The 72,089-nt window shown below is 38.7% G+C and overlaps 1 protein-coding gene across 4 annotated transcripts; it reads left to right on the forward strand.

Moving 5' to 3' along the window:
- The first annotated feature begins 3,768 nt into the window (after nucleotides 1-3,768).
- LOC149800480 (pancreatic secretory granule membrane major glycoprotein GP2-like) lies at nucleotides 3,769-41,842 on the forward strand. 4 transcript variants are annotated; one of them, XR_016421390.1, is made up of 8 exons: nucleotides 3,769-3,895; nucleotides 7,207-7,233; nucleotides 7,762-7,965; nucleotides 13,954-14,124; nucleotides 32,357-32,526; nucleotides 35,938-36,108; nucleotides 37,297-37,387; nucleotides 40,626-41,842. XR_016421390.1 is itself a non-coding variant. In XM_089960107.1 (6 exons), the coding sequence occupies exons 1-6, from the start codon at nucleotides 3,859-3,861 to the stop codon at nucleotides 40,635-40,637; spliced, it is 621 nt and encodes a 206-aa protein (XP_089816233.1). In that variant the 5' UTR covers nucleotides 3,769-3,858; the 3' UTR covers nucleotides 40,638-41,842. The 4 variants fall into 4 exon arrangements, 2 of the variants coding, with proteins under 2 accessions (XP_089816233.1, XP_089816234.1); XR_016421391.1 differs by lacking the exon at nucleotides 37,297-37,387; XM_089960107.1 differs by lacking the exons at nucleotides 35,938-36,108; nucleotides 37,297-37,387.
- Nucleotides 41,843-72,089: the final 30,247 nt, after the last annotated feature.

Consider the following 72,089-nt stretch of genomic DNA (forward strand, 5'->3'; position numbering starts at 1 on the left):
GAGAAGATACAAAGAAGAGGAGGAGGAGAGAAGAAACAAAGAAGAGGAGGAAAAGGAGAGAAGAAGAAGAAATTTCAGAATCCCAGAAACCGAAAATTGGGATTCTGAAGCCACATATCCTGCCTCTGCTCTCTCCCCAAAAAAAGTAAAAAATCAACTGGGGAACAAGATGTGTATGTGGCGCCAGGCCTGGAAGGTGCCACCATTAGCCAGGTGTCCATGAAGTTCCAAACAAAAAAAAAACAGCCCTTTTCAGGGCTACCTAATACTCAAGAAAAGAAATAACTATCCATTTGCCAATGTGTGTGTGTAGGTAGAGTAGTGTGAATATAAACACTAACTCTTTTTTAAATAATGCAAGTGTATGTGTTTGTGTGTTAGTGATTGTGTTTGTAACCGTTCACGTAAGTTAGTGTGAATAGTAGATTATGGGTTTCTTGATTGTTTCTTAGCCTATGTGGAGAGTATAGTTTGGGTTTTGTAAATGCTGACGTACGATTGTATGGATAGTATATTATGGATTTAGTTTTAATGATTTGGGTGTGTAAATAGTAGATTTGGGGTTTGTTTATTGATGGTTCACGTATGTGAATAGTAAATCATATGAAATGAGAAAAGTAGGGGGATGTTTTCCTTCACGTCCGCGCGTTGTTTGGTCATGATCTAGGTAAGATCAATTTTATGTTTTAGGGGGATGTTTTCAATCACGTCCGCGCTTTCACTATAAGAACCCACAAAGTTTGATGTTGGAACCATTCTACGGAATAATAAAAACGAAGATGGTGGTTGCAAGTGAGTTGTTCAACAATTTGGTACATATATACAATTGGATAATGGATGGTATCTATGTAGTGGAGAGACTAGAAAAAGAATGGAAGATAGCAGAGTATCTGGACTACGCTAAATGCCTAAACGTAGCAAAAGAAGTGATAGCAGAAATGATAGAAGAGGAGGAAAAGAGATTGAGAGGTATGATAAATCCCACCCATGTCAGAGTGGGAAGCCTAAAGGAAGCACTTGACAATGCAAGCAAAGTCAGGTGCTTTCTTGAAAAAATGTCACATGGGACAGAGTGCTCTTTTGTGGAGAGAGGTCAGGACAGACTGAGGAAAGGAGATGAGTTGATGAGAAAAGTGATGGAGGTAGAGGTAAAAAAGATTAAAGAGAGATGGAATAAAGAAAGGAAAGATAAGGAAAACAAAAAGAAACAGGCTGATTTTGAAAGGCTAAATCAGAATTGGATCAAAGTCCAGGAAAAGTTTAGAGCCTTGGGCCATCCAGATTGGATGCCAGAGGAGAAAAAGAAGAAAGGAATAATGGAAAAAGTTAGGACTTGGTGGAAGAAGTTGAGGTGTTAGAAGAAGAAGAAGAAGAAGAAGAAACCCAAAGGCCCTTTTCAGGGCCACCCATATTTCTCGAAAAGAAAATGACTTTCAATTGCCTACCCCATTTTTTTTTTTTAATTTTTTTTTTTTTTTTTTTAAATCCCATGTTCAATTCCCCTTGTCCCTAAATAGACCCACACTTTATTCCCCATGTTCAATTCCCCTTGAGGCTAGAGTGGCCTAAGACTTTTTCTCCATGTTCAATTCCCCTTGAGGCTAGAGTGGCCCACGATTTTTTCCCCATGTTAAATTCCCCTTGAGGCTATAGTGGCCCACGATTTTTTCCCATGTTAAATTCCCCTTGAGGCTATAGTGGCCCGGGGGGGGGGGGTCTGTAATGCTAATTCCCATTGAGGCTATAGTGGCCCCATTCACTACTTATATATGTATATATATGTGTGTGTGTGTGTGTGTGTGTGTTCAGCTTTTCCGAGCTTTGACATGTAAAAGAGAGACATTTCTCAACGAGTTTCAGAAATTTATTATTAGATCATTACCCATGTGAGATCCTTTTAATCGCAGTTGAAATTTAATGGAGATTCTTTAGAGAGAAAGAAGAAGAAAAAATTTCCTTCATTTTGTCACAGACGAAGCATCATTTGTTTGTTGCTCCTAAAAGTAGTCCCAGAAGCAGTTCTACAACCATTACCATTAAAAGTAGATTTTGTTAACAAATTATAAATCACATCACAAGTATTCGGTTGCATAAGATTAACATTTTACTGGGTCAAACTCATAACTCAACACAGAATCTCCGACGCGTGCAATGTCCTATAGTTTGATACCAGTTACGGTAGACAATCCATGTTAACACTGAAGTGTGTCAGTTTGTCTACTAAAGATTCCATTGGTGGTATATTCATGTGAAAAAATGATTGCTAGATGCATAAATTAAAATATTTACTGTAATGTTATTATAATAGGATATTTGCAATGGTTCATATGGAATATTTGACTAAGGAAGACACAAACAAATTTTATTTAGAGTCGGAATTGCGTCACACAAGAAACATTACTCTGTAGTTTGTTTGAGCCATTTTACCGAGTAAAAATGCTGCCATTTGATAAAGTTGTGTCAGTTGGGAAACCGGTTTATATATATATTCTTCTGCGAACAGATGTGAGTTTATTTACGTCTATAAGTTATATTTTAAATATCGCGTGTATGTAGGGCGGATTCAGGTATATATCCCATCCCACACCGCAATCCAGCTATCAACTTACCAATAGTTTAATACTGTGCTATTTTGCTTCTACTGGGGTTTTCAGAGCAAGATATGGTATGCTCTTCCACTGTGGTGCTCAGATTCAACGCTCATATGAATTTGCTTCATTGTACCTGGATATTAATTTTTTTTTTAAACATGCAAGAAGCATGTATATGCTTACGTAAACAAACAACTTCACTACACATGTTTGTACAAATTTGTATTGATATGTAGTATGATGCAGTGAAACCAATTGACCTTTTCTCTGTCTAAAAATCAAGTTATTTACTTTGATTTTGTTTAGCGAAAATTGACATCAACTAGTACATAAATATTTTAAAAGATATTGTGAAGTTTTCAAGCTGATTGAACCCTAGACATTCTCAAACTACTCCCATGCCAAGAAATACACTTTGAACTACGACTATTTTCATACTATAACTACAGCTACTATTTCCCGCTGTTGCTACACCTATTACTATTACTGCAACTACTGCTACTACACTGACTATAACTGCTATTGACACTGCTATTGATGCTGTATCTGTTGAAACCAACAAAAAGCAACTAGAATTGGGAATAAAATACTTTAATGACGATAAAAATCACTTTATAAAATCTTGCATAGCAATCCATAACAAAAGCATAGCAATCAAGGTTGTGTGTCGTTCAATGTTACGGCGCAGTCCTCCATAGCAATCCAGGTTGTGTGTCGTTCAATGTTACGGCGCAGTCCTCCACAGCAATCCAGGTTTCGTTTCATTCAAGATACAAAAAGTTTAAATATTATTTTAATAAAGTAGTCATACCTGCCAACGAAAAGTCAAGCGAAGAATGTCGATCTGAAATCATGAACGAGTTGTTAGGCCAAGTATTTACATATGTTACCTTTTGAGATATGAATCGCCTGCTTGGTCGCAATACAATACATATAAATATACTTGCAACGCGATATAATACATAGAAAGATATGCATCATACAGTTAATAGCCAAAACAATAAAAAACAAAATACACGATGTATGCGATATAGATTCATACATTGTCTTTATGTATTTGCGTGTGATGTTGGCGTTATAGGTTATAGTAATACCTGAATATACTACTACGGTTTTGTGTATTCTGCCAATGGTTTTGTTGCCTATTGTATAGTACCTTTGTAATGAATTAAGCCCCGAAACATTAATAAGGTTGAGCGTTTAATTACAGGTGTAAACGACTGGTGGTTGTGTAAGCTCAAGGATCGAGAGATGCAGTTATAAAGCGATGATCATCCTCTGCATTGCATCAGTTCTCTTGTGGACAGTTAAGTCTATCTCTCTCATCAGCAATCTCTCTCCCTTTCTCGTTTGTGATAGAGGTCTGTTACATTTATGAACATGTAATTAAGAAAATGGCGGATATTTGGATATCAAGTCTACAATGTGTGTTAACGCTACATCTAATATTATAGCAATCTTTGAGTGAACATTTTCAAAATCCTTTAGAGTAATATCAAATTTGAATATGACTTTGACTGCGCCTGAGGAAGATATATTAAGAAGGGCAGAGAGTGTAAAGAAGATCCGGTTAAGTGTCTTAAATTGTTGAAGTCTCACATGATACATCCCATGGTACAGATAGCACCAGCATAAAGCAAAATATGATTTCTAACTAATATTATTCACTGGAAGGTAAAGTGCAATTAATGAAAATAATGGTACTAAATACGAAATGCTTAGAATACTTCCTTAGACAACGTCCATCTGGTAACAGGTGAAAGTGGTCCCTTTAGATAAGTCTAGTCCAAGTTGTCATAGTCCATGCTACAATATTAAAATAACACACTAATATAAAACTTACTTCTCAATTATGTTTGTTATGTGCAAAGTTGAATGTTCATCAACTATAATTATCCCAAGGAATCAAGCTGCACTCACGCTAACGTCAATTTCATACTGAAGCTTGATTTTTAAAATATTTTGATACGTTCCCATTCCATTATAAAGAGGATGATGGCGGATGTGATGGAGATCCCCACATAGATCCACGTCACTCAGGATTGAGATCACGGCATAGATCCACGTCACTCAGGCCTAAATCTGAAGTATCAAGACTGATCTCAGTTATAACACATTGTCATCTATATATAATACAACACATTGTCATTCATACATGTTACAACACATTGTGTCTATACATGGTACAGCACATTGTCTCCTATATAATACAATACATTGTCATTCATACATGATACAACACATTGTATATATGCATGACAGAGTACATTGTCATCTATACATGAAACGACACATTGTCATATATACCTGATACAACACATTGTGCCTATACATGATACAACACATTGAATCTGTATGCGATACAACACATTGTGTCTTTACATGATACAACGCATTGTGTATATACGTGATACAACACATTGTGTCTTTACATGATACAACACATTGAGCATGTATGTGATACAACACATTGCCTTTACATGATACAACACATTGTGTATATACGAGATACAACACATTGTGGCTTTACATGATACAACACATTGTCTATATACGTGATACAAAACATAGTGTCTATACGTGATACAACACATGGTCTCTATACATGATAAAACACATTTTCTATATATTTGATACAACACATTGTATATATACCTGATACAACATATTATGTCTATACTTAATATAACACATCTTCTCTATACGTGATACAACACATTGTGTCTATACCTAATACAACATATTATGTCTATACTTAATGCAACGCATCTTCTCTATATGCGATACAACACATTGTGTATATACATGATACAAAACATTGTGTCTATACGTGATACAACACATTGTGTCTATACCTGATACAACATATCATATCTATACTTAATACAACACATCTCTATGCGTGATACAACACTGTTCTTATACCTAATACAACATATTATGTCTATACTTAATACAACAAATCTTCTCTATACTTGATACAACACATTGTGTCTATACTTGATACAACACATTGACATCTATACGCGATACAAAACATTGTCTATATATTTGATACAACATAGTGTGTCTCTACGTGATACAACACATTGTGTATATACGTGATACAACAATGTGTGTCTATACGTTATACAACACATTGGGTCTATACTTAATACAACTTATTGTGTCTATACTTGATACAACACATTGTGTCTATACGGGATACAACAAATTGTGTATATACGTGATGCAACAATCTGTGTATATACGTGATACAACAATTTGTTTCTATACGTGATACAACCATTTGTTTCTATTCGGGATACAACACATTGTGTCTATACGGGATACAACACATTGTGTATATACGTGATAGAACAATTTGTTTATATAATTGATACAACACATTGTGTCTATACTTGATACAACACATTGTGTCCATACGGGATACAACACAATGTGTATATACGTGATAACACATTGTGTATATACATAATATAAGACCTTGTCTATATACGTGATAACATATTGTGTCTATACGTGATACAACAATTTGTGTCTATACGTGATGCAACACATTGGGTCTATACTTAATACAACTTATTGTGTCTATACTTGATACAACACATTGTGTATATACGTGATACAACAATCTGTCTATACGTGATACAACAATTTGTGTATATAAGGGATACAGCACATTGTGTTTATATGGGATACAACATATTGTGTATATACGTTATACAACACATTGTGTCTATACATGATACATCAAGTTGTTTCTATACGGGATACAATACATCGTGTCTATACGTGATACAACAATTTGTTTTTATACTTGATACAACACATTGTGTCTATACGGGATACAATACATTGTGTCTATACGTGATACAACAATCTGTGTCTATACGTGATAAAACACATTGTGCCTATACGTGATACAACAATTTGTTTCTATAGTTGATACAACACATTGTGTCTATACTTGATACAACATATTGTGTCTATACGGGATACAACACATTGTGTCTATACGTGATACAACAATTTGTGTATATACGTGATACAACAAGTTGTGTATTTACGTGATACATCAATTTGTGTCTATACTTGATACAACACATGGTCCTGATAAATAATACAACACATTGTAATCTACACAAGATACAACACAATGCCTTAATGGTCAAAGTAGTAAATCACGGTATGAATAAAACTTACTATTGATATTCAGCAATACATGACAGATTGAATTAAAATAAAATTTGAAATCGATTATGAAACCTTTATACAGGAATGTACTAATTCATTCATTACTATTCTCCTTCCATAATCTTTGTAATTACTAGCCATTAGAATACACTAGCTGTATAACTACTAGTACATAGCATTGTGCGACTACGATATATTCCCTCTCGTTGACTGGTAATCGTGGTACTGCATTCCCTAAAATGATTGACAAATGTCACTATTATTAGCATGAATGTCTATTTTATATTACATTGAAACAAATAATATGTTCAATTTATAATATAAGTAATACAAATAAACTCTCTCTCTCTCTCTCTCTCTCTCTCCATAACAAAAAAGGGATTACGATGTTTCATTTGAATTTTACCATAATCTCTTGCAGTTTGTCAGAGCTGTCAGTTTTCTGGTATGTATTGAAGGATGTCTACGTATGTGTGGCCTTATATTCAATTTCCATTTGTGTCAATTGTACAGTTTTCATAGATATTAGAGCTAAAACACAGTGTACATGAGAGGAGAGAGAGAGAGAAAGAAAGAAATAGAGAGAGAGAGAGAGAGAGAATGAGAGAGAGACTATTGTTTTTATTATTAAACCATTAGCTAGGATTGAGATTGGAGTAAATGAGGTAATACGAAAACGCAACATCAAGACAAGGAAAATGAAACCGGAAATTCATTGTTTCGCCTGTCTGAGATAATTGATATATTGATCTGCTTATCTTTCTATCTCGTGCTTCTATTAGTTAAAAATTCTTTACAAAGTCTGATGACTCAGTATTTAAATATTCCAAATCAGAAATATTATCTAAAGATAACGGACAAGGAGCGATGGTGGACAAAGCATATCCCACTGCAATATTTAGACAAGCACAAACATAGACATATTAGAGTTTGTAGCAATATATCAAATCAATACTTTTTGTATTTGTTTCAGATACATTTGACCCCTGTTCCAGTGAAAACCATAAACCATTTCCGTACATGTCAGACCGATGCCCGGAGTGCGATTACCCTTCTAACGACCGGAGCGACCTCTATGACTTGGACCATGATATCTGGTACATTAGTGCGTTCAACATAACAACCAGATATGTGTCGCCTTATGGATGTGGCACCCAACTTCCAATCTGGATGAATGGTTTGAATTTACTACTCTTTGTAACGTAGTCGAGCTGACCCGTTGAGACCGGGCAGGGTTTTAAAGAAACAATAAACACGTTCGTGGATGACAAATGACAATATATTAAACACTGGTACTAATGATATGAAAATAACACAGAAAAGCATATACAATGAATATAAAACACATATGAAATATACTTTGACTACTATGTCATATTCAAGTAGACAAAAAGTTCTAGAAACTCCATGCAAACTTCATGTATACAAATATCTCTAGCAAACTTTCATATAAACAAATGCTTGTTGCAAACCCATATAATCAACTACTGGTTGCAAACATGTATGTAGTCAGACACTACTGTCATAATTCACATGTAGTCAAACCACTACTTGTTATTGTTCTTTTACTTGTAGTCAATACACTACTTGTTATTGTCCTTTACTTGTAGTCAATACACTACTTGATTGGAAAATACACGTTGACACGGCCTTCTCTCGGGCACGGTCACTTTCCCCTCCGCACTTGTACCCGTACGCTGGCACTGAATTGGTGGGTTATACTAGTAATGGTACACCAGACGTCATGGCATTCACAAGCCCATCCGGCTGCTCATAACCGGCGAGCTGAATATGGAAAATAAACACCTTTCCAATAGTCTAATTTAATTGGAATGGGTTTTGTTGCAACTACTTTAAGAATATACGATAGGTACGAAGTATGACATAGGAATGCTATGCAATAAAAACAAATATACGTAATGCTATGACATTAATACATACATAATATGTTTTCGAAATTAGTCGTGATAGCGTCTAGATGAAATTAACTCGCTACCACATTGCCTAAGTTATGTCTTAATAAATTGAATTGCAAATACGATAAACGATGTGACCACATAATACAACAATGAACCTGCTTTTACGAAACTGAATAATTATTGTAAATAATAAAAAGAGTTGACTAAAAAACATTCGACCTCCCCAACTGTTTGGCTCTAACTAAATTACAATGGCACCTGCCCGACAGCTGAATATGTTTAAAAGCTTCCCTCTATATTGGCTGTGCCCTTCAATATCTCTACCCGATATATATAGTAGTGCGCAATAATACATTATTTCGCACGTGCCGCGCGAGCAATAAAAGCGTCACGCGATACGACGAAAAATTACATTTACAGAAATATTACGGCGCGTGAAACAAGACAACCTGATTTAAATGAAAAGTATGGAAGGCTAAATGAGCCATATCGAGCATTTCGTAACACACCCCTCCCCCCTTGAGAAAAGTATGCCTACTTTCTAAGACGACGAAATCACACGATATGGTCAACAGAATGGTTCAATTTCTACTGAGATAATCTGCACCTACATTTTCCGTGCGTTTGATGGCTTCAATCCGGAACCTGTAAGGTTGTAGAGACAAGGCCCATCGCATCAACCGTGAATTATTAATTTTGGCCTTATTGAGGTAATGTAGAGGCTGATGGTCTGTTTCCAAAATGAATTCTCGGCCATGGAGGTAGGTTTGGAATTGATCTATTCCCCAGACTACTGCTAAGCGCTCTTTTTCTATTACCGAGAAATTCCTTTCTCTCGGAAGCAATTTCCTGCTGCCGTAGGCGACTGGGAGTTTGATTCCATCCTGTTCCTGTAATAATACCGCCCCTAGTCCTAACTCTGAAGCATCGGTTCTCAGAATGAACACTCTGTTCAGTTCTGGCAACTTTAGTATGGGGGCTTCTGTGAGCAGATTCTTTAAAGTATTAAAAGCTCTGTCCTGATTCTCCCCCCCCCCCCCTGAAATTTATTCGGCTGTCCCTTTCTGGTCAGGTCTATTAAAGGACTGGCAATGGTCGCGAAATTAGGGATGAATTTACGATGATATCCTGCCAGGCCAATAAATGACCTAACTTGCTTCTTTGACACAGGTGGCACTGAATCCCTGATTGCTGCAAGTTTCTTGGGGTCGGGTTTCAACTCGTTTACCCTCCCAACTACGTGTCCCAAACATTCTAAACTTCCATACCCCACGTTGCATTTGGTAGGTTTTACAGTTAACTTAGCTTTACGTAATCGATCTAGAACCCTGGCAACATCGCACAGATGCTCTTCCCATGTATCGCTGTATATAAAGATATCGTCAATATAGGTTTCCACATGCGTCAGCCCTTGCATCACTTTCCGCATTAGCCTTACACAGCTAGCCCCAGCTTTTACCAACCCGAATGGTAAAACTCGAAACTGGTATAATCCACTCTCGGTGGCGAACGCAGTCATTTCTTTCGTTTCCACCGACAGTGGTATCTGCCAATATCCCATTGTCAGATCCAGCTTCGTAATATATTTGTGCCCTGTCATACGTACGAAGATGCTCTCTACGTCCGGTATGGGTTCGGCATCAAATACCGTTCGCGTATTCAATTGGCGAAAATCAATGCAGAACCTGTTCGTGCCATCTTTCTTTTTAGCTAGGACGACAGGAGATGCATAAGGTGAGCCTGACTTCTCTATGAATCCTAACTTAAGCATTTCTTCAACTTCCTTTTCGATGATATCTCTGGATGCATGAGGCATAGGGTAACCCTTGACCCGAAATGGTTCATGTGACGCAAGTTTAACTCTATGCTCTAGAACATCTGTCTGACCGGGTTTGTCAGAAAATACGTCTGGGTATTTGTCAACAAGATCCTGAGCCTCCTTTCTTTGATATTCCGTCAAATCGGGACTCATATTGACTCCAGTCTTACCCATCTCGTAAATCAGTAATCCATTCAAATTAAGTCCTAGAACGGACTCTTGTTCCTCATCATCCTCGATGATGGCTACACCGACTACGTTTAAAATTCTCTGTTCTGTATTTGCATTCGCTCGATAGTAATAGCGTTTTAATAAGTTAGCGTGGAACATGCGGGACTTCCCACCTACATCAATAGTATAATCCATACCTCCCTTTTCATCTACGACGGTATATGGACCTTTCTACTGTAACAATAACTCGTTTCTATCAGTCGGAAGTAAAACCAAAACTCTGTCCCCATTTTTGAATTTTCTATCGCGCGCTTTTGAATTATAATAGCGAGCCGCACGACTGCTAGCTTGCCTTAACGTTTCATGGGCTATTGCACAAGTTTCTCTCAACTTGTCCTTCAAATCACACACATACTGGTATGTGGTTCGAATCTCGTCATCTGTCTCGTCATCCGACCATAATTGTCTTAGAATTTTCATCGGCCCTCGCACCGTTCTGCCATATAAGAGTTCAAAAGGCGAAAACCCTACACTCTCTTGAGGAACCTCTCGGTATGCAAACAATACTGCATGGAGATATCTGTCCCAATCGTTCGGACGTTCTGCACACATCCGTCGCAACATTTGTTTGAGTGTTCTATTGAACTTCTCAACTAGCCCGTTGCAGATTGGGTGGTAGGGAGTAGTCCAGAATTGCTTGATCGATAGAAGTCTGCTAGCTTCTGCCATGAGTTCTGATGTGAACTGTGACCCACAGTCTGTCAGAATCTCTTCCGGTATCCCCAGCCTACTAAACATTTCCACTAAGGCTTCGGCCACTCGCTCAGTTTCGATGGATGGTAGAGCGACGGCTTCCGGGTACCTGGTTGAAACCTTTCTTTTTCGGCTTCCTTTTCCGCCTCAATTCTCTCCTGTTCGCGTTGAACCTTTCTGTTTCGGCCTCTCGTTTTTCGGCGCGTCGCTCTCGTTCTCTATTTTGTTCATCCTTAATAAACTGTCGTAAGGTTTCCCCTTCATATCCCAATTGCTTGCCAAGCTCTGCCAATTGGCTAGTGGACGACATGATTTTAAATGCTTCTCTGATAAAAGATAAAGTTCAGTTTCGTTTACAATCAAATATACAATATTATTTCTCAAAACACTCCTGTCTCAAAGGCTTTCCCCGACACTGTTGGATGTGCAAACTCAAATTAACAATCCAAAAGTTTTCTCGGATAGAAAGTACAATCCCACCGCCGCCACCACAATTGTAACTTAGTCGAGCTGACCCTTTGAGACCGGGCAGGGTTTTAAAGAAACAATATACACGTTCGTGGATGACAAATGAAAACATATTAAACACTGGTACTAATGATATGAAAATAACACAGAAAAGCATATAAAATGAATATAAAACACATATGAAATATACTTTGACTACTATGTCACATTCAAGTAGACAAAAAGTTCTAGAAACTCCATGCAAACTTCATGTATACAAATATCTCTAGCAAACTTTCATATAAACAAATGCTTGTTGCAAACCCATATAATCAACTACTGGTTGCAAACATGTATGTAGTCAGACACTACTGTCATAATTCACATGTTGTCAAACCACCACTTGTTATTGTTCTTTTACTTGTAGTCAATACACTACTTGTTATTGTACTTTAATTGTAGTAAATACACTATTTGTTATTGTCCTTTACTTGCAGTCAATACACTACTTTAACGTTATTGTCCTTTACTTGTAGTCAAAACACTACTTGATTGGAAAATACACGTTGACACGGCCTTCTCTCGGGCACGGTCACATTCCCCTCCGCACTTGTACCCGTACGCTGGCACTGAATTGGTGGGTTATACTAGCAATGGTACACCAGACGTCATGGTATTCACAAGCCCATCCGGCTGCTCATAACCGGCGAGCTGAATATGGAAAATAAACACCTTTCCAATAGTCTAATTTAATTGGAATGGGTTTTGTTGCAACTACTTTAAGAATATACGATAGGTACGAAGTATGACATAGGAATGCTATGCATTAAAAACAAATATACGTAATGCTATGACATTAATACATACATAATATGTTTTCGAAATTAGTCGTGATAGCGACTAGATGAAATTAACTCGCTACCACATTGCCTAGGTTATATCTTAATAAACTGAATTGAAAATACGATAAACGATGTGACCACATAATACAACAATGAACCTGCTTTTACGAAACTGAATAATTATTGTAAATAATTTAAAGAGTTGACTAAAAAACATTCGACTCATCCAACTGTTTGGCTCTAACTAAATTACAATGGCACCTGCCCGACAGCTGAATATGTTTAAGAGCTTCCCTCTATATTGGCTGTGCCCTTCAATATCTCTACCCGATACATATAGTAGTGCGCAATAATACATTATTTCGCACGTGCCGCGCGAGCAATAAAAGCGTCACTCGTTACGACGAAACATTACATTTACAGAAATATTACGGCGCGTGAAACAAGACAACCTGGTTAAATGATAAGTATGGAAGACTAAATGAGCCATATCGGGCATTGCGTAACACTCTTGTTGCTAAGTGCTAAATCGTGTCTGCTTCCTCGTCATTTCTGAGTGAAGAACGATATATATATATATATATATATATATATATATATATATATATATATATATATATATATATATATATATATATATATAAAATAGTTGAAACGAATTCATTCATGTGTGTCAATATGAACTTAAACATAATTTTATTGCAGCTTTAAAAATCAACTGCGTGCATTGGGTCCAAATATGTCTTAATAAAAGTGTGTTGCAGTACTACACACAGAAGCAATTGTGAAACATCATACATGCGCAACGGCAGTCTCCTTAAACGTGCAGTCGGACTTTACATACATTTGAATGACTTTTAAATTTCACAGCAAATATCGCAATCTTGAATAAGTATACTCTCAGATAGTGGCAGTTAGAAAATTGAGTGGTGTTAGCTATTTTGAAAATCTTACAATTTGGAAACAGTTCAGTGGAATACAAATGTCGTTTTATTGAAAACCAGACTGTAAAGAAAAGCTTAATATTACAAAATTTTGCCACAAGAATTAATTCACTGAAGTCTTCTGTCATAGAACTTTAGTGATTTCACTTTATACCTTTTATTTTCTTTTCGTTATGTTTGTTTGTTTTGTGCAGCAGCAATATACACAAGTGAATAGTAAGTGCATTGTCCATACGTCAATCGGATTTAAAAAATTAAATTACTCCACAGGTACGATTCCCAAGACTGAAGAAGGTGTAGTTAGTAGAACAGCATGCGTTGCAACCTTTGACAGCTTGTGCGCTGCTACATACACTATCAATGTAAAACGGTGTGGCACGGCTACTACAGTTTATTGCTTGGTCAACCTTCCTAGTAGCATCCATCAGCGATATTGCTTTGGTGAGTATTCTATGTAGTATTCTTTTGGGGAAAGGCGATCAAAATAAATGATGCATATGATATAATTGAGAACTAATGAAATTATCCAATCATTCAGCAATAACATATTTTTCCAAACGAAATAAATAGAAAGAACTATGTTGTGTAATTGTATTTGCTTCTTTGATATAAATATTAAATTTAGGTATATACTAACTACATCATTTAATATCCTGGTTCATGAAGTACACACAAGTTTACCCTTACTTGAATTGACGGCGATGGTTAGGGTACATATCAAATCTTTCTCATATATCTTGGGGTTTTATGGAGGGTTGTGACAATTATGTTTGGGTTGCGTGAGTGTAAACAATTACCACAGTAGTAAATGGGGCCACCCTAGGGACAATGGGAATTAGCATTAAAAACACCCCTGGGCCACTCTAGGGACAAAGGAAATTTAACATGGAGAAAAACGCTGGGCCACTGAAAGGGACAATGGGAAATTAACATAGAGTTTGGGCTTGTCTAGGGACAAGGGGAATTGAACATGGGAATAGAGTTTGGGTTTGTCTAAGGACAAGGGGAATTGAATATGGGATTTTTTTTTTTTTTTTTTAAAAGTTTTTTTAAATTTAAATTTACATTTAAATTTTAAAAAGGGTAGGCAATGGAAAGGCTATCTCTTTTCGAGAAATATGGCTGGCCCTGAAAAGGGCCTTTGGGTTTATGTTAATGTATCCATTAACATAAAGGGTACCGCATTGGTCTTCTTCTTGTCCTTAGGCTACGTTTCACTGTAGGACCGTAAATCAGGACTCTTTTCAGGCATCCTTGTCTTTCTACGTAGATCCTACGTATCCACAGACTGGTGTTTGTCCTGTGGACAACGGTCCACTTGGATCGGACATGCAAGGGTATGTCCGTCCGGAACATCATGGAAGACACAAGCGTAGAAGATTGCACATCGGTCCACATCTTGAAGCGACGAGAACAGGTGAATCAATGCACTGAACTGCGCTTATTTATCGGTAGAGGTAGGATTGAAACGGATTGAGTTCATTCTCCAATCCAAACACGCGTTACAAAATTCAGTCAGCCCGCATCTAATCTGAAGAGATTAGTCTGTGACGTCAGTTGGTCTATATAGATTCGCTAGCGCTTGTGTGCAGTCAATCTATGCGACAGTGATTCAACATGACGGAAATTCAGAAAACGATCCATTGGGGTGCACCAGCAGGGGAGACCGCCCAAGGGAACCCGGCCTTACTTTCAGAAGAGGTACATTGGGATTTTGTGGATTTTCTTACCTCGCAAGAATTTGTTCCGGAACCTTCGTCATTACCGCAAGTGGAGAATTTTAGACAGAGACAGAAAGAAGAATTGGAGAAATTTATGCAACGACAAAAGGAAGCGGAACAAGCTTTTCTCCTACAGCAACAGCAACAGCAACAAGAAGAGGTAAGAAAAAAAAAACAGCAACAACAGCAAGAAGAAGTAGCAGCCAAGAAACAAGAGGTTGAAAATCAAACGGCTACGGTACTGTTGGACATTTTAGCGGAGTTAAGAAGTCTGAAACAAATGTATCAGACTTCTTTATCACGACCGAAGAGAATACGACCTTCCCGAGCTAAACACGCCAACCCTGTGACTAAGCCTGTCGTACCACCCTTAGTGATTTCAACCCAATCATCAGAAGTAGGCCTTGGCCGTGGCAAAGGCTTAAGGCAGTTAAAGTTGATTAGTTAAACTCACTCCTACACCATAAAGAAAAAAGGCCCTTTTCAGGGCCACCCACATTTCTCGAAAAGAAATACAATTTCAATTTGCCAATAACTCAAAAAAAAAAAAAAAACCCACCCATTTTACCCTTATAGTACGTGTCTGTGTATGAGTGCGTGAGTGTAGCTTCTTATTTTAAAATCAAAACTCAAAGACACTTACCTTATATCATTCATGTATTCTTTTATCCAGTTTTTACAATCCAATTCACAATTCACCACAGAACACTTTAAAAACTTCGTACACTTCTTCTTTCTCATTATTTAGTCTCTCTGTTTTTTGAAAATCTTCACCGTTTTTTCCTCATTTTCTTCCCTTCTTCTTTTCTTCTCCTGTTTCTTTGCCTCTTTTAAATAGAATTGTCTTCTTTCTTCCTCTTCTTCCTCTGAAGAATCCCTCTCTTCTTTCGAAGAATCCCTCTTTTCTTCCGAAGAATCCCTCTCTTCTTCTGAAGAATCCTTCTTTTCTTCTGACTCCTCTTGTTTCTTTTTTGGGCAATCTGGAGACCAATGTCCTTTTTCTTTACAATAATAACAGGTATCTTGACTTTTGTCTTTTTTAGCCCCTGTTTTTTTTTCTTTTCCGACGGTCTGGACACTCTGAAGACCAATGCCCTTTCTTCTGACAGATATAGCAAGTATCCTGACTTTTATCTCGAAAGGAAGGAGAGTAGTCCGTAGGCTGGTCTGAAGAGAATTTTCTAATGACTCCTCGCAAAGCTCTGACGAAACGTTCCATCTGGGTAGTCTCTTCCATCGTTGTGCTCTGTTTGAGAGTGAAATGAATAGTGAAAGGACAAGACACACACCCTTTTATATACGCTGGTTTGTCATGACTATAAATTAGTCTATGGTGTTTAAACTTGAGTCATTTGACGTTTTGCACTCAAGATGAAACGATCCTATTCATTCGAGAAGAAAGAAGAAGAAGAAGAAAGTAAGAGGCAGAAACGTGATCTATCGCCTCGTACCAGGGCTGAAATCTTGGCACAAATTCATGCCAGTGATTTTGAAGAGGACATGAGTGAACCAGAATTTGAAACCTCTAAACCAAGTTCACCACCCTTAGTCAACCCTGAAAAGTACTATTCCATTCGAGAGACGGAAAAGCGCTCCTCTAGAAAATTTAGAACCACGGCTTACACCTACACGGTGAAGTTTAAAGATTTCAAGGCCGACGTACCATTGGAGAAAGCAGAAGGGTTTATCACCGAGATGTGGGATTCTTTGCGCACCTCACTCAAGCGACAATGTCAACCCAAAGAAGGCGATCGCTTGACACTATCCATAGATCACGACGGTTTGAAATCCCCTGTTTGGATCGAGTTTAACAGACCCGCAGAACTAACCCCTTCCAAAGTCATGGACAAGATTCAACACGTACAACAATCTAATGACCAGTTTGTCATCACCGATGGTAAAGCCACACTGAAAATAGCTCACGTCTCTCTTCCTCAAGGGACAGGACGCAAAAAGATGTTATTGGTGGACGACTTTCGCAACACCAAAACAAGTCTCGTCCGAATTAACAACCCTCAAGACCAGATGTGCTTAGCCCGTGCCATCGTGGTGGGACGAACCTATGCCAACAAGAACGACACGGTAGAATGGAAAAGAACCTGGGAGAACATTCGAAAATCGAACCGAACCAAACAACGAAACGAAGCAGAACTCCTGTTGCAACAAGCTGGCCTGTCCAAAGACACACCTTGTGACATTCCTGAGATGCAAAAATTGCAAGATGCCCTAGCTCCACGCTACACCTTGAAAGTGCACCCTCAAGAAATGCGCGGACCTCTGTTGTTTCGAGGCCAAGACTTTAAGGACGGAAAATACATTCATGTTTATCATCACGATGACCATTTCGATACCATTACCAGTATCACCGGATTCCTGGGATACAGATATTACTGTGAGAAATGTGACTATGGTTATAATAATCGAGAGCAACACAAGCATTGTGGATGGAAATGCCCAGGATGTTTGGCCTCTCCACCCTGTCTGAGCGAAGAACCAGTGCCTTGTTCGACTTGTCTGCGCACGTTTGTCAGCCCTACCTGTTACCAACAACATTTGAAAACACAAGATTCACAGAAGAAATGTGCTTGTCAACTGCTGAGATTGTGCCCTACGTGTAGACAAGGCCTACGTACCAACAGTACCAAGGCACACGTATGTCGACGAAAGAAAAAATGTCACATTTGTCACCACATCGTGGACTTGGAACACGAATGCTACGTGCAAAAATACCAACCCCCACCAGAGAAAGAGGACGGTCACAAGAAGAAAGGCAATTTCATCTTTTTCGATTTCGAATGCATGCAAGAGACTGGCATTCACATTCCTAATTTCTGCGTGGCTCATCGAGCGTGCGAGAAGTGCATTCAAGAACCTATCTTCAGTCATTGCCCTCACTGCAGCAAGATTCCTGGAGGACGTGAAAAAATCTTTCGGGGACCGAACACGTTAGCCGATTTTGTCCAATGGGTCTTAGACCCCATCGACAAGACGTGGAGCCAAGAGGACATCGAACGTTACGGAGATTGTCATCGTCATGCCACAGTGATGGCTCACAATTTCTCTGGATACGATGGACAGTTTCTTTCGAGATACTATACGGAACAAGGCACCGAGCGTCCTAAAGTGACTTTGAACGGAGCCAAAATCATTTTCATGCAAGTGGGACAAGTACAGTTTAAAGATTCGATGAGCTACTTAGCCATACCTTTGAGCCGAATGCCTAAAACGTTTGGAATGACAGAAATGGCTAAAGGGTAATTTCCACACTTTTTTAATACGGAAGCCAAACAACACGCCGTTCTACCCCATTTCCCTGAGGCTCACTATTACGACCCCGACAACATGCGTACGGAACAACGAGAAGCTTTCTACGCTTGGTACCAGGCTCACGCCTCGGACCCTTTCGACTTTCAGGAAGAAATGCTAAAGTACTGTCGTTCCGACGTGGACATTTTACGACGTTGCTGTGGAAAATTTCGAGAACTGTTCATGGAACACGGAGGGGTCGATCCTTTGAAAGAAGCTTGCACCATTGCCAAAGCGTGTTCCTTAGTGTATCGACAACGATTCATGCCTGAAAACACCGTAGCTGTCATCTGCCCTCAAACGACCCACTATGTCAAGCGTCAATATTCGTTCAAAGCCCTACGCTGGTTACATTATTTGTGCGACAAGGAAGACAAATGGATTCAGCATGCCCGCAACGGAGGGGGTGAAAAGACCATCGGAACGTATTCGGTCGATGGCTGGGACTTAGAAAACCCCAAGATCGTGTACGAGTTTAACGGCTGCTTATTTCACGGATGTCCCGTCTGTTACCCTGACCGTAGCACTAAAAATCAGTTTTTACAACGAACCATGGAAGACTTGTACCAGGACACTTGTCAGCGGTGCCTAAAGTTAGAACAGCAAGGATACCAAGTGGTGGAAATGTGGGAACACGAGTACGATCACCGTATGAAAACCGATCCCGAGTTTAAACGCCTCGTGGAAAGTTACCAGTTCATGGACCCGTTGAACCCGAGGGATAGTTTGTACGGAGGAAGGACCAATGCCACCTGTTTGCTGTACCAAGCCGACGAAGAGAAAGGAGAAGAAATCAAATACTTGGATGTGTGTTCGCTGTATCCCTACGTGTGCAAATATTGTCGCTTTCCAGTAGGGCACCCGCGATTGCTGACGGAACACATCGACCTGAAAGACATTCGACAATACGAAGGCTTGATCAAGTGTAAAGTTTTGCCTCCCACGAACCTATACCATCCCGTCTTACCTCACCATTGTCAAGGCAAACTGATGTTTCCCTTGTGCCGTACTTGTGCCGAAACGTGCAACCAGGACCAACCTTGCCATCACACCCAGGAAGAACGTGCCTTGACGGGAACCTGGGTCAAGGTGGAATTGTTCAAAGCTCTGGACATGGGATACCAGCTCTTAGAAGTGTACAAAATTTGCCACTTTCCCAAGACACAACAGTACCACAAGGGTGACCCCCGTCAGAAAGGCATTTTCGCCAACTACTTGGATGCCTTTTTGAAACTGAAACAAGAAGCCAGCGGCTATCCTTCCTGGTGTCACACTCCCGAAGACCAAATACAATTCAAAGAGAAATACTACGAACAAGAAGGCATCTCTTTAGACCACATCGAAAAAAACGAAGGCAGGCGATCGTTTGCCAAAGTGATGTTAAATTGCTTGTGGGGTAAAATGGCACAACGACCGTGTTTACCCAAGACGGAATATTTGACAGAACCTTCCCGCTACTTCCAGATGATTCACGACAAAACGAAATACATGAAACACGTGGACGTCGTTCGAGAGGATTTGATCTTGGTCAATTACGAAGAAGATCTGGACTTTGTACAAGACGACCCTTTTGGAAATGTCATCATTGCGGCTTACGTGACAGCTCATGCTCGCTTAAAATTGTACGAAGCTTTAGAACTGTTAGAAGAACGCGTCCTGTACTTTGACACGGACAATTGCATTTACATCCATCACCCGATTCAACATCACCCTGACATCGAAGGAGACCGTTTAGGAGCCTGGACAGACGAGCATCCCGACGACAAGATTCTAAGTTTCGTCAGTGGCGGCCCCAAAAATTACGGCTACGAATACCGGGACAAACAAGGAGAAGTGCACACGACGTGCAAAGTGAAAGGACTGACTCTGAATCATCGTACCAGTCGAGTGGTCAACTTTGGGGTATTGAAAGAAGCCTTGCAATCGGGAGAGGATGGAAACTTTAAAGTGACCACCTATCAACCGAACAAGATTGTACGTTTACCCACTCACCACATCGTCAGTCGACCCTTGGAAAAAGTCTATCAAATTGTATACCAGAAGCGAGTGCGACTTCCCAATCACTTTACGTTGCCGTACGGTCACGTCGGTATTGGTCTGTATATAAAAAGGAACCCTAGGCAAGATCGATAGTTCATTGTTCATTGAAGTAACTTACCATGTCGTTGACGAAGAAGAAACCAGATTGGTTAGGAGTCAAATGTTGGACATCACCGAGACCAGGGTTTTGAGGCTTGGACACAAGAGGTGGCCCAGTATGCACGAGAGTTATTCAAGGAAAAAAGTTACTTTTCAACCTGTGTTAGTGACGGTGCCAGAAGAACCCGTCACCCAGGACAGGACTGTCGTGGACAGACCTGAAAGACCCTTTCGGGAGGACACTTGTATGACCTTACCCCCTACTATAGAACTGGTTAGAACTTTACCCAAAACATGTGGTTGTTGTACAGACACTTGTTTTTATTCCACGTTCATGGTTATCATGTGCCTTTTATTCTTGTACTTAAGCCTTTGGCTTTTATGTATTTTTGTCTTTCGTATTCATGTTTGAAACATTCAATAAACGTGTACTGAAAAAGTATACAAACTCTTGTCTTGTTTGTTTTCGTGTCACAAGTGACATTTCTCACACCATGGCTACCTCTGCTGTCTCTGCTCCCTCTTCCTCTACTGTCAAAGTCATCGACGAACACTTAGATCGTGCCAGTTGGGAGGCTTTGTATCTTCGCCATCCCTTTAACATGCTCATTGCTGGACCTAGCGGTTCAGGCAAAACCGAATTCGTCAAACGTTTGATCGAACATAAACATCATTTGATCGATCGGCCACTTCAACGGATCGTGTGGTGTTACAAAGAGTGGCAATCGGCGTACAGCCTCTTGCGAGAAAGTCAAGGCGATTCCATCGTGTTTGTGGAAGGCATTCCTAAAGAAGACGATGGTATCGTCTCTGACTCCCGTCAAACCCATTTGGTCATTTTCGACGACATGTTAGGAGAAAACGAAGAAGAAATTAAACTGTGGTTTACGCGCAAAGGGCATTACCGTAATGCCAGTGTCGTTTACATCACCCAAAATTTGTTTCAACAAAGTAAAGCCCATCGCACCATCAGTCTCAATGCGCATTACGTGGTCTTGTTTAAAAGCCCTCGAGATAAATCGCAAGTGCAAGTCTTAGCCAAACAGTTAGGAACGCCTTGGCTGACTCAGGCGTACGACGATGCCACTCAAACGCCACACGCCTATTTACTCGTCGATTTGAAACCTACGACTCCCGAGGATTTGCGATTTCGTACCCACTTGTTTCACCACTGGTGCCAAGACGGAGGGCCTGTCCTGTACACGTCTCCGTCCTCGACTTCATTTCACTCCACATAAAAAAAATCTATAAAAAACCTCAGAACCTTTTCGTCTGTCTCACACAGTGTGAACATGACGTCCCTTCAGTCGCATCTTCCCGTCAAATTGATTCGTGCCTTGTATGGCATCAGTCGAGAAAAAGATCCACAAACACGAGCTCGTTTCTTAGAAGCTACTCTCAAAGAAGTCTTACGATGGTTCACGGTGACGGCACGTCAATTACTCCAAGGAATCATTCAGATTCCTCATCAAACCAAACTCTTTTTTGACGTAAACAAAGTCGCATTGGTCCAACTGGCCGATCCCCGCATCGACACTCAAACCAAAAAACAAATCATTTTGAAACCTGGAGGGAGCGGTACTCTAGGAGGGGTCATCATTCGCTCACTCTTAAGATGGGATCCTAATGCCCCCAAAGTTATACCCAAGACAAAAGTCCAACGAAGCCCCAAGAAGAAAAAGACCAGGTCCCCAAGGAGAACTTCTCCAGTGGCAGGACCCTCCTCTGACCAGACACCACCACCCCGGAAAAAGAAAATAAGCCCCCAGAAAAAGAAACAGAGAAAAAGTCCCCAGAAAAAGAAAAGTCCACAAAAGAAAACTAGTCGCAAGAGAGGCACTTCGGCCAGGACGCAACCTTACACTCGCAAACCACGATCTGCCACGGCAGTGACTGCGTCTCCGGCATCCTCACGTTTATCCACTTCTCCGTTGATGACACCAGGAACTGAAGAGTACTTGGAGACGTTGATCACACCAAGAACTTCTCCGTTAATGACCCCCAAAAGAACTTCCCCAGTGGCAGGACCCTCCAATTTAGTGGCAGTGGCTGCTGCTCACAAAGTACCTTCTCCCAAGATCAAAGTTCATGAAAGATCGGGCATGTTACAAAGTTTACTGGATTTGTCCAAGCAAGAACTGGCTCGATTTAGTTCGTTGCGTACCCCTGCACGACGTGTCATGCCTGTCCTCAAACTGATACGACGTAAAGACAATCAGTTGCGACGCGTTCCAGTATAAAAAAGACCTGTGACCAAGTAGGGTATCAGTGTTTTTTTGGTGCTCCTGAAGACTCAAAGATGTCACCCTCCAGAAAACCCCAAGGAAAGAAAAGGAAAAGACTGCCACCACGTTTAGCCAAACATGGGGACATGTTATCTGTCCTGTCCAAAGCTTCTCCACCCCTACGAAAAAAACTCATTCAAACAGCCTCCAAAGAGATCATCGATACCGTGTGCGAATGTTGTTTGAACGTTTTGAAAGGCACGATCCCTTTGTCCAAACGCCAGAAACAATGCTTAAGCAAGCATCGGCACGTTCTCGCCAAATGGTTCGAAAGAAAATTCCCATTCGTCAAAAAAAGAAGATGTTGGTCCAACGTGGAGGCATTTTACCTCTCTTGTTAGGTCCCATACTGAAAGGAGTCTTGGGAACCATGTTGGGAGGACTGGTGGGAGCAAGATAAAAAGTCCTCGGAAGTCCCAAGATCTCAGAATCGACCCCTGACAACCCCATGGAAGGAGGAAAACTAGCTTTAGTGCCTTACAAACGATGGATGGAATACCATCGGTGGCAAGAACGACGCACCCCGCAGTTACCTCCCAATCCCAATTTGAGCGAGATGTCCCAGTTACAACACGAATTGCAGTCCTTGATGGATCGCCAAGATTTGTCCGAAACAGAAAAGTCGCAAAAGTACGGTCAGCTCTTGCAACGACTGCAACTCTTTCACCAGAAAGCTTTAGACGAAACAGGTCTACCCACTCTGAAAGATTTTAAGACCTTGATGAAAAGTCCAGCACCATCACCAGTACCAGTACCAGTACCAGTACCACCAGTACCAGTGACCAAGACAGAAAGAGGAGAAGAAGAAGAGGAAGGGTTTCAAACTCCACCAGAAAAAGTACGCAAGTTAACAACACCACCTACCTCCAGAATTGGATGGATTAAAAAGATGATGGCCACCCCTTCTTCATCACAAGAGAAAAAGAAAGTGAAGACAGAAGTGAAGACAGAAGTGAAACAAGAACCGATATCCCCCGCTCAGACATCCTTCTCTTCGACACCTATTGCCGGCCGCACACGCAAAGCACTGCAATCCAAGAAAGTACCCCAAGAGAAAAAGAGTAGCATCCTCCAAGAGTGGGTGTCTTATTAACACAAAAAATAAAAATGGAAAAAGTCTTAGCCAGCATTTACTACGATCCCTCCCATCCTGCAGGTTACGCAGGAGTTCAAAAATTGTATCGTGCTGCCAAAACTCGACTGAAAAGTCTCCGTTTACCTCAAGTGCAACGATGGTTACAAGAAGAAGCTACCTACACTTTACACAAACCCATTCGACGCAAGTTTGCCAGAAGTCGCACCCGAGTGGAAGGCATCGATCATCAATGGCAAGCCGATTTAGCCGATGTCTCTCATTTGGCCAGCTACAATCGTGGCTACAAATATTTGTTTTGTGTCATCGACGTCTTTTCCAAATTTGCCTGGGTCGTGCCCTTGACTTCCAAATCGAGCAGCGAGTTAGTGCGAGCCCTGCAACGGGTGTTGAAACAAAGTGGTCGTCACCCTCTTCGATGGCAAACGGACAAAGGTACCGAATTTCTGAACCAAGCTTTCCAAAAAGAATTAAAGAAACGTGACATTCATTGTTTTACCACCGAGAATCCCGAAACCAAAGCCAGCATCGTGGAACGTTTTCAACGCACTTTGAAAGAACGCATGTGGAAATATTTTACGCATCACCACACTCTGAAGTACATCGACATCTTACCGCACCTGGTGCAAGCGTACAACCAATCTTACCATCGAAGCATCGGACGTGCCCCGCAAGACGTGACTCCCGACAACGAAGTGCTGGTGTTTGAGCGTCTGTTTGGTAAATCCCCGACGAGGGCTGTCCCCGAGAAAAGTGGAATGTTGGCCGTAGGAGATTGGGTGCGCATTGGCAAAACCAAACGCACTTTCGACAAAGGTTACTTACCTAACTGGACGACCGAATTGTTTCGCGTCACTGGACGAGTGCATGGCCGTCATCCTGCCGTCTATAAATTGGAAGACATGAACGGAGAAGTGCTCAAAGGAACGTTTTATTTGCCCGAGTTACAACTTGTCACCAAAAAAGAAGACGACGTGTACGTCATCGAAAGCATTCTCGAACGCAGAACCCGTAAAGTGGGCAAACGACGTGTCAAAGAAGTCAAAGTACGTTGGAAAGGATATCCACCCAGTTTTGATTCTTGGATCGACGCTTCGCAAGTCATCGACTATAAAAAGAAGTGACCATCATGCCCTTTCACACATCAGACGCAGCTACGTCGACCACTCCTCCTTCACCTAGTTCTTCTGTGCAAGATTTACAAAAACAACCCTTGCGGTTGTGGTGTGGAGAACGTGTGCCTAAAACGCAAATCGTCTTTTTCTGCCAAATCTTCGTGGTGTATTGTGTCATCGGGACAGCCATCGCCAATTTGAGTTTGCAACAAGGAGACAAACAATTGTGGACCATTTTATTGAACAGTTGCATCGGTTACCTGCTTCCTAATCCCTCCCTGAAATTCACCTCGAACGGGAACCCCGGGAACCTTGTGTCCAGTGTCAGTGCCAGTCACCACTTCAACCACAACCAGAACCCCATTTTAGACGGAGACACGCCTCTGACGTCCAGTAACCCCTCGGACAGCCACAGAACTCTGGAATTATGAGTCACCAAAACCAATTTTACTTAACTTTACCCAGTGACAGTTCCATGGAGGTGTTTCCCAAGAACACGTTGTGCTCTTACACGGCCAAATTACCTCAGGCCATCCAGTTAGATCACGAAGCCCATTGGGAAGTGGCTTTAGTAGAAATGATTCACCCGACCCAAGTCCTCAGTGTCCTTCCCAATCAAAATTTTTTTGATGTGGAAGTTCATGACGAGCAAATACAACAGTGGATGGATAGCAATGTCAAATATGACAAGAAAACCCGTACACAAAATCAAAAGTACACCACCTATCACTTGTTCATTCCCCCAGGCTATTATTTTAGTGGTCAACATTTGGTCAGCACCATAGCCTCGAGGTTTAATGTCGTGTTTCTGAAAGCTTTGGAGCATGTCAACAAAAGTGTCACCATGGAGTACCACAAAGCAGCTCGTCGCTTCTTCATGAAATTTGAACGAAGTAAAATCGTGTCCATTTTATTTTGTCCTGAATTGTTTGACATGTTGGGCGGAGACATGGACATGAGAAAGGCCATGCTCAAGAAAAACGAATTACCCATCGTTTACGACAACGAGTCTTTTAGCAAGTTATTTCGTGCCCCGGTAGAACTGAACCAAGGACTGAATTTGATGTTCGTGTATTCCGATGTGGTGGAGTACAACGTGGTGGGACACACCTCCGTACCGTTACTGCGTGTCATTCCTTTCAAAGTAGATTCTGCCACGGGCGCTGACGAGGAAGGTGGAAACACTTACCACGTCCACCGCGAATTTGTCCATCCTCACTATTTGCCTGTCAGCAAGTCGTATTTGGACACGGTCAACATTGCTATAAAAGGAGATCTGGGACAAAATATTCCATTCACCAAAGGAAAAGTCACGGTGAAACTCCATTTTCGAAAACGGTTGTCTCACGACTCGTAAGTAAGTCATGTATCCAGTGTACCGAGGGGTTGCTCGACAGCGAGGACACGGCTTAGGAGACATGTTAAAATCGGCCTTTCGTTTGGTGGCCCCAGTGTTGAAACCGATGGTGACATGCGGATTGCACGCCTTGAAAGATGCGGCACTGACGCAAGGCAAAGAATTTCTCCAAAATGTCATCATCGAGAAACAAAACCCTAAAGAAGCCTTCATGAGGGCAGGCAAAAATGTCTTGCTGCAAACGGGCAAAGACATTTTAGGCCAACGAGAAACACCTATAAATGCCCTGCACGCTACCGAGTCAGGCATTCAGCAAGGACAAGGCAGAAAGAGACGACGAAGAAAACATCCTTTCACCAGACTTCAAGCGAGAAAGGCCAAGAAAAGAAGAACCGTTCGAGACTGAGACGTTTTAGATTATTGAGAAAAGAGACCAAAAAAAAAATGATGCACCGAGAATCTTGCGCTTGTTGCAAGACGGAACTGGATCTGTTTGCCATGCCCCCCACGATGATGACGATGCAAGAATCCCAGTGGGTGGAATTTCACCCCGTCTCCTCACTGACCGATTCCGCTCCCATCGAGTTTGAAATCAAAGGACAGCCCGAAGATTACATCGATCTGAATAGCAGTTACTTGTACCTGAAAGTCAAAATTCTAGATAAGACTGGAGGTGCTATAGACGATGAAGCAGTAGCTCCCGTCAACAATTTCATGCATTCCTTGTTCAGTGGAATGGACTTGTACTTGAATAAGAAACTGGTCAGTAGCAGCATGGATACTTACCCTTATCGTGCCTACCTGGAAAATCTCTTGACGTACGGAATAGATGCCAAGAACACTCATCTCAATGCCTGTGTGGTATGGGAAGCTGACGAACCTACCAAGTTTGAAATATTGGAAACTGATGAAAAGAAAGACAACAATGATGGATTTCTAGAACGAAGAAAGAGAATCACGGGAGCCGACACAAGTTTAGAACTGATGGATCGTTTGCATTTGGACATGTGGTTGCAAGAAAAGTATTTGCTGAACGGGGTGGATGTCCGCCTGAGACTGAATCGTAGCAGTGCCGCTTTCCATTTGATGGCTGATAGTGACGGTTACAAAACCAAAATCCTAGAAGCCAGACTCTACGTACGCCGTGTGGAAGTGTTACCTAAAGTGGGAAACGACATCAGTCAGACATTGAGCAGAACGACCGCCAAGTATCCCATACGACGCGTGGAAGTGAAAACCTTCACCATTCCCAAGGGACAGCGATCCATGATCGAAGATCATCTGTTCCAAGGACAGTTACCCAAACGTTTGATCGTTGGTATCGTCGAGAATACAGCCTTCAACGGAGCTGCCGAAAAAAATCCTTTCTACTTTCAACACTTTGGCGTGTCCAAAATCGAAGTCAGTCGCAATGGCAAGACCTTGTGTACCCGACCTTTCGAACCTGACTTTACCAAGAAGAATTACTTGAGATCGTACTTGTCCCTGTACGAAGCCACCGGACAGTTAGGAACCAATACCAGTCACGGTATTACGTACGAGGATTATGCAGGAGGCTACGCTTTGTGGGCTTTCGATTTCACTCCAGACCAAGGCAGCGACGAGCGACATTTCCACCCTATAAAATCCGGCCAGATTCGTGTGGAAATTCAGTTTAAAGACCGAGACCCTGATGAAACGGTGAACGTCATCCTGTATGCAGAATTCGATAATACCATAGAAATCAACAGTTTGAGAGAAGTCATCCTAGATTACTAGAAACCATGGAAGACTGTTATCCCTCTTTACCTAGTGGAGAAACTTTTAGTATTGGATTATTGTTAAAAAATGTTAGAGTTGTTGTTGTTTAGTGTTAAGTGATTTTTGAATAAAAATGTTGTGTTTTGAAAAAATTGTTTGATGTTATATTGTTGGATTATTGTTAAAAATGTTAGAGTTGTTGTTTAGTGTTAAGTGATTTTTGAATAAAAAATGTTGTGTTTTGAAAAAAATGCCTTTGTCTTTTGTTTAGCTATAAGAATGTTGGATTGATGCTCTTTCATTTCTTACTATCCCTCTCATGACACTCACTAAACGTTGCGACTCAAAAACCGTGTGGGGGATGTTTTCCTTCACGTCCGCGCTTTGACTTTAAGAACCGGGTTGTTTCCAGTCTAACCATCCATTGTCGACTCATCCTCCTAAGAAGATGTGTTCCAAACTAGCTAAGCTCAACGAAGCCTACGTGAATTTGCATAGGATCAGACACAGTCTGATACCGAAGCCAGAAGAAATAGAGAATGTGAGAATGTTAAAAATCACTGAAGACCTGATAGAAGAGCTTTTCAGAGAAGAAATGAACAGGGAAAAAGAAGAATGGACAGAGAAGTACAGACTTCAGAGACAGCAGCAACAGCAACAACAACAACAACAGCAGCAACAAGAACCTGAAGCTGACAGAGGCTTTGTCGATTGTCGTATCGACACCAAAGAGTTCTTCTTCTCTTTCCGAAGAAGCAGACCTATCGCCAGAAAGTCTATCCTCAGAGGACATCGCATTCTTAGAAACTAAAAGATTGCCATAGCAAACAAAAGAACAGCCCTTTTCAGGGCTACCCAATACTCTAGAAAAGAAATAACGATCGATTTGCCAATGTGTGTAGGTAGAGTAGTGTGAATATAAACACTAACTCTTTTTTAAAAAATGTGAGGGTATGTGTTTGTGTGTTTGTGTTTGTAAGTGGTTAAGTAAGTTGGTATGGATAGTAGATTAAAATAATGTGTTTCTTGGTGTTTGAGGTGTATATTTGGGGGTTAGATTGGATTGCTTTGCGTATGTGGATAGTCTATTGAAGTGATTTATAAAAAAATTTAAAATAGTGATGGGTAGCATAAAAAAGTGAGTGAGTGTTTCTTTTAGGTCCGAGCGTTGCTGTTTTTGGTCATGATGTAGGTAAGATCAATTTTATGTTTTTAGGGGGATGTTTTCCTTCACGTCCGCGCTTTCACTATAAATTGAAACTCGTTCGGCAGTCCAGCTACCCTTGTTGATTGATCAACACCAAAAATGAACACGAGACTGGAGAAACTGTTGGAACTTCATGTGCATCTGGAATATGCCAGGCGCATATTAAATGAACTGGCCGCGGAAGCCATTGTGGAGGAGGGAAGGATAAGAGAGGAGGAGGAAAGAAGAAACAAAGAAGAGGAGGAGAGAAGATATAAAGAAGAAGAGGAAAGAAGATACAAAGAGGAGGAGAGAAGATACAAAGAAGAGGAGGTGGAGGAGGAGGAGGAAAAGGAGAGACGAAGAAGAAATTTCAGAATCCCATAAACCGAAAATTGGGATTCTGAAGCCACATATCCTGCCTCTGCTCTCTCCCCCCAAAAGGTAAAAAGTAACTGGGGGATAAGATGTGTATGCGGCGCCAGGCCTGGAAGGTGCCACCATTAACCAGGTGTCCATGAAGTTCCAAAAAAACAGCCCTTTTCAGGGCTACCCAATACGCTAGAAAAGAAATAACCATCAATTTGCCAATGTGTGTAGGTAGAGTAGTGTGAATATAAACACTAACTCTTTTTTAAGATAGTGTGATGGTATGTGTTTGTGTGTTGGTGCTTGTAAGAGCTAAGGTATGTTTGTGTGAATAGTAGATTATGGGTTACTTTATTGTTTCTTAGGGTATGTGAAGAGTATAGTTAGGGTTTTGTAAGCGCTCACGTACGATTGTGTGGATAGTAGATTATGGATTTTGTTTATTGTTTCTTAGCGTATGTGGAGAGTATAGTTAGGGTTTTGTAAGCGCTCACGTACGATTGTGTGGATAGTAGATTATGGATTTTGTTTATTGTTTCTTAGCGTATGTGGAGAGTATAGTTAGGGTTATGTAAGCGCTCACGTACGATTGTGTGGATAGTAGATTATGGATTTTGTTTATTGTTTCTTAGCTTATGTGGAGAGTATAGTTAGGGTTTTATTATATGAAATAAGAAAGTATAGTTAGGGTTTTATTATATGAAATGAAAAAGTAGGGGGATGTTTTCCTTCACGTTCGCGCGTTGTTTGGTCATGATCTAGGTAAGATCAATTTTATCTTTTAAGGGGGATGTTTTCCATCACGTCCGCGCTTTCACTATAAGAACCCACAGTATTCGTCGTTCAAACCATTCTACAAAGAAGATGGCTTCGAACCAAATGGACAAGATGCAAACATTGCAAGACGTTTTAGACAATTTAGGAATGATGGAGCAGATGTTAATAAGACTCGTTGAAGACCACTATTCCTATAGTCCCCATCGTGTAAAGATGGAAATTAATAACTTAAAAAAGGTAAAGGACAAGATAAGTGGTGTAATGAAAGAGATAAAGGAGGAGAAGGAGGATGAAGAGGAAAGGATAAGGATGAGAGCATGGAATGAAAAAATTGAGAAAGAAGAAGAAAATGAAAAGAGGAAGAAAGAAGAGGAGGAAGAGAAGAAGAAAGAAGAGGAGGAGAAAAAAAGAAAGAAAAGAAGAGAAAGAGTGTTGGAGATAAAATAAGACGTTGGTGGAGAAAAAGAAGAAATTAGAAGCAGAAGAAGAAGAAAACCCAAAGGCCCTTTTCAGGGCCAGCCATATTTCTCGAAAAGAGATAGCCTTTCCATTGCCTATCCTTTTTTAAATTTAAATTTAAATTTAAATTTAAAAAAACTTTTTAAAAAAAAAAAAAAATCCCATATTCAGTTCCCCTTGTTCCTAGACAAACCCAGACTCTATTCCCATGTTCAATTCCCCTTGTCCCTAGACAAGCCCAAACTCTATGTTAAATTCCCATTGTCCCTAGAGTGGCCCAGCGTTTTTCTCCATGTTAAATTTCCATTGTCCCTAGAGTGGCCCAGGGGTGTTTTTAATGCTAATTCCCATTGTCCCTAGGGTGGCCCCATTTACTACTTACCACGAGGAAAAGAGATGAAACTGTAAATTAGTTTTAAGAAGGGTGGCAGGTTGATACACTTTCAAAGACACTCTCTTTCATGTTGAATGCATTGGAAAAAGAGCATTTTATATATTTTGTGTAAAAAGATGTTGCATGAGAAGCATAATGATTAGCAAGTTATTTTTGTTCCCAAACGGAAATCACATCTAAATCTCACACATTTGACTAATTAGCTACATATTCATGCAAAATATTCTGATTCTATAGCTAGGTATAGATTTTAGTGAATCGGGTAATGACTTTATTATACATATTTTGCTGTCATATAAAACATATTTGGGTATAGAGGTAGGTATTGATTTTTTCAACGTATCAGGAATTAAATTTTAATTGCTTTCTTGCGTTAATTGCAGATCATAAAGTCTAAACCATTATTCATTGATTAGTCCATAAATGTAATCATTTTAGACATTCTGAAGAAATATAATTAATACTGTTTCAGATAAGAACGTTCACATTTAAAAAGGTCTTTCAAAATTAAATTTAAATAAGATTAAAGTGCCTATCAAGCAAGTAATATTCAATTTGCAAGTGTACACTTTTCTATCCATGCTTACCTTAAATGTATCAGAACTTACTGAAATCCGCGTAACAATTTTGTACATGAACGCAAGTTCTGTTTGTTTCATATTACCCGCATGGAAATAAAATCTACGAACGTATTCATTATGCATCGATGTCATAGATACATATGTTTGCTAGATTTCGATCCATCTGATCCGATGTCGACAAAAGCATCAACGACTCCGATTACGTCATCTAAGACAACATCCATAACAATATCTTTGACAGCATTCACCAGAAAACCTCGTCTACACCGTACCTATCAAATGAAACCAAGGGGGAAACAGGCACATCAGGACACGGAGGAGGTTTTTATTTGCTTTCCAAGACAGATTAAGATCTTCTAATAGCTTCCTTTCTACAATTTCCACAATCTCCCAAGCAGCTGTTGGCCATGTAAATGTTTGAGAATTGGAATCTCACATGAAGTGATAGATGTGGTATCTAATTAAATACAATTTGTTTCAAAACTTGCACTCTCTGTGTTAATTCTCATACCGTACGATTTGCACATGGTAACTAAATTCTTTAGTGTCACCATAACAACCAACTGTTAATCAGTCTACTAATTATATATTATCAAGTTTATAAGTAGGGAGTTATATTCCTTTCTTCTTCTCAAAAAAAATCAAATCATGAAAAATACTTTGATGTTTTAAATTGTTCAGTTACATACACAGTAGTTCTATAAAGCTCACCTGAAGCTTTCATCCTCGTACTAAGGACTTCATCAGCTGATTGATCTATTATATATTGACTGTTAACATCACACAAGGGAATGGAGGGTGATGTTAACAGATTGTCCCAGGATATGCGATAGGTTGTAACGTCCCCGTCCCTGTTTAGCATTGTTTGTGTGCGCGGATGTATGTAGAGTCACTAAAACCCGCTCAAACGAGGTTAGTGCTCGTTCTAAGATTTGTCCGAGTCCAAAGATATGGCACGTCAAGAGCAAATACGGTGGATGTACCGTGATACCTCAGACGAGCTTGAACTTGGTCTTCTACGTTCATTAAATATCGCTTTCAATGTCGTTTCCGTTCCCACAATATGATGGTACCGAATTTCACCCGGCCCTTCGCTCGTAATATGATAGATAGGTCCACACATATATTTCATATCAGTCTAATCCTTTGGGTGAACTAGCACATGTCTTAGGGTCTGGTATAGTTTAAAACACACAACAATTTTGTGTTGCTGAAAAACACGCTTCAGGCATTTGGAAGTCCCCTTCAAATATGGTACGTTGATACTACCTTTCGAGTCTATTTTCCAAGTTATTAGTGGCCTCGCGCTTGGTAATGTCATTCTGACTAGCGTTCAGCCTGTTGGAAATTTTCTTAATCGCCCATTCCGGATAATGATATCTCTTGAGGGCAGCATTGACATGATCGAGTTCTTGTTATAAATCGATGGGGTCAGATATAACGACTATGCCTCTATTTTGTAATATTATAATGCCCAACTATTCTGATATAATGAATAGTGAGATTTAAACTTAAGGCACTGGTCGGTATGTGTTAATCATTACCTCTGGTGATATTAATAGTCAGTAGAGATTAAATAATTTAGCTTTCTATAAGTATTGTGTATGTGACTTAAAAGGTAAAACATTATCAAATATGGATAACACAGTTTAGTTTTCACCGAAATGACTAATATTGTTTACAAAAGTAAATCGAGAAGATTTTTTTGGGGGTCGCAATATTTATCATTTTCCCCAGTTTACGTTGTCGATGTCTTTGTGTAAAGAACATAATACGTACAAAGTCTGATACATCTGAAAGTGAAGTATTATGTACTGAAACATTTTATTTGTATAACCATATTTTTCAAAAACTAATATCGTCTCCTTCTGACATCTGTACTTTCCAACACGCTTATGCATTTAAACATGTATCTGGTTTCTCTGCCTTTTAGGATGACCAATGCGAAATCATTAATGGGTTGCATATTTATAATCTCTTTTCCACCCCTGCGGCTTGCTTCTTCATGGTTATTGTTTTCAGCATTTCCTTGTATACGAAGTATCTAAAATATCAGGGACTAAACTTTCGGGTTAAATAACTGATAATAAAATTGAAAAAGAATATATTAATATGAACATGTACAAATTGTTTCTCATGATGTTCAATAAACGCTATGATTACTTTCGTATGTACTGCTGTGAGAGACACATGATTTTGTTAGATTTAAACCAATGGTGTTACTTGGCGTCTGTAGTCATACGTAAAGTGTTTATGAATAGGTACAAATAAGTGGTAAATTTGAGACGAAAAGTACATATAAGATTTGAACTTGATACAAATTTGTCAAGATCTTTCTAGCCGGCTGTCTTAATATTTTTTGCCAAGTTTGAAAGTGGGTAGGTATATATATTACGAACAATCATGCAACAATAATAACTACTGAAGGTTATTTGGATTCAAGGGGAAAAGCTTGTTGCCTTGATTTTACTTGTCCCTTACCGTGAACCAACATTATGTACATGTGAAGAATGGGCTTAATTTAAATGCATACATCTCAGGGGAAAAACGGTTTGTAAAATTTAAAAACATGGCTACTATAGTTCACGGCCCGGTCAACTATCCTAGTAGAAGGCAGCAGCGATACTGCTTCGGTGAGTATTCCGATTAGTATTACACATGGGGACTGGATATCAAAGAAATGCATGCATATGATATAATTGAGAACTAAGTAAATTTTTGAATCATTTAACTATGACATATATTTCAAAACGAAATAAATAGGACAAACTATTTTTTTGTAATTGCATTTGATTCTTTGATGTAAATATCAAATTTAGCTATATATTAACTACAGCATTTAATATCCTGGTTCATGAAGTACACACAAGTTTATCCTTACTTGAATCGACGTCGATGGGTTGGGTAAATATCAAATCTTTCTCATATATCTTGGGGTTTTATGGAATGTTGTCTGAATTATTTTTCGGTTGTGTAAGTGTAAACAAATACCACGAGGAACAGAGTTGATGCTGTAAATTAGTTTTAAGAAGGGTGGCAGATTGATACCCTTTCAAAGACATTCTCTTTCATGTAGAATTCATAGAAAAAGAGTATTTTATATGTTTTCGGGTAAAAAGATGTTGCGTGGGAAACATATTGATTAGTAAGATACTTTTGTTCCCAAATGGAAACCAAATCTAAATTTCAGACTTTTTTCTAATTAGCTACATATTCACGCAAAATGTTCTGATTCTATAGCTAGGTATAGATTTTAGTGAATCGGGTAATGGCTTTATTATAAATATTTTGCTGTCATATAACAGCTACTTAGGTATAGAGGTAGGTATTAATTTTTATAACTTATCAGGAATTAAATTTTGCTTTCTTGCGTTTATCTCAAATCATAAAGTCTAAAGCACTAATCATTGATTTGTCCATAAATGTAATCATTTTAGACATTCTGAAGAGATATATCTAATATTATTTCAGATGACAACGTTCACATTTAAAAAGGTCTTTCAAAATTAAATTGAAATAAGAATAAAGTGCCTATCAAGTAAGCCATATTCAATTTGCAAGTGTACAGTTATATATGCATATTTACCTTAAATGTATCAGAACTTTACTGAAAGCCGCGTAACATTTTTGTACATGAACGCAAGTTCCGTTTGTTTCATATTACCCGCATGGAAATAAACTCTATCAATTTATTCATTATGCACCGTTGTGATATATACATATTTTTGCCAGATTTCGAGCCATCTAATTCGATGTCGACAAAAGCATCAACGACTCCGATTACGTCATCTAAGACAACATCGGTGACAATATCTTTGACAACATTCACCAGAAAGACCTCGTCTACACCGTCCCTATCAAATGAAACCAAGGGGGAAACATGCACATCAGGACACGGAGGAGGTTTTTCTTTGCTTTCCAAGACAGATTAAGATATTCTAATAGCTTCCTTTCTACAATTTCCACAATCTCCCAAGCAGTTGTTGGCCATGTAAATGTTTGAGAATTGGAATCTCACATGAAGTGATAGATGTGGTATCTAATCAAATACAATTTGTTTCAAAACTTGCACTCTCTGTGTTAAATCTCATACCGTACGATTTGCACATGGTAACTAAATTCTTTAGTGTCACCATAACAACCAACTGTTAATCAGTCTACTAATTATATATTATCAAGTTTACAAGCGGGGATAGGTATATTCCTTTCTTCTTCGAAAAGAAATAAATCATGAAAAATACTTTGATAATGCTTTAAACTGTTCAGTCACATGCACACTAGTTCTATAAAGCTCATCTGATGCTTTCGTCCTCTTACGAACAACCATGCTACAATGATAACTACTGAAAGTTATTTGGATTCAAGGGAAAAATCTTTTTGTCCTGATTTTACTTGTCCCTTCGGTGAACCAACAATATGCACGTGTGCAGAATGGGCTTTGTTTCAATGCATATATCTCAGAACACAAAAGTTTCGTAAAACTTATTGAACAATTTAATTCTCAAAGCTATACATGAACATTTAAAAGGAACTTAACAGTACTGTGAACAAAATCGAACTTAATCCTGACAGGTCTATCACAAATTTGAAAAAATAGTGTTTCAAATGAATTCCGGTACTGCGTGGGCTGATGTTACCAATATCTTCGAAGAGGCTGTAGAGCATTTAGTCGTGATGTTTCGCAATGTCATTGTCCAAAATATTCCTTTTGAATGAATGCATACAAATCGCACATTGTTTTTCCAATTTCCAATAAATAATTTGAATAAATGATTCCTCTCAAATTAAATCTAATTACAACATTAAATACGTCTGTAGAATAATAATAAACAAGAATAATATGAAATATGTCTTAGGAATAAAATAATTGTTCACTGTTCTCTTTTTATATATAAATACCCAAGCAGCCAACCTATATCTAAAAAATTATTCAGTTACGGAGCAAATGTAAAACACGCAATAATTTTATACATAACACCATTACACTAGTTTTTGGTCAGAATATGCAAATAGTGGAATAGTTTATTTGAGAATAGATAAAAGTAAGTTCTCTTGACGTGCAATCTAAACCTGAATACTGTATTTGTGCAGAGAACGGAATACAGGTCTGGGTGATAGGAGTCACTACAGGACTTATCGCTGTTATTGTCATTCTTGCAGTTGTGATAATTACACTGAAAAGGTTAGTTTTCTGTAACATGTTTATTTTCATGTGGTGTATCAAATTCATATTTGAGTTGAGTTATGTAGAATGGAAAATTTCTGTAAATTAGAGAAAGTCTTAAATGAGACATTACCAGAATTCTTTTCAGAAGCACGAAGAAGACATAATGCACCCAACCATTTGATTTCATTTTACTCCCTTTAATATGGCATTATGCTAGTCTCTCGGGGTCACACGAAATACTAAATATTAATTATGTATCTTAATATTTAAAAGTACGCTACCAATTTACATCCATAAACTATTTATACTGAAATGAGTTTATGACGGAAAAAGAGAGGGCAGGTCAGGATCAAAATAAATTGGTTATCGATCACCGGCTAATTATTTCCTCAGGTATGGAAAATTGATAATGCAACCATCTAAATCGGACTTGATACAAGATTCAACGGGGATATGCTATGCGCCATTGTTTTAACATATGTACTATTTTTTTTATAACCAGCTTCATGAAGCACATATCAGAAATACTTGTAATGATCTCAACGTTGCCAAAACTAAAGAAATTTATCCGACGCCATGATTAAATTAAATATACACAAACGGCTCTTGGCAGAACTTGAATAAATGCATAACATAACAGAAACAAATACACTCAGGTCAGACTATTATGTAAGCCATGTAACTTGACTCGAAGAGTCGTTTTAATCAATCAGTCTGGTAAACGATTTTACGTAAGGCTAAATCTGATAGAGGATCGCTTAACTTCCGTGTCATATTGGCCTGAAAATATTCTCAGTTGACACCATAATTTACGATAAGTCGTAAGATAATTTTCCTAAAGATGTAACATTTGTATTTGTTCCTTTTAGATATTTTTATATAACATGTTTATGTTAACTAGCTAAAAGTTTGAAAAGTATTTCCGACCAATTGATTGCATTTCTTAATGCCTATCTTTTTAGCTTAGCTTAGAATGTCGTTCGTCTGTGGCTGCTTTACTGTAGCCAAAATACTGAAAAGTCATCCATCTATATTATGCCTTAAAGGTCTACTCACTACTTACGTTAACAAATCGTTGTTATAAAAAGGTGTTTAAAACTTCCTATTTTATTTCCTCCATCAATGAAGAAAGTGGAATGAGTGAAGATTTGGTATGGTGTACTATCAAAGTTGCTCGAGCATGTGTCGATGCTTGTCTGTGTATCTATAACTCTACTTGTTCATTATCGAGTACATACCAAGAGTTGTTGCTATAAGTATTACCTGCTTTTGATCAACTTGTCAGAATTAAGCAAAGGTTTGAAGCAATTGTATAATCGCCGAGACTAATTTATGTCTCACTGATTTCTGTTATGGTTTATTTTCAGATATAAAAATTAAGAATGTTAATGGTTGAGAGTCGTTTGATTTCTATGAAAGCAGGACTGTTGGAACATTGCATCATTTACTTAAACATTCTTATTGTTAGGGTACAGCGTTGCAAAGAAACCGCTTGTACAAACCGGTTATACTGTTGCAGCAATAAATTAAATTCACCATGTGTCGTTGTGTACTTCTTTACTTGATTTTGTTGTTGCTATACACCATTTTAATTTAAACATTCCGATATCATTATGTGAATAGCAGTAAGACACATTCCTCGGTATGCAACGGTAAAACAATGTAGTTTTCCGCATTATTACGAAACTTGATATCTACAAGATTAACGATGTCATGGTATAATGCTTTACAATCAATACATACTATTGTTTTCCGATTAAATGTTCCTGAAGGCAATAATAATAATAATAATAATAATAATGTGGACACATAAGCGTCTAATCTTGAGAAGCTCGAAGCGCATTATAATATTAAATAACATTTTAAAACATATACAAGGATAAGTTTACAAACACAAACACCATGAAATTACAAATGAAAAAGATGAGTTACACGAGCGCTCTTGAATGAGGTCATTGCGTATAAGATATGTTGGCAATTCGTTCGTCGTAGGTCTTGGCATGCAAAAGATCATTAACTTTGTTTTGATTGTGGGAACAATGAGAGTGCGAGTGTCGGAAGATGAGCTTAAGTGTCTAGATTGAATGTATTCATGTTGAGGTCAGATAGGTACAAGTCAACCAGTCAACGAAATATATTGGACTGAAACCAGTCTGTGAAATATAGCACAGTGAACAGAGATTTGTTTTTAATCCTTGATCGAATGGTGGACAGAGTAACTTCCAGAGCAAATGTAAGGTATTCTCGGTTATTGGTACTCTAATGAAAATACGAACAGCTGCATTTTGAACTTTTTAAAGTTTCTGTTTTAAATACTGAGTCAAATCAGACAAAGTCTAAAATAGACTAGTCTTCAAAGTACGACGGAACACACGTATGTTTTAGCGGTATCAACCGGAAGAAAATTGAAAACTCAGCTTATGAGTCATAGGTCCATACATGCAGCCTTACATTTGCTTATTACATCTTGGTGTAATGAGAGGGTCCTGTCGAGACTGACACTTTTCGTACTGGCTGTGTACATTTAATGTTATTATTGCTGATACTTAATCTTTGAGGTAAATGATGGGGATGAAAGCGTTTTTGGGTTGTGATCAGGATAGCTTTAGTTTTTATTAACATTCATCTGCAGCTTGTTATCGGACATGCGTCTCTCTACGCCTTGGATTGTAGCCTCAACGTGTCAGCAGCATTCATTTCAGCTGGGCAACTATATTTGCATATTTGACAATATATTGGCAAAAAGACTGTGTAAATATGTCCGGTGTTCTAGCGGTTAGAACGTCCGCCTCGGAAGCGAACCCCGGCCCAGTCATACCAAAGACTTAAAATAATGGTTCTTACAGCTGCAACGCTAGGCACTCAGAATTAAGAGGTTAGGCTGTCAGTATAGTGCGACTGGGTGGGACATCTTGTAACATGTCTGAGGCACGATGCCCCAGTGCTAAATAACCTGTAGTTATATTAGCAAAATGATTGTGTGTAATTGTGCGTACATAAACTGTCCCACTGCATACATCATAGCGATATGACTGAAATTTTGTTATAGCTACGTTAAAAATCCACACACACACACACACACACACAGAGGGACACTTTATATGTGTTACTATTCGATTAGTGTATATAATTTTTCAATTAGTGCAAGTAACAGTTAAACTGGTTTGTGTTGCTATTTAATTAAATAGCTTATTTTTAATGTCCTGTTAAATCTATTGTAAGGAACTCCAAAACATATTTTGTCTTTTTCCAGACGATTCTCTAAAAGGAAGGACGACAATGAATACGAAGTGCCGGAAAAGAAGTATGTAAATGATACACAGTCACATGATTACATGACCTTGGATCTGCCTCAACTGGCTTCTAAAGAAGCAATCAGTCCCATCTCAAACCAAAACGAGGCACGGTACGTGTCTATTAATGACATATGCACGTAATGGTGACGACAATCAAGTGTTCTTATTACGTCATGACAATTCCAAGATGGATATTGCGAGAACAGTTTTACAATTTTTTAGGCTAAAAGAGACTTTTAGAGACTCTAATAATTCCGTTTGGATTTAGTTGTTTTAGAGACATATTAATCCACAGCATTATGTCAATGTCTATTGAATCAGTAACATTAAAACGTTTCCTTACATTGATAAAATCCGATAAAATTTATTGATATTTTCTTTTTATTAATAGAACTCTCAAGAATAATGTCGGTGTTAACAATGTGTACCCACCTCCATATATATATATTGTATATGCCTTTATATTTAGAGGTATAGTTAAAACAAAATGCTGACTCAATATCCATTTCCCCAACGCTTTATAAAATATTTTGCTATACGCTGAAGAAAATTCGATGGCGTCATCATCTGCTTTGCCAGTGTATGGACAAAGTTCCTTTTTGAGCAGATCAGGATGACTTTTCAATTATCGAATATTGAACCACCCAGTGATGACCAGGTTTATAATGACACATCCAGTGATTACAAGATATACAATGAAGCACCCAGTGATGACCAGACGTACAATGAAGCATTCATTGATTACTATATGTACAATAAACCACCCAGTGATGACAAGATATACAATGAATCACCCAGTGATGACCAGACGTACAATGAAGCATTCATTGATTACTAGATGTACAATAAACCACCCAGTGATGACAAGATATACAATGAAGCACTAACTGATGACCAGATGTACAATGAAGCATCCAGTGCTTGAACACTGAACCCGTTTTGTTAAGATCAGAATATTCCTGAAATAGTTTTCATACAAGGCGAGGAACTGGCGTACGTAACGGACGGACAGACAAAAGTTAGCTATTCAATTTCTCTATTTCCCCACCTGCATTCCTTGTAATATATTAATCTTTCAATTAAAAATATTGTTTGGAGTGAAATTGATTTGAGGTTACAAGCTTAGTAATGTGGCATTTCCAATATAAAATAAAAAGGAAAGAATTCTTGTTTACATTACTTTGTTGGTTGTATCTATTATCAAACAAAACAATTCTTGTTTTCATAGTTTTTGTTATATTGATCAATTTTAAATGTCCATACAAGCAGGCCAAAGTAGCAAGAAAATTTTGAAACATTTCATTGTTTCCAAATTAATCGACAACTTTGATTCAATGAAACCCTGTCTTTGCGTAAGTTAGCAACATGTCCATATTGCATGTAGAGTACTGAGATCGCTATGTGAGATATGTGCACGATTCCTTTCTCTATCATCGTACCTCCACCACTGTGGTTCACTTCGGTGTCAGTGATTAGATTAACATTTCGGTACGTGTTATATCCAGGAGCCAAGATATTAAACTTAAAACAAATCGCAGGGACAATACAGTATTCATAAAAGCGCAAAAGGCGACACCGCTAAAACCTTTGCACGTATTGGGTGTATGAACCATGCGAAGATGACTTAACATAGCTTACTAATTATATTTCCCTCGTAATTTTAATAAGGCTAAATAAATGACATCTTTCACACTAACAAATACAAATGCTACGTTTGGGAAAAAAGGTATTGATTACGCACGACGATAGGTCACTAAGTACTTTGCTTACAAAAGAGTTTTAAGCATACAATTCCAAGAACGATCTAAAGCCCTATATTTAGATGTACCCTATCGGGACGCTAATGACTAATTTGGCCATGGGTTGGAATATACACCGAAAGACGTGCGGATAATGTATACTGCAATTGGAAAGTAAATATCGTTATAACTGAGAATACCCCGTTCATTGTGATACAAATGAAGTATACTATGGTACAATTGTTACAATGCAATACGTGTAGGAACTAGTTTAACTAGTGGCTATTACAAGAGCAAAAGATGATAGCAGACGACACAGATCATGGCGATTAGAAGAGCCGCGGTATCTATGTTAGGAAAACATCAGACTCGTTATTTAAGGGTCTAACGTTAAATAACCTCCTAGTAGAGTCTGGATCGACTGCCAGAGTGTATCATTCTGAAAGGTGTCAAGCTTCCTTATCCTTTGAATCCTATAACCATTAACGTGTTAAATGAATCTTTTAAACTAAAACAAAAAAAAAAAAAAAAAAAAAGAAAGAAAAACAACCAAAAGCCACAACACAAATAAATCATGCAGCAGTAGTTATATTTCTATCTCAGAGCCGTTGTGACCCCGTGGGTAATGATTAAGGAATTGTACTCCTGACCACAATGATTCGGGTTGGATTCCCAACTGCAACGTATTCCTTGGCAAGGTGATTAACTCTGCTTGCCTTGGCAAGTCCTAAGTTTCAATATATTGCTGTACGGTATCACTCAAACGCAAACCACACACACACACACACACACACCTCTTTCTGGTTATAAATAAATAAGCATTTTATTTGTGGCAGTTATAAGCAAGAAAAATGTGTCTAAATATCGAGAATAATATAATATATAAAAATAGATGATTATAATGTGGTCAAGTATGCATGGTACCCGGATGTTTTCTCTATTAAACTATGTGTACACACTCCTTCCTTCAGCTTTGAACCGCTATCATCTCTACCTGTGCCATATATATGTATACTTGTATAGACCTATGTTAACGTCGGTATTATTTCAAACAGCTTAGGTATTTAACTAATGACAAAGGCACAGTCATGACTCAAATATTCAAAGAACTGTGGCAAAGACGACACTGATATAACCGCACATCTTTCGGGTTAATTGGTAAGGCGACGTTGTGTAAATAAAGTTATTCAGACATGCACTTCTTCACACCAATGTAGCATAATGGTAACGCGGATAAATACGTTATTGTTTGCACATAAGAGCAGAATAAGGACGGTTCTTTCATGACAGACGGAAAACCAACAGCTCTATATTTATTTTTCCATATTTGGAACTTAACGCCACCAGTGGCAAGTTTCTAGGAAAAGGGGGTTAGTGAAAACAACGGTGATCATATGGACACTATTTTGTGTATCACATGTAGAAAGTGAAGTTTGATCAGAATTGAAATATTTCGAACATGGTTATAAAATCTTTATATCTGCTATTGTTGGTCATTGAAAATCCAATATTTGCTGGGATTAATTCAAGCCTATTACGGTTGCAAAGAGTACAAAATATTGCTTTTAGAACAAATAACCACATCGATGGAAAGTTTTATGAAGGTAGAGGCTGTAAGAACGAAGTTAGTAAACAATCCACAATTTGGCATCAATGTATTTCAAAAGTGCAAAAGAATATAACGGTGCCACAAAGAGCATGTAGCTAATGATATCTCTCTCTTTCTCTCTCGCTCTCCCTAGCTCTCTCTCTCTCTCTGTCTCTCTGTCTCTCTGTATATGTCCCCCCACTCTCTCCCCCTCTGTCTCAGTCTTTCTCGCTCTAGCGCTATCTCTAGATCTATCCCAACTCTCTCTCTCTCTCTCTCTCTCTCTCTCTCTCTCTATATATATATATATATATATATATATGTGTGTGTGTTTGTGTGTGTGTGTGTGTGTGTGTGCCCAAAAAAACAGGATATGCTTTAGCATACTATTCATGTGACAGTAGCGTGTCTAATGGGTATTTGAATCGTTATCTCCATTTCTGTTGCAAATTGTTTCAATCCGTTGGTCTTAATCTTGGCTGATTAACATTTCCAGATCCATTTGAGATAAACGTATGAAACCCGATGAGCATTTGTATCATCACAATTGTTTTGGTCTTTAAATAAAATAGTTTTGCAAGAATACATTTTTTAAGATTTATCTCTCCAGTTTTTAAGCACGCTTTTATACGAGGGTAGTCCATATTGAAAGTTATAGTTAGAAAAGGCTAACAAAATAATTTTAGTCTTGGCTATTCAATTATGTGCCAAACGAATAAACTATAGAAAAAATTATCTGTTTGCATTCAAATGCTGGGCAAATACGATAACGAAAAAATAAACGTGTGTTAGGTATGAGCATGAATATTCTATAAAAGGTTTTCATACACCTAACATTTATATAATATAAATGATGTCATTATCCACGTATTCCACCCCCAAATCATGTTTACCATTATTATCGTTGTGAGTTTTGTCTTTTTCCTCATCATGATACGTTGTTATCTTCAAATGGCAGCAGTAGCGTATTGTGGGGCACGTAGGAGTCAAAATGGAAAATCCAGTGTTTAATCATATTTCCACGTAATGCGTGTATAGCGTCACAATGGAAACTGATATACTAACTGTTTGTTAGTATGTTTAACATGATGAGCTCATACTGGCAGAAATTATTCCATTTTATATAACGTGTCTGTTTGGTGGAAAACATAAAATTGTAACAATATGGGTCTATCTGGTCCATCTTGCCTACAACTGGCAATTAAATGTTACAAATGCTCATAGCCTTAACATTATATACTTATATCGGGTGTAAAGAATTTTGTTAAAGAACTGTCTGATCAAGGTCTAACATGATTTCAGAATGGTATTCAGTTTCATGCATTATATTCCTTATATAATGTCAAATATTGCGTGGTAGCATATAATATAGTACTTACACGCATATAACAAACGTAGCAATGAAAAGTCATTAAGCAAGATGACGAGAAGGACGAACGCACCCTTACTAATATAAACTTGTTTTTGCGTCCCAGGTGTGTTACGGCAAGAGTATAATTCAGTTTCTTCCCTAATTATATCCATTTGGAAGGGTAAACATCCGTTTCGTATGTGTTACTGCAACATTAAGAGTCCACAAACCTCTGTGCATCTGCAACAGGAAACGTCAGTTTCTTAACTAATGCTAATACAACAGCTAAAGTTAGTTTCTTCTCTAAAATTAAAAGTCTTCGATTACAAAAATGTAGTCAAGACGTGACTCATTATGAATAATATAATATAAAAAAGTAAAAATGTGCACTTTGTTCCCATTTAGACCTAAAATTATGTACCGTTTAAAAAAGCTAACATGTATCTTGCAATGTAACATTTGTGTTACAACATGATTTTGAAAAATTAATTATTCACATTAACATGAAGGAATGAAATTGGATTGTTTTATGGGTAAATATGATTTTTGGTGCCACCATGAAAAAGGGAAGTTAGCTTTTTGAAATGTAAATATATTGTCTCATGAAAAACCAAAAACCAAAATATGAACTTTACTTTTCTCAAAATAAAAGTTTGTTTTCCATGAAAGAAATTTATTATCTGTTTTATTGAAAATTTCTATTAGATTTTCATGATAGAAAACATGCCTATAATGTGCATTTTTCTCACGCATGAACATAAAACATAAACTGCATTGCGTTTTTTTTTTTTGTAAATGCGCATTTTGTGTTGCGCAATAAAAAGTTTAGTTCATGGTGCCATGAAATAGTTATATTTCAGAAAGCAAATTTCATGCATTGTTTCTTACATTGTGACAATAAAACAGATTCTTTACATTGATAAGTATAAATTTCCTATTCTTTACTTGGCTTATTAGCAATGCACATTTAAGCATGGCACAACGTTTATTTTTTAATTTCATGGTAAAATGCATGTTGTTTCTATTTCATTGCGCAACACATTCACATTTCAGCGAAAAAATCGGTCTATTTATTTCTTTCATAGCGTATGATATTTACATTACATAAAAATAATTTATGCTGAAATTTTTTTCTCTTTATTAATGATACGAGGACCTTTACATCTGGGAACCGAAAGTTCGTACTTTATTAATGGTGTAACAGATTCAAATATCCTAAAACACTAAGTTTTCCTTGCATGTTTGATTGAATTTTTATTAAATAAGGGCCACTTGCATGTCTGATTTAATTATTGAAAATATAGGCCACTTGCATATTTGATTGAATACTTACAAAATAAGGGCCACTTGCATGTTTGATTGAATTATTACAAAGTAAGGGCCACTTGCAGTTTTGATTGAATTCTTATCAAATAAGGGCAACTTGCATGTTTGACTGAATTCTTACAAAATAAAGGCCACTTGCATGTTTTGTTGAATTATTCCAAAATAAGGGCTACTTGCGTGGTTTTTTTTTTTATTGAATTCTTATAAAATAAGGTCCACTTGCATGTTTCATTGAATTCTTATAAAATAAAGGCTATTTGCATGTTTGATTGAATTCTTACAAAATAAGGGCCATTTGCATGTTTTTATTGAATCATTGCATATATCATCTCCTTCATATAGGCAAGAAAAGAGGACATATACAAGATTGAATCGTGTAATAATACACATACAAGACTGAACCTTGTAAAAAAACGAAAACATACCGCGCGGTTAGTGTATCTAGATTCTGTCTCAGACGAATGTTATCAAAAAGACTCGGATAAAACTTGAAACGCTTAAATCAATGACGACAAAAAACACTACTGGACATGCCGGTATTAAAACTTTGCATCTGAAAAAAAAACTGGCTCAAATGAAAACGACTAAAATTACATAAATGATGCACCTATCATAAAAATATAGGAAATGTCCTTTCAATCTATGTTATATGCCATTTCATCGCAGATCAATGAAAATAAAATCCTAAAATCCTGCAATATCGAGGTATGCTAATTATAGAATACCAACAAGAGTAATGAATATTGTATACATGATCTTCATGAGCAGAATGCATGAAAATGTAAGACCTGTCCTATCCTTTTGCCAATGTAGACGACGTTTAACTTAATAATATGCGAGACGCAGGCATACTATACAGATAAGTAGAGGACGTGCACTAAATTGAAAATAATATAGTGCTCTAAAGGATGGCTTAATTATTTTTTTTTAAAAAGTCTTTCTTATATAATTGTGAAACTGCATATCATTGTTTAATGATAGTCCGTGCCTTAATACACTTTCCGAGATATTAATTTTGATTTTCCATTTGTGTTAATTATCTACTTTCATCTTCACTCAATTCAATTTTTGCAAAGTAATACGGTATGCTGTGTAGTCAACTGGTTGTTGTAGTGGTAGTAAGTCCATCTTTCAACTGATTTAATTTCATTATTGTTTTCGTTTTCCAAGTATTTTCTATCTGATTAAAATTAGGAATGTAAATTACGTTTTACTTATATTTTCTGTACCAATTTTCACAAAACACTAATATAAAAGTCAAGAGGTTGATATTACCCTAAGAAATATGATGTTTCCACCCAATAAAAACTTTAACTAGCCAGCACGTTTAAAAAATGTAGTAGAAAGTGAACAAATTTAATATTTTCACCAACTAGTGGAAATGATTTCATTACGAACTCGACGCAGGTATATATCCTATCTTTATTTCTTAGAATCCTGTTTCTAAATTTTAAGCACCGTAACTTAACCTGCGAGAGTTTTCCAGCTTATGTTTATCTCAACAATCTTATTCTCTGAATTGTAAAATATTTGAAGTTCTTTATTTTATTTTGAAGGAAATCTTACGAAGTTAACACGCATAATTAAGTGTTTCACTTTTGTTGATATGTATGTATGTATGTATGTACACACACACACACACTATATATATATATATATATATATATATATATATATATATATATATATATATATATATATATATATATATATATATGTGTGTGTGTATGTATATATATACCATACACACACACAAACGACGACTTTGTTTAGATAGATTATTTTATCATGTCATTTTCCTTAAAATGAGTGAATACAACCCTCATATAATATCCCATCTGCTCATGAAAAATATTGTCTAGCACAAACGAGATCGAAGGTTGCAGTTACAAATATTGAATAATGATGGTAATATTCTACCCGAAAATATATATTTATCTCGAACGGAAGATGTATAGATATTAAACGCTAGGAACGCTTAATTTCCGTACAGTTTCAATCATTAATTATTCCTTTGTCTATGGTCATTCGCTTCTTATAAATACTAAACAATTCACGCTTCTTACAAATACTCAAAAATTAATTGGTACTATGTATTTTATAATCCGAAAACCTGAATATTTCCGACCGATTACTTTCCTTACCTGTATTAGTAGCTTATTTACCAATATATTGAACTCATGGATCAAATTGTACTCCAACATCACAGCATATTACCATAAGACAAACTGGATTTAGTGATGGATAGTCAACAGTAGTTGACAAAGATTATTTGGTCTCTTTTGGTAATTTTATAGACGTTTTTGATTCACTTTGACCTGCTGATCTTTGGAGAAAGTTATTGAAACATAATATAAATGGCAAGTTTGTAATTTTTCTCAATTTTTATCAAAATATCCTGTGTTATGTTTGCAGTACAACTGTGCTGTACATCTAGATATTTTTAACTCCTGGCATATGATTTTATTAAATTTTTTATATATTTTGTTACATGTTTGGAAATTGTACAGAATATCTTAAATTAGTTTTCCTACGTTACCTGAGTCTGTTAAGATAACACTGTTATTTATGATATATAAAAAGATGTTTACATCGGATTTGACAACTGATAATAATAATCTTATTGATGAGACTTAATGGTGCTTTTGGAATAATTTCTCATTAAATGATGGGGTTTCGACATTCCTAGAACAAATAAGTAACGTCTCATTGGCTGGGCTAAGTAACGTGAATCGACAAGGTCTGTCACATGGGGTAAATTGCGAGTGTGCTCGTGTGATTTGGATTGTCACGTAGCTCTAACAATGATTGAGACATATCGCTATATATTGCATGATGCCCCACATAGTCACATTATCCTGACGCCAGGCTGACCACTTCTAGCACTAACCTCTTTATGTTGAGCGCCTAGTAGGGCAGCTGTTAGTACAGATTTTTTAAAGTTTTTGGGACGACTCGGCCGTTGTTTGTTGCTCTAACCACTACGCAACCGTAATGGTTGTATATTGTCAAATGAGAATGATAATATTAGGTGGGTATGAGAGAACTGAGCAATCAGATTCATTCCGATTTTTGTAGTCATCCTCATTTCTAGTATTTCTGTTGAAGTCTGCAGATGTTTTTTATGTTGCATCTAGATAAGAAAAAATCCCATTTTATTTTACTGTTGATTGGAAATAGAAAGTGCTCATTATCTGGACTATACTATTATTTTGGAACCGCTGTGAATTATACGAATGAATTCTGGAAGACATCTTCTTGACAACTGTACGATTCTTGTTGAACCAATACAATTCTGGTTTGCAAATATATACTATTCCTTACATTCATTTGGGATTTTCATAACATTTTATCAGGGTTATACTTTGCGATTTTTCTTGGACCAGTACAATTCCGGTTTTGAAATATCTACATAACATTTCAATCTTTGGGACTTTCATAAAATTTTATCAGGATTATTCTGGGTTCATATCAAATTATTGTAAGTTTCTCTAACATTTTCATTTATGACTTTCACTAATACATTCTTTGTTATGGAGCAGCAGAGGGGGCGAATCCCACAAAATATTTCGCTTAACAGAGCCTTCTATCGAGGACATTTTAGATAGAGATGTTATTTTCACAAAATAAACCCTCTATTCATAAAACATGACAAAATGGGCTTTCTCTGCTGACTTGGAAGGGTTATATCGTGAAAATATATACCTATACAACTATTTCTTGATACAAGGGTCTATCTTGCGAAAACACTCGGGGGTGTTCGCCCCCTCTGCTGCTCTGTGAAAGTCCTGGTAGAGTTTGCTTGTCGTCGCCGTTTCTGCTGCTGTAAATTAAAAATTTAAATTAACAATAATGGCCAACATTGGAGAAGCACATTCCGCTAGACTAGCTCGAGAGCGACTAGAAGCAATAAAAAAATTTCTTCCTGTACGAGATAGTGTAAGACAAAAATTACAAGCGCGGCAACAAGCACAAGTTGAATTTGCGACAGGTGCAGAAGAATTATTTAAACCCGTTACAACAGCTACTGAAAAAGCTGCGGCGATCACTGAAAGAGCTTTATTGGAAGATGAAATGGGTATTCTTCCAGTGCTAAAACAAACCGCTGAGCAGACTGAAAAAATTGCTAGAAGAACCAAACAAACAAAAAAGATTTTACGAGATCTTCCAACTGATATAGTTGCAGCTCAACCTTCGCCCTTTGGCGAAGAAATACTTGAAGGTATTGGACAAATTCGTGCTGAATTCGCGTCTAAACCAATAAAGGAAAATGTTAAAATGATTGTAAAATTTAGGGAGGGTTTTGCTGAAGATATTAGAAATATTAAAATAGAAAAATTGCCTGAAAAAAAAAATTAATTAGTATATTTAATAAATCTAGTATCTTGAAACCCGGTTTTGAAAGCGTAAATGATGATAATTTTATTAAATGGATATATCGAATATATAAAAACAAAAAACAGGCCAGAGACGATGATTTAGAATACAGAGATCTCTTTGATGAAGTAAAGAGACTTTATAAAGAAAAGCTGAAACAACTAGAACACCACCCCCCAGCATTAACCTTCTACACCTTTGCAACAACCACGGCGGAGGATAATAGACACTGACCTAGTCCCGTTAGGTGAATATGAGGTTGCATCTGAACAAAGTCCACGTCGTCAAAAATCCGAGCCAACCAGGTAGCCGATAATTGGTTTAACAACATCTCCTGAAAGTTTACCGCAAGATGTTTTAACCCCGAGAATTGTACGACCAAAAACTGGAAAGGGTTTAAATATTTGTCCTGATAATATCATCAATGATGTATCACGGTTAGAAGTTCTCATCGGAGGAAGACGTGCCGGAAATAACTCACCAGAAATAATTAATGAAGCGGCTGATATCTGTCAGCGATTATTTTGCGGTGGCATCATGGATGTTCACATCTATCAAGAACTTATTGATGAACTCGTGGACAGCGACTGAAAGTCGCCGCGATTAGAGAAATAACTGATTAAATAAAAATGATCGTACACAATTCTCATCGTAGGCCAGTCATGGTTAGGGTTGTAAATTCACGAGTACCTGTATACAAGATGACTTATGGAAATGGACTCGGCGATGTTGTCAGGGGTTTATTTGCGAGGATGGCACCTAAAGCAATACCGATCGCAAATCAATTATCAATGAAAGCTATTGATGTTATCAAAGATAAAGCTACTGGCGCTGTTGGTAGCGCTGCCAGTAAAGCATTCTTGCCAATCAAGGATAGACTAGCGCGATTAATACGCAGATCCCAAGGGGGTCCGCCGGTAAAATTACCAGCCACCGCAGACATGCCTGCAAATGTTAGTAAAGTAATAAATGAAGCCGCAAATCAAAAACTAGCAGCCTTGATAAATCAAGCGATAAATCCTGAACAAATAAACACAAGTTTGGTGGCGGGAAGTGGTCTTCGTTTTAGACGATAGCTTTTATAATAAAATGTTAAAACGGGAATCCGACCCAGCATTCGACATAGACGAACCGGTCCTTAAAATGAATCAGTGCGTGATTATCAGTATTATTCTTATGACGCACGAGAGCCAAATAAACGAGGACGAATTGAACTTCAGTTTCAGGATACGAGTAGATATTTCCTGCCCGCTGAGGCGTATATTGAAGTAGAAGGTGAAATTAAAAAAATTAGATAACACAGACTACGGGGATGCGTTTAAAATCGGTTTTGTCAATAACGGAATTATGGCCTTGTTTAGTAGCGCCATATATATGATTGATGGAAAAAATATCGAATCAATTCAGAATGATGTTGATATTGCTACAACAATAATTGGTCTAGCGAGATATTCTGATGATTATACAAGATCAGCTGGTCCATCAATGATGTTTGCCAAGGATAATTCTAATCATCCTGACAGTGATCAGTACAACATTAGACGACCAAGAAATAGTGCCAATAACGTCGACGCTGATGTGTGGCCTGTGGTTCATGGTGCTAATGCAAATTACAATTCAGGTTTTTTATACACGTAAATCAATGTTGAGCGGGAATAGTAGAAAATTTTCTTGTGCGATTCCGTTGTCGCATATCTTTGGATTTTGCCGAGATGTCAGAAAGGTATTTTTTGGAGCAAAGCATACAGTCGTGCTTATTAGAAAAAATGACGATAATGATGCGCTATGGCGAGAAGCTAGTGGTGGTTCTGGTGATGCTGGTAAAGTATTGATAACAAAATTATCACTGTGGATGCCGGTAATGACTCCGGCAATTACTGAAGAACAACGACTGCTTTCTTTTATGGATCAAGGTTATAAATTGTTGTTTTCGTGGCTTACAACAACCACATATAGTATTCAAAGTACCATCAATGGTTTATTTACATGGCATATAGAATCACAGCAGGGGGTTTCCGCGCCGCGACATATTTTTATTGCTCTTCAACATACTGCACGAGTAAACTCACACACTCGCATATAATATTTGATCAACTTGGTATCACTGACGTTTCTCTGAGAATAAACGGACATCAAGAACCGTCCGAGAACATACTGTTGCATTTTGGTAATAATCATGTTGCACGTGCATATCAACGATTGACAAAATATCTAGCGCGTGATCTGAATATCGATACTGGTTTGCAAAATATCACAATTGGATTTTATCTCTCATTATCCAATCTATTACTTCTCGTTAGAGCATCTTGATTTAACCAGACAGTCTGTCGTTGATATACACTTTCGGGCTGCCCTGAATAGAGACGTAGGAGTTATAGCTAATTACAGAGCAATCGCTGTCATACTTTCTGATAAAGCAATGTTGCTTGAAGGTGCTGGCGGCCGAATGAGATTCGTTGATGCACCAGTAGAAAACTTGTAGTTTTCCGAAGATATGTAACAATTAGATCAGTCGCATTTATTATAAAAAATGGCATACAGACACGTTAATGTCACTCTGACTCCTGGTCAGGTGAAAGAATTACAATCGAAGAACGCGAGCACATGTGGGACAAAAATAACACTAAAACACGATCAGCTAATGGGCGGTCCAAACAAGCTATCGCTAACTAAAACACAACTAAAACATTTCAATAAAGCAAAGCAAGCAACGACTGGAACTCAACTTGATTTCTCTCCTGCAGCTGTCAAAGATATGGTTAAAACAGGCGGTATATTTCCTCTTCTTGCCGCAATACCAGCGCTGATAGCTGCTGCTGCCCCAGCTGTTGCCAAAGCCGCCGCGTTAGGAGCTGTTGGAACCGCTGCTGGAATGGCATTAAAGAAAGCCACAGGGGGATCCAAGGGATCAGGATACAAAAAAAAGGGACGCGGGTTAAGACTTCCAGGAACTCCACCCTCATGGTACCCAAAACGGTTCTGAAAACCACACCAATGTCCAATTTTGATTTGCTCAATGCTGATAAACAATTAAATATAAAAGATTTCAGAGGGGTCAGCTACCACGACAACCGAATAATCCAGAAACCGGAATTATTAATCTTGATAACAGCGATGGTCCAGGAACTCACTGGGTTGCTTACGCGATCGATCCACGTGGAATTAACTATTTTGAATCGTATGGGTTAGCGCCGCCATTTGAATTTCTCCGATATACAAAAGACGTCCCCGCGACAGTTTGGTACTCAACGCTGCCAACACAAACACTGACCGATGTGGCCAACAAGTATTGAATGTTCTTGATGCGATATCAGCGTCGACCAAACCACCTCACAAAGTTGTGCACGAGTATACCACGGGTCAATTTAAACGGTTTCCTATCAAATAATGGTTGATATCTACGGAAGATCTCTTCTCGAAACAAAGACCAAAAAACGTGCCGATGTGGATTTATCAAAATATGCGACCAAAGATGAAATCGATAATCTTTTAAGTCTGACCGGGATAGACCCAGATGAGGTTGTTATTTTTCAGGACCGGCACGGAAAACTAAAAACCAGCGATATCAAATGGCATGAAATAATTCGTAGGGTTATTGGAACTAATCCGGGTAACATCCCAGTGTTCACTGATAGCGGAAATATCAGAGATTCGCTGATATCAATCGCGGTGCTGCGAGATGATGTGCACAAAGTTGCAGTAAAAAAGACCGATGATACAATGACAGGTGAACTCAGCATGAACGGAAACAAGATAACTGTGTTAGCGGATCCAACATCGGCGGAAGATGCCGCAAACAAAAAATATATTGACGCGTTATTTACAACCGTTGGAGGCATACTCGTTACTCGGCTAAAAAATACCGGTGATACAATGACAGGCGAACTCAGTATGAATGGCAACAAAATAACCGTTTTAGGAGATCCAACATCGGCGGAAGATGCCGCAAACAAACAATATGTTGACGCAAGCGCTAGCGCCATTGACGGTAAACTAACAACGTTGCGAGCCGAGTATGATGTTCATGTAAACACGTTTACAAATCTCCGTAGAAACTTTAGAAAAACTAATGAAACCGCAGAGGAATTCTTTGGTACTCCGCACACCGTTGATATGAAGCTTTCTGATATCAAGACCAACATTGACACGATCAAACAAACACAGCAGGATATCGTATCGGGGATTCCTGAGATCGTTAACAAAACCAGTTTGATTAAAATCCCATCTGGAGTTACTCCCGGGCATATTACCAACATAGTGTACACGGTATCATCTGGATTTGCAACATGGTCCCGACAAAATAATACTATTAAATATACAGCAACATCCACTGGCTTGTACAGACTGTCTGGGTTCAGTGCAGCTAAATTTGAAATCTTCACAACATATCCCTGGAGACATTCCACCGACAAGTTTTCCGGGGTTGTGACCATCATATTAAATAGCGGAACCGAAGAAACATTTATAGTGGAATCCGCCGACAAGAAATTAACCGCAACATCTTATTGGTGGTGTTTGGAATTTGTAGCTGAAACGCCTCAATTGGTTACTGCGTAAAATAATAAATGACAACGACAGTGACGCAGTCACCGACAACAGCGCAGCAATACAGATATGATCAGGTGCGCGAATGGGAATCAGAGTTAAAAAATACCATCAACGAATATACAACAAAGGTAAAAAGATACAAGCGGCGTGTAACCGTGTTAGACACAATAGTATATTCGGTGTCAGCGATAGTTGCATCTACTGGGGTACTATTATCAGCGCTGACACCAGTGACAATTGCAGTGGCCGCTGACACCGTGGTCACAATTACAGTTTCGGCATCAACGACAATTGCAGGAGTTGCTAATATTATCGCGAAAAAAATATCTTCATGTGCGCTAACAAAATTGCACGAGTATGAAAAGTTAAACAGCGCGGCCACGGGCACCTACTCGAAATTATCGGCGCTGATATCATCCTGTCTTGACGATACAACAATATCAGATTCCGAATTCGCGCAAATGGCAAAGATGTACAACGATGAAACTCAGCGTATAAAGAACTTCGATTTGAAACGACAGCAGATAAATAATGACGGAATTACTTCAACAGATAGTCGCAAATACAAGCCTGGCGCGAACATCTTTGTTAACAGTAACCTCAACTAAGCCAGAATTCAGTATTAATTTTCCAACTGCGATTCCAGTAAGCGAGATCGCGTTAGCACAATTGCGAGTATATCACAGTTGGCCCAATATCAGATAAAGATCGTTTGGCGGATTGCCAGCAAATAATTCGTTTGTGTTTGCATATAAAAATAAACCCGATGGCACGCCAGACTGGAACGTCATTGGGTTACCAACCGGGTCTTATCAAATCGAAGAAATCAACGAGAAATTACAACGTCGAATAAAAAATATCACAACAAAGGAATCCAAAATAGCAATAACTGTTCACGAGTCAACGCTGTCATCCGCGATCGAAATAAACACCCCAGACTACGCCGTGGATATATATCAGAGTTCAATCAGAACAGTGTTAGGATGGCCTGAAGTCGCTCCACCGGTACAACCAATACTACCAGCGCCAGCGAAGTCTGATTATGTCACAGACAATAAGTCATACCACGAAATTGCACCGTCATACAAAGATCTTTTACTTAGATTGAAAAACAAAACGTTGGGTAGTAAATTTAGATACGCTGGTGAGTTTTCTATTTTTGAGTTTCCCTTATAACAGGAGTTCATAGAATCAGAGGGTGCTGTAGCTTTATGGTTTTCTCAAAGGGATATCACCCGCAAGTTCTTTACGGTCATTAATCAAGAACATAAAACACAACTAGAGCGACTACGGCGATATTTCCAAGAACATCTTTTTGATATAACAAGTTCACGCAGTGAAATTATTTTACGAATCGAAATATTAAATCAGCTTGTATCCGACATGGAATATATTAACCAGCTAGCAATTCAGGCAATAATTAACGATAAAACCAATTCTAAACAAGAATTTCTAACTGCTCACTCGCTGACGGAGGCCACGCTGCCGAATTATAAATTTCCTGGATATAACGTGCCCGAGCTGAAGAAATCAGTCAATGATCTAATCAATGAGTTCTTTGATGACATACTTGCACAACACAGGCGATCACTACCACCGGCAACTATCCTCAGACATAACAATAACCCCGAAGGGCAAGGACGACATGTATCCCGGGGCATCGTAAACATCACCGATGTGGTCGCGGTCAATCTTGTGTTTGATGTCATTGATGGCAGCTACAGCACAGACACGACAGTATCAAATCAAGCTCAGCAAGGATTTATTCTTTATTCATTTACTCCGAAAGAACCACCTGGATTTCAGATTGTGCAAGAGACAATCAATCAGGTTTATCTACGATGTCATAATCCATGGCTGACCAGAATAAATTTCGCGCTGACAGACCAGCCTGGGAATCCCCTTGATTTGCGAAATGAAACACTACATATTAGTCTCCTGGTGAAATCGTAAACGATTTTCAGTCTTAAGACTTTCAATCCTAGTATTTCCAAGTCACAGACTTCCAATCAGGGTGAAATCCTAAGGACTTTCAGTTTTACAGTAAAACTATAATATTTTGTGCAACACTGACAAATTCACGGCATTTATAGGGTAATTACTAGTAAAAATCACAGAAATCGTCCAATTTTTCAAACTTGATAAGGTATTTACTAGTAAAAAGTAAAAAAATCGTCCAATTTTTCAACCTTGATAGGGTAATTACTAGTAAAAATCACAAAAATCGTCTGAAATTCACAAGCAAGTACAAGCAAAAGTAAATATATTTTATTTTATATATATTTGTGCAACACTGTCCGATTTGCTAATTTTGATAGGGTAATTACTAGTAAAAATAAAAAAAATCGTCCAATTTTTCAACCTGGAAGGGTACTTTACTAGTAAAAATCACAGAAACCGTCCAATTTTTCAACCTGTAAGGGTACTTTACTAGTAAAAAGTAAAAAAATATTGAAATCTGCAGAAAAATCGCAGGAGATTTCCACAATTAATCAAGCAAGTATTATATAATGTATCACCGCGTGAAATGTTTCATACATGATAAAGAACTTCTTGATAAAGCTGTCAAAACCGGAAAAGTTACCCGGGAAAAATAATCATTGATATATACGGGAATGACGATTTTATACTGACTGACACGCAACTACAAGTATTAGAAAAAGATCATATTGTGATCGCGCATTGCGGTATACATCAAATCCTCGAATATATACGCGTATTTAGATCTTAGATTAGATATATATGTACCACCACACAGATGATTTGTGTACGACAAACAAGCGCTCGAGCAAGCAGTCAAGGCTGCATTTGCACAAGAAGAAATTAACGTTAAATTGCTCATTGATGAATACGGAGACGAAGATTTCTTACTAACACAGCAAAAGTTAGATAGTCTCAGACGCGAGCATATTACCGCAATAGTATGCGACAGAGATCAAATTCTCAATTATGCACACTCCTGCATTGAACCCGACCAACTAAGAGAACTACTATCGCGCTGACAAAATCAAGCATCCTTGACGCTGTCAAGGGGAAGGTGATTTCCAAGTAAAATCCCTGACAAAGTCAGGGTGAGATATTTACTTCCTTGATTTCGTCGCTGACTTCATCACTGACACTGTCCTTGATTTCATCGCTGACTTTGTCAGCGGATATACAATCCTTTAACTTTCTTATCCGAGTATTTATTATCTTTTTCATTGCATACTCGGCCGCCAATGCCAGCCTAATCTTTTCAATTGCACGAGACAATGAAACAAATTCATTTATTTGTGCTTCTTCTACGGTAGCCAGCGATTTATACAAATTATTTTGAATTCTTTTTATAAACCGATACTGAGCAGGAATAATATAACGCCCTGCGCATTTAGCTTCATGTAATGATTCAAAATCAGACATGATTGTTTCAGAATTTAGTGATATATTAAATCCGCGCTCTTCTAATTTTTTAATAGCAGCAATCACATTATTGATATTTTTGTAATTCATATTTACTAGTAAAGTACCCTTCCCGAAAATCAACCCCTGGATGACGCAAAAAGCATCCACCATGAGCGGATATGACGAGCCGGTATTGACTGCTGTTGAACTTCGAAGACTCCGTCTTCTAATAGGATCGTATAATATATAAACCGACTGATACTTGGAAGTTCAAAAATAGCTCAGCGTGATTTGTTTAAAATGTTTTTTTTTTTTTTAAATATGATCGTGCGGAAAATACAGATGTACCATAAAACCGAACAGGTGCAATAAAATAAAGATTTCATCTGTGAAAAAAAGATAAATAGACAATTACGCCTTTGTCCCTAACAAAGTCAGAGATAAAATCATTATTGACGCTGTTAAGAAATAAAGGGAAGTTATTTACTTCCTTGTATACAGAAAACCGTCTGCTCGTTGTGTTACCTCTGTAGTGGTAACAGACAGTTAACAAATTCTAAATTGAAAAATGCCCGTGAACGCGGAAGTGCTATAAATAATAATTGTATACCGCTAAGCCGCACTGAATAAATGTACCCACAATTACATCTTACAAAGGGAGGGAACTAATTGCATGAGATATGCCTAACGGAGTTATCTCCGTTTGGAAAATCCTCTTGATAATGAAAAACAATCTTCTGCTTATTATATTTTTTTTGACAACGCGGATTTACATATATTTTCTGCAACACGTTGAACCGAAGCTCTACAAATACCAAAATGCTTGCCAGCTGCATATATTGATTGAAATATTTTTTCTTCATTCGTATCTAAATTTATGGATACAACTTTCTTGGCGCTATTATTGTTACGGCCAGTATTACCATCGCTACAATTTTCGCTTTGCGTCACAGTTCTTAAATTGGATAAATTATTATTAAGTTTCTGTCCATCAATGTGATCAATTACAGGACCGTCTTTGGTCATCCCAAAGAAACACTCGAACACGAACCTATGATTATAATAACGTTTCTTTCCAACAGTAAATCTAAGATAACCAGAATTTTCAACAACACCAACTGGTTTTTTCAATCTACAGTGCCTAACTATTTCCTCGCGAGATGCTTCATAATTTTCAATGGTTGGATGTGGGACAAATTCTTGACTCATTTATATAATGCTATATTTGTTTAATTTATAATTTGTCTGAAAACTTATTTAAATAATCACGCTCGGATATGTCGCTGGATTTTTTATTGTAATATCGCTTGAGTTCCCGGTATCGCTTTCCTCCGAAACTCGCACATAACTGTGTTTTACCCCTGACCCCAATACCACATCGCAGACACGGTATCGGCCCAAAATCCCCCGCCTGACGCTTTGGGAATGTTGTCCACAGAATTCACCTCTGCAGGATTTATTACAGCGAGTTGATGATTTTGTACCAAGCCACTTGCATTGATTCATATATATAATTTTCTTATTTAAATATTTGTCTTAAATATAACATGGAGGAGTTTTCGAGGTTGTCTGCCTTTGGCACTGGAAGATTCGATCTTGACAGACTAACCCCTGGTTCACGGAGACGAGCCCTGACTGATCTGTTTGATATTATCAGGAATGCCAGAAAAGAATTCCGCGACGACAGCGCATCTCACGTGTGGTCGTCATTTAAAATAAAAGTCATTGATGCTACAATGAATGATGCACGAGCGAAAACAATTATCGATTACCTTTATCAAGGCGGTCGGAAATATATTTTCAGAATAAAATTTATTGTGCGGGCGGATTCTGACACCTGGATTATCCGTGACAAACTCGACCTTGTTTTTGCTAGCGGAAAGACCATTCTGTTAAGTAAAGACTCCAAACCAGGAATGCTGACCGGGATTGATAAACCATATTACGCGAGAGCTTATCCTGTGACCGCAGTCATTTATGGAATCTATCCGATAAAAAAAAAAATTGATAAACTCACCCTGATGAGGACGACTTCGTCGTTGACGCTGAATTGTGTAGCCGAGCGAGTAATGGAACATTTTAAAAATGCGATGCGGGGAAACGATCTGACTGCGTTAAGACAGTCCAAGATAGCAGCGTGGGCTGAGCGGATCAAACACACAGGAGCATCAATAAACGATCTTGCAGAGCTGGAGCGCGCGCTAAGATTTCCCATAACCGTAACAACAATAACAAAGGAAGTGTTATAAAAATCGAAATATAATCGATACGAAGCTCCAATAAATATCATTGATCATAACGCTCATGCTTGGACTAACGCAGTTACGATATTTCCGCGGGATCGTGTTGTGAAATATTATCGCGGAAAGATATTTGATGCTATCAAACAGATAAGCAAAACCGACCCTGTGTCGATGTGGTTGTTTAAAAGTTCCTAAGATTCGGAGTATGATCAATTTGTAAAACCCAACGGTGAATTATACTGGACGGAGTCGTTGCTACAACAAATGAAAAAACTCGCAGAGAAATATATGAAAATCGAAGATTTTAAAAACACCGAGCGATTATTGGTTAATTGTTTTACAGTTCCGAGTGTTGTCGCCCACGCTGTCAGAGAAAGAAATTCGTGGAGACCAACCCGAAGTGAGTTTCTCCCGGACATACAATTGAGTTGTGTCGAGTATGGACACGGCGGGCTGTGGAATACCCGGTATGACTACCGGGATATGATTTCCGTGGATATGATTGCTTGCTACCCGGGAAGCTTTCTCGAGATGGGCGAGTGCCGCGAGTATTTTAAGCGATTTGGACATCCCACGAACTCGACGACACGAGTTGCTACAAACGGTCCTTTACCCGATTTTGATTTGACAGGATTTGCTCGTGTAACTTCGTTTGAATTTGCTAAAGAGCTACATCCGTGCTGTTATGTTTGGTTTGGCAGACACTTCAGTGAAAAATGCTGGGCACCACTAGTGTTATTGCGATATATGCTTGACAGCCGAATACTGGTATCGTTGAATGTCAGTGAAGCAATCATATCATATCGACCGCAGACTTCAGTTTGGTTGCCAACACCGGAGCGTGTCAGTGTAGATGATGTTATTAGCGAGTATGCATGAGAGAGTCCAAATACCCCGATGGATGTCATTATCGGTGAGGCTCCTAAAGTTCTCAAGATCAAGCTCAGCAATAGTGAAAAAATAGCAAAATATCTCGGACGAAGAATAATCGGTAAATTTACTCAAGGCGGTGCATATGATCATAAACTACATCACTCGCGACTGATTATCGATGATGCTGAATTGGATTTTATAATTGCTGACACCGTTGCGAGAAATATATTTTGTAATCGGGAGGATGCTTACTTGTCCAACGGAACAAAGTTGGGCACAATTGTAAGTTATATCGACGGAGAGTCGCCTCAAGACACACATTTAAGATCTTCGATGCTGGCTTATGTTTCTATAAATTTACTATCAATGATAAATCGATTTCCTGACACCGCAGTTAGAGTTGCAACGGATTCATTTTATATCAGTAGCAGATACTTATAATCACTGACTCGTTTTACAGGCAACGATAAATCATGGAGTTCGTGGAGAATAAAAGCGGAGATGTCACATGGATATTGTGAATCCGCTGATGTTACAATTAAGGATGATTATTGTAAATCAGAATTATCAGAAATGTCAAACGCACCATCTGTGTATGATCCAATCACTAGACACAAAACCGTTTATTTGAACGGACCGAGCGGGTCTGGTAAGACAACTCGAGCGATTGAATTATTTCGAAATTCAGATATGATTGTGCTAACACCTACACACAGACTTGCCAGGGAGATGAAACAACGAGGAGTCAATTCTTGTACTTGGCACAGCTTTTTCAAATACAGCGGCGGTGTATGGACGTCAGATCGAATGGGAACAAAATATATTCCTGGGAAAATAATTTGGGATGAGATATGTACGGTACCGTTAGATACATTAAAAACGTTTCTTGATTGGCTGCTAACAGCGAATACTGCAGTGATAATGTGCGGCGATTACGGTCAGCCACCTCCGTTTGTCGGCGTATCCCCACATGATTGGCTGAGGGATTTTGTTGATTATTATGAAGAAGTGTCTGATGATCATAGAGCACTTGATGCAACATTGAAGGAATTTAAAACATTAATCAGATTACAACCGAATAAAATTCAATGCGAAATTATACGAGAGATGATTCCTGAAACTTCAATGAGCGACTTTTGGAGCGCATGGAAACCAGACGATTTGATAGTGGCAAGTAGAAAGATAGTCAGAGACACACTTCAACAGCAGTTATTTCAATGACAACAAGAAAAGTTTCCAATGCTGCCAGTGCCGTTATGTTATAGACCAGCTGATACGCGGTTTCAAAATATAGATGTTGATATCCCTGGGACAGAGTCAGGGAAACAGAATTTAGTATTGAATGATATTGTGCCAGTTGATATCAACGCTGTCAAAGATGCACTGAAAATGAATAAATCCCCGTGGACGCTAGGATACGCAATAACGATACATTCATCTCAAGGACTAACTACCAGTGATACAACTGTCTGGATCGTTGATGATCGAATCGAATGGTCAAATTTAGTTTACTTAGCTGTATCCAGAGTCAGAAGAATATCTCAACTGCGAAAAATTGTCTTAGAAGAGTTAATAACTGATAGCGATGAAAACAACAGCGACGCAGTCGCCAGCGATATAATAAAAAGAAAATTAGCCGGTTACAAACAGTGGCAACAAAAAAATAATCGCGATTTTGATCTTGATGTTGAATTTATCAGCACGCTGAAACAACAGCAGAATAATCACTGTGAGAGCTGTAATTGTATAATGCTATGGCAGTATTCGAGTAATAATCCAAGACAATTCACCGTAGATAGAAAAGATAACAGTCGCGGTCATACACGTGATAATGTGATGTTGACCTGTCTTGAGTGTAATCGACGTCGGGGTGCTGCCACCCTTGGCGCTAGTTAAGTGATCGGGGTGGTAATTGTGTGTCCTCGGGAATTACTTGTAATTGCTCACGTGTGAATCCACGTTGAGGAGCAGTTGAATCCAACCTGTAGATTGCTGGTCTGCCTGACGATCTTGTTATGTTAGATATCTTGTGTGCGGTAACACTCCAAATAGGATCAGTTGCTCTTTTTTACCACCTTCAAGTTCACCTGGTTCATATAAATATATTACAGTCACATTACCCAGTATTGGCTGCGCTGAAGAATTACGTTGCACGGGTATATATTTTTTTGTGATCGCGATGGCAGGTTTCATGTTGGTTGTTCGAGTTATTTCATTATTTAGCGCAGCTATCACACCTGGTAATCTTGCAACCCATTCACGAGATCTCGTATCTTGAATAAATTCCTTCGCGTATTGATATCCAAATAACCGCTCAGCAAGTGTTCGATTAAATCGCTCAACAATTGCCTGATCACGATGAATTTCAGTATGCCCTCGTCTGATGGTAACGCTATGTTGCTTCATCAGCGACGATACTGCACCTTGAAATTCTTTGCCAGGATCAACTTGTAGCAGCTGTGGCCATCGTAGAGGTCCTTGTTGATACATTTGTTCAAACTCAGAAGCAACCTCAGACGCTGTTTTAGTCGCTAACGGTGCCGCATCTTTGTATCTACTTGCAACATCAACTACAGTTAACGCGTACTTGTATGTGTTTTGACGTCTTCGGATTTTAATAGTATCGTGTGGCAGAAATAATATATCAGCCTGATGAATTTCATTTGGCACACTAACATTAAAATGTGAAAAGTGAATTTGTTTAGGACGCGGTAGATAAATTTGCCATATTGCCTGCTTGGATAACCAATTTTTAGCAGTAACTCGCGTAACTATTGCCGCTCAGCGAGTTTACTAATTGCTGCGTTACCTCTCCAGTATCCGCTTGGGGAATAATAAATCGACTCCATTATATACCAGCACCTAGCGCTAATTTACCTTTCATTGCGGATTTTATTAACCAGGATGCTAACCTCTCCTTGAGAGATTTATCAGTGATGGCATTTAACGCATGAATTAATTTCACATCCGCGAGATGGCGCTGTTGCAAATCCTTGCTTCGGTAAGCTACATCATGGACATGGGATGCGCTATCGATAGCATTTATCGGATACTCACCTGGATTGGGCTGATCTTGGGCATTAAGTCTGATATCAAGTCGGGTTGCAGTACCACAGTAATTATATCCTGGAAGATGTTTTTCTTCTGGGTATTTAGCCCACGGAGTTCCTGGTAATTTTCCTAACTTGGCTGCGATATCACCGCCTCGCTTTTTTTTTTCGGAATAAATCTAAACTTTTTTGTACCGCTTCGTTCACATTTGCCTGTGAGCGCAGATCGATTATTTTTTGTTGTAGTGGTTGCTATGTCTGCAGTTGGGGTACGTGCTCTACATTTCACATAACATAAATCCATATTATTTTATAATATGTCTAATGGAGATCACTGACTTTTCTGCTACAAAACGACGAGAGACTCAATTCGAATGATTATTATAGGCCCATCTGGGTCGGGTAAGACGCAGTTGTTACTTAATTTAATAATGAAGTGGATGGCGTGGGATAAGTTGTATTTGATAGCTCCATCTGTGGATGATCAGCGATGCTACAGCGTATTAAAAGAGTTTAATGAAAGCTTAAAGTCGCTAAACGACGGCGATGATGTTATTGAATTTATCACTGACATCGATGAAGCACCAAGTATTGATGATATTGGTGGGAGAATTAACAATTTAGTCGTGTACGATAATGTGATGTTGGACAAGCAATCAAACCCCTCAAGGATATTTTCACGCGGCAGACATATAAACACTGATGTGATTTATGTAACCCAGCAATACACACAAATCCCAAAAGTGATCAGGGACAACTGTAACATTCTTGCGCTATTCAACGGCGTTGATACTCATACACTGAGAAATATACATCAGACTTGGTGCAGCGGCGACATGGACATAAATAAATTCAGAAATTTCTTTAGTCGTGCTCAGGCAAAACCACATGGATTTGTAACAATAAATTTGCATGATCCTCGAACACGGTATCGAGTTGGGTTAGATAAAAATTTTAACTAGACAAGCAAACTCTGCCAGGACTTTCACAGAGCAGCAGAGGGGGCGAACACCCCCGACTGTTTTCGCAAGATAGACCCTTGTATCAAGAAATAGTTGCATAGGTAGATATTTTCACGATATAACCCTTCCAAGTCAGCAGAGAAAGCCCATTTTGTCATGTTTTCTGAATAGAGGGTTTATTTTGTGAAAATAACATCTCTATCTAAAATGTCCTCGATAGAAGGCTCTGTTAAGCGAAACATTTTGTGGGATTCGCCCCCTCTGCTGCTTATGGTTTACTTACTTTTGACCATAGATTCGTAACATTAACAATCTGGGATTTTTCAAATTCTTTCTGGTGTCATACAAGGTGGAAATCTCTTGCCGATATTATTGTCACTATAACAATTTGCAAACTAAATACTAATTTAACAAAATTAAAGATATTAACGTGTGAAGCGCCTCGGTGGATTCAATTAACGCTTACACTGAGCCGAAATACAACCTATATATGTATTGAATTTGAAACGTTAGGCGTAATTGTTTTAAAAAGTCGCTGATGTTTCAATGCTATAAAACAATATTCAGCAAGCAGAAGGAGAAATTTATCTCTTTTTTAGAATAAGAACCAACTGGTACATTCAAATCATACACTTGTATAACAATTTTCTATAATAATGTGAAGCATTGGGTGTGACCATACCTGTTTGAATGAAAATGTTCACATGGATTCTCAAGATATATAGCAAAACTTAGAAAGGATGCAACAGGTTCTCTCCAGTATTCAAAACATGGTAGGAAAGCAATTAGCACTGGCTTTACATATTCCATGATTGGAATTTTAATATCGTAATACATTAAACAATCTCAAAATTCTCAAAATTTTCCAAATTTTATGCAATGACATTATGTGTAATATCTATTTCGGATTTATTTACAAATGGTTTGAACACATTACGCAGTATAATGTACATATTTATATTGTCGTTTTCGACTTGGCAAGGGATTTATATTAGTAATGTAAAACTACATTGTTTTTAAGAACTGTTTAATATAGTAGGATTCTTATCGAGCAGGATTAGATTTATTTTTGAAGCTGTCATTTTGTAGTTATTGTGCTGATAATGTAATCTATATAACGTACTGTGTATAACGTCATTAATTTATTATGCCCGTGTCAGATACAGTACACGGTATTGGATATATTTTCAGCTGTGTGTGACCGGAGTGTCTCTAAATCCAAAATGTCTGCTGTCTGTGTCCGGAGGGTCTAATGTCCGGGGTGTCCGCAATGTCCAATGTCCGGGGTGTCCGTAATGTCCAATTTCCGGGGTGTCCGGAATATCCAATGTTTGGGGTTTCCGGAATATCTAATGGTCGGGGTGTGCGGAATGTATAATGTCCGAGGTGTCCGGAATGTCTACCGTCTGTGACTGGAGTGTCTCTGTCTGGAGTGACTGGAGTGTCTCTGTCTGGATTGACTAGAGTGTCTCTGTCTGGAGTGACCGGAGTGTCTGTTTGGAGTCGAATAACCGGTGTGTCCGGAGGGTCGAATAACCGGTGTGTCCGGAGGGTCGAATAACCGGTGTGTCCGGAGGGTCGAATAAGCGTCGAATGTCCGGTGAGTCCGGAGGGTCGAATGTCCGGTGTGTCAGGTGGGTCGAAAGTCCGGTGTGTCCGGTGGGTCGAGACTTGTTCCGAGTGTCCAGAGTCTTTAGCGACTGTGGAAGTGGAACGGTGTATTGGTGACGGAGTGTATCTCTGTACATGCAATTTGTTATCCGTGGGCTAATTTTGGGGTTTGTAAAACCCAGTGTATCATTCGGGACTGTAAAGATAAGTTGTAAGTAGTGAATAGGGGCGCTTTACGGACAATGGGAATTAGCATTACAGGGACCCCTGGGTCACTTTACGGACAATGGAAATTTAACATGGCAAAAAATCGTGGGTCACTTTACGGACAAGGGGAATTTAACATGGCAATAAATCGTGGGTCACTCTACGGACAAGGGAAATTTAACATGGCAATAAATCGTGGGTCACTCTACTGACAAGGGGAATTTAACATGGGATTTTTTTTTAAATTTAAAAAAATTTTTTTAAAAAGGGGTAGGCAATGGAAAGGCTATCTCTTTTCGAGAAATATGGCTGGCCCTGAAAAGGGCCTTTGGTTTATGTTAATATGCCCTTAACATAAAGGGCATTTGCGACATCTTCTTTTTCTCAAACTTCGTCTTACAGCAGGGCCATACATCAGAGTCCTCTTGAGGCAACCTTGTCTCTCTATATAGACTCTTCTTATCCACAGGCTGCTGTTGGTCCTGTGGACAACGGTCCACTTGGATCGGACATACATGAGCATGTCCGTCCTGAACATCATTGTTGACACAAGGGTTGAAGATTCAACGTCGGTCCACATGTTGAGGCTCCGAGAATAGGTGAATCAATGCAGTGAACTGCGCTTATTTATAGGGACAGAAAGGATTGAAACGGATTCATTCACCAATCCGAACACGCGTTACAGAATTCAGTCAGCCCGCATCCAATCCGAAGAGAGCAGTCTGTGACGTCACGTAGTCAATATAGATTCGCTAGCGCTTGTGTGCAGTCAATCTATGTGATAGTGATTCAACATGACGGAAACTCAGAAAACGATCCAGTGGGGTGCACCAGCAGGGGAGACCGCCCAAGGGAACCCGGACTTACTTTCAGAAGAGGTGAATTGGGATTTTGTTGATTTTCTCTCCTCGCAAGAATTTGTTCCGGAACCTGCGTTACCTTCTTCATTACCGCAAGTGGAGAATTTTAGACAGAGACAGAAAGAAGAATTGGAGAAATTTATACAACGACAAAAGGAAGCGGAACAGGCTTTTCTCCTACAGCAACAGCAACAAGAAGAAGAGGTAAGAAAAAAACAACAGCAAGAAGAAGTAGCAGCAAAGAAACAAGAGGGTGAAAATCAAACGGTCACGGTACTGTTGGACATTTTAGCGGAGTTAAGAAGTCTGAAACAAATGTATCAGACTTCTTTATCACGACCGAAGAGAATACGACCTTCCCGAGCCAAACATGTCAACCCTGTGACTAAGCCTACCGTACCACCCTTAGTGATTTCAACCCAATCATCATCAACATTACGCAGTCCAGAAGTAGGCCTTGGCCGTGGCAAAGGCTTAAGGCAGTTAAAATTGATTGCTTAAACTCACCCCTACACCATGAAGAAAAAGGCCCTTTTCAGGGCCACCCACATTTCTCGAAAAGAAATACAATTTCAATTTGCCAATAACTCAAAAAAACTCACCCATGTTACCCTTATAGTACGTGTCTGTGTATGAGTGCGTGAGTGTAGCTTCTTATTTTAAAATCAAAACTCAAAGACTCTTACCTTATATCATTCATTTATTCTTTTCTCCATTTTTTACAATCCAATTCACAATTCACAACACTTTAATAAAAAGTTCATTGATTTCTCCTTGTTTAGTCTCTCTGTTTTTTAAATTTCTTCACCGTCTTTTCCTCATTTTCTTCCCTTCTTCTTTTCTTCTTCTCCTGTTTCTTTGCCTCTTGTAAATAGAATTGTCTTTTTTCTTCCTCTTCTTCCTCTGAAGAATCCCTCTCTTCCTCTGAATAATCCCTCTGTTCTTCTGAAGAATTCCTCTTTTCTTCTGACTCCTCTTGTTTCTTTTTTGGGCAATCTGGAGACCAATGTCCTTTTTCTTTACAATAATAACAGGTATCTTGACTTTTGTCTTTTTTAGTCCCTGTTTTTGTTCTTTTTTGACGGTCTGGACACTCTGAAGACCAATGCCCTTTCTTCTGACAGATATAGCAAGTATCTTGACTTTTATCTCTAAAGGAAGGAGAGTAGTCCGTAGGCTGGTCTGAAGAGAATTTTCTAATGACCCCTCGCAAAGCTCTGACGAAACGTTCCATCTGGTTAGTCTCTTCCATCGTTGTGCTCGGCTTGAGAGTGAAATGAATAGTGAAAGGACAAGACGCACACCCTTTTATATATGCTGGTCTGCTATGACTATAAAGTAGTTTATGGTGTTTGAACTTGAGTCATTTGACTTTTTGCTTTCAAGATGAAACGATCCCATTCATTCGAGAAGAAAGAAGAAGAAAGTAAGAGGCAGAAACGTGATCTATCGCCTCGTACAGGGCTGAAATCTTGGCACAAATTCATGCCAGTGATTTTGAAGAGGACATGAGTGAACCAGAATCCGAACCCTCTAAACCAAGTCCACCACCCTTTGTCAACCCTGAAAAGTACTATTCCATTCGAGAGACGGAAAAGCGCTCCTCTAGAAAATTTAGAACCACGGCTTACAAATACACGGTGAAGTTTAAAGATTTCAAGGCTGAAGTGCCGTTAGAGAAAGCAGAAGTGTTCATCACCGAGGTGTGGGATTCTTTGCTCACTGCACTCAAGCGACAATGTCAACCCAAAGAAGACGATCGCTTGAGACTTTCCATACAACACGACGGTTTGAAATCCCCTGTTTGGATCGAGTTTAGCACCCCTGCAGAATTGACTGCTTCCAAAGTCAATGACAAGATTCAACACGTACAACAATCTAATGATCAGTTTGACATCACCGATGGTAAAGCCACACTGGACATGACCCACGTCTCTCCTCCTCAAGGGACAGGACGCAAAAAGATGTTATTGGTGGACGACCTTCGCAACACCAAAAAGAGTCTCGTCCGAATTAACAACCCTCATGACCAGATGTGTTTAGCCCGTGCCATCGTGGTGGGACGAACCTATGCCAACAAGAACGACACGGTAGAATGGAAAAAACCTGGGACACTATTCAACGTTCCGACCGAGCCAAACAACGAAACGAAGCAGAACTCCTGTTACAACAAGCTGGCCTGTCCAAAGACACACCCTGTGGCATTCCTGAGATGCAAAAATTGCAAGATGCCCTAGCTCCACGATACACCTTGAAAGTGCACCCTCAAGAAGTGCGCGGACCTCTATTGTTTCGAGGGCAAGATTTTAAGGACGGAAAATACATTCACCTTTATCATCACGATGAACATTTCGATACCATTACCAGTATCACCGGATTCCTGAGATATGTTTATTATTGTGAGAAATGTGACCATGGTTATAACAATCGAGAGCAACACAAGCATTGCGGATCGAAATGCTCAGGATGTTTGGCCTCTTCACCCTGTCTGAGCGAAGAACCAGTGCCTTGTTCCACTTGTCTGCGCACGTTTGTCAGCCCTACCTGTTACCAACAACATCTGAAAACGCAAGGTTCACAGAAGAAATGTGCTTGTCAACTCCTGAGATTGTGCCCTACGTGTGAACAAGTCATATGTACCAATGCTGCCAAGGCACACGTATGTCGAGGACAGAAAAAATGTCACATTTGTCACCACATCGTGGACTTGGAACACCAATGTTACGTGCAAAAATACCAACCCCCACCAGAGAAAGAAGACGGTCACAAGAAGAAAGGCAATTTCATCTTTTTCGATTTCGAATGCATGCAAGAGACTGACATTCACATTCCTAATTTCTGCGTGGCTCATCGAGCGTGCGAGAAGTGCATTTAAGAACCTATCTTCAGTCATTGCCCTCACTGCAGCAAGATTCCTGGAGGGCGTGAAAAAATCTTTCGGGGACCGAACACGTTAGCCGATTTTGCCCAATGGGTCTTAGACCCCGTCGACAAGACGTGGAGCCAAGAGGACATCGAACGTTACGGAGATTGTCATCGTCATGCCACGGTGATGGCTCACAATTTCTCCAGATACGATGGACAGTTTCTATTGAGGTACTATACGGAACAAGGCACCGAGCGTCCTAAAGTCACTTTGAACGGAGCCAAAATCATTTTCATGCAAGTGGGACAAGTACAGTTTAAAGATTCGATGAGTTACTTGGCCATGCCTTTGAGTCGAATGCCTAAAACGTTTGGAATGACAGAAATGGCTAAAGGGTACTTTCCACACTTTTTCAATACGGAAGCCAATCAACACGCCG

The sequence above is a fragment of the Sinohyriopsis cumingii genome, chromosome 5 (genome assembly GCF_028554795.1).
Source record: "Sinohyriopsis cumingii isolate HCF-2022 chromosome 5, ASM2855479v2, whole genome shotgun sequence".
In the NCBI taxonomy this organism is placed as follows: Eukaryota; Metazoa; Mollusca; class Bivalvia; order Unionida; family Unionidae; genus Sinohyriopsis; species Sinohyriopsis cumingii.

What these genes read in the sequence shown, in the direction of transcription:
- LOC149800480 (XM_089960107.1), top strand. Translation starts at nt 3,859, where the DNA reads ATGATCATCCTCTGCATTGCATCAGTTCTCTTGTGGA. An exon ending in TCAGAGCTGTCAGTTTTCTG is followed by an intron (nt 7,234 to 7,761) that starts GTATGTATTGAA and finishes TATTTGTTTCAG; the next exon opens with ATACATTTGACCCCTGTTCC. An exon ending in CCATCAGCGATATTGCTTTG is followed by an intron (nt 14,125 to 32,356) that starts GTGAGTATTCTA and finishes TATGTTTGCTAG; the next exon opens with ATTTCGATCCATCTGATCCG.